Source organism: Atractosteus spatula, unplaced genomic scaffold (assembly GCF_055471065.1).
Source record: "Atractosteus spatula isolate fAtrSpa1 unplaced genomic scaffold, fAtrSpa1.hap1 Scaffold_1, whole genome shotgun sequence".
Lineage (NCBI taxonomy): Eukaryota > Metazoa > Chordata > Actinopteri > Semionotiformes > Lepisosteidae > Atractosteus > Atractosteus spatula.
The window spans coordinates 313479-376174 of record NW_028296652.1 but is presented as its reverse complement, the minus strand read 5'-3'; the positions used below and the strand labels follow the sequence as shown (position 1 = coordinate 376174).

Below are 62696 nucleotides of genomic sequence, written 5' to 3'. Positions count from 1 at the left end.
AGCTGTCTCATCTGGGGCTTCGGCTTACTTACTTTAATCCCACAGCTTTCTCATGCCTTTTTCAATCAGGCTATTTTTGCTCCAGCACTCTTGCTGCAGTTTACAGGCAGCCTTTCTGCCACTGGAGCAATCTTAGTCTCACTATCTGCCTGCACCATCTCACTGCTTTAACACCCTCACAGCCACTCTCTGCCACTCTGGAAAAACCCAAAGCAGCACCCTGATCTGAGATCTGCGCTTGGACCTCAGCCGATCATTACACTGCCACTCTATCTGACAGAAGAAGCAGTGTAACAGTCTACAGCTGAAGAGAGGTCTGTTATATCTAACAATCCCTTTTTTTAAATTCACTAGTTAGGGGGAACCATCCAGTTCTAGACAGTTTTGGGAAAACAATAAAAAGACTGAACTTGTTAATCATGTAATGAAGAAGAATAAATTATAGCATGCTTATGCTTTGCCAAGGAGGAAATAGCCCAGTGTTGCATTAATGGACTATTTCAACCTGCAGTATCTCAGGGTCCGGCTGGTAATAAAACCTGAAAAATTCAAGTAGATTGAATTGTTCAAACAATACAGGCACTTAGGTGGTTAAAATGATATATAGGAACTGCATTTTGTTACATCTAAACATCAGTGTATTTAGAATCACCTACTGTACCACATTTGGAGATAATGGGCTAAAACAGTCCTTTTACAGTAGTGTAAAACATCATGTTTTGCCAATAGCAGGTGTCCATGGGAAAAGTATTATAACACATTTTGAAATGAAAATCACAAGTACTGTAACTTATATGGTTCTTAAAACTGGCTTCACTTTTAATAAAATGATAATAACGATTCCCAAAATAGAGGCATGGTTTTAGCTTGGTGAAGAAAATAGTGGTTGTGGGGCTTACACAAAAGACTGGCAACTTGTCTACTGTTGATGGTGTGTCTAAAATGATATTGAGATAAATAATCACAGAATAAAATGTCTATGGGCTACATACAACATCCTACCTCAGTACTAGAGTTGTAGAAAACATAGCAACTCCATAATCCATAAGTGATCAAAGCCCCTTTGGTGTCCAACACTATGATGTTGAATCCTATACAATGTTTAGCTCCAGCTGTAGTCGATATACAGTATACAGTAATCATTATGCCAGCTGTGAGGACCAGAGATCTCAAAGTTGGTTCCTTGAAGGCCTAGCCTTTTCTGTTCTTTTCTGAGTAATGAATTAAACTGTTAATAGTTTTTTTTACAGTAAGCAGACAAAAGGTAACTGGTTCCTGGTTAGAAATATTCCAATTATGCAGTTCAACTAAATGCCAGCTATGAACAGATGCAGCTGTTCCAAATGTGTGTCAAAACGTATTGCTTCAGCTAGCTATAAGTGCGCTGTACTGCCCAGAGAGTCGATCAAAGGGTCGATCATCTGTTGTGGGTCAAATGTTAGTAAAACAGTAGCTTAATTTAATCTGTTGTGCTACTTCTTTACATTTATTTAATGTGGGATATTAATATAGAATGATATAACTAAGGGAAAGTTTGGGTAGCTAAAAAGAAAAAACTAAATTATGATCAAGATTCTGAACATCATTAATCATAATTTTATTAATATAAATATATTTATATCGTTGTTTGTGGTAGCTTTAAATAAAAAACAATAGTATTCCACCTCCTTCATAAACATTTTCTGCATCAAATTCTTTAATTTGGTCACTTGCTATAGTTATTTAGCAAAATGTTTTGACATGCTGGTTCTAACATGAACACTTGCTGTCATTATGATTCCAAAGGAAAATTAAACACTTGCTGTTTAATTGAAACGATTGTAGAAAATGGAAACAGCAATTGCTTGTAGTTTCCAATTTAGCTCATCCAGGCAAGAGTGATATATTGATGGTAGAATAAATAATATTTACATTATATTGACACGTATTGACACGTATTTTTTTTTTTTACCAAATGTGAATAATGCAATAGTGAGAGTAAAGAAAACCAGTTAATTTGGGGGGGGGGGGTCTAAATATAAAATTAGATAATGATAAGATCATTAAAGTTCAGGGTTTTGTAATAAATACAAAATATTTTTTAATTATTCATGACATACTGTAGTCTTACATATTTAAAGTTACATTGTTAGACTTTATACTAACGTTTATACTATAGTATACTAAATAGACTACTATTATTTTAAAGTCAGAATTAGACCAAAATACTAATTACTAAGTTTTACTAATTAGTAATTAAAAAAAATTAAATTAGGTGAATAGAACGTGGCTGTGACTAATAGATGTTTTAGGCGACCTGACTAAGACTATGACTAAATCTAAAACTGATGACTCAGTTAACACCGGGCACCACTATGCCTGGTCAGAACATGTGAAGGACTTTTTTCTCCCAGATATGACTTTTCTTCTCCTACACTGCACTTCACATACTCCTCTTGTAGACAGCAGGCTTCATCAAATACATATTTGTCCAGTCCTGTAAGCAGCATAAACCCTTGCTGTTTAGAAAGAGGTCACTTTCCAAAACTATTTTGCATACAATTGTTCCTAACAGTTGTAGTTGAGGACATTTTAAATGAAATATGTTATGCACTTAGCTTAGTATAGTGCAACCCACTGCATTTCATCATCTCTAGTTAACTCCAAATGAACAAAAGGTGGTGTATCTCAACAACAGACCATGTGTTCACTGTACAGGATGTTATTGATTGCCCTGCTTTTCAGAAGTTCATTTAAAAGGAACACTTGTGTCGAAGAGCGATATGCCAATTCTTGGCTGGCGGCCAAGTTGCTTTGTCGAATACAGACACTCCCAGCATTCATTTTTTTTGCCTGCAACAGCCCTGGGGTTACAGTTTTATGCTGGTTTCCCTGCTACCCCAAATATAAAATCCTGGCTGTGCCACTGCTGAAAGCTGCTGAAATGGGCAATTAGAATGGCAGGTTTCTGTGTGGATTTACACAATAAAGACACCTTAGCAACATATTGATGGGAGGTAGGGATATGCTAAGATTCACGGTTTTGTAATAAATTGCTTTTTTATATATTCATGGCAAAATATGTCTTACATACTTTTAAGTTACTTTGTTACTTAAGCATTAAAAGAAAACATCAATTATTTAATGCGTATGTAAACCTGAAGAAAACACATCACATTCACAACAGACTGTAAAAAAACAATTTTTATATATCCGGCTGAGGAAACACGCTTTGTGAAAATGCCCCATGGTGTCAGATTTTCTACAGTAACTCTATGCAGGTAATTACTGTTATTTATATTATTATTAATTGCATATTTAATATACTGTGATATATAAAATGAATAAGATGTCAATACAGTATACATATTAATGTATTTTATTATTAAGAAAAGAGTCTTTATTAGCCCTAAGGGGCTATTTGTTAAAAATACATCTTGCACATTGGCTGTGAATCGAACTCAGACCTCCTACATGGCAGGTGAGAATTCCACCACTGAACCCTCAAGGCATCACTCTGTTGGGAGGGGCTAAACTAAAAACCACTACATTTCATTTTCCAAAGAATCCAATGTCCCTGAAATTCCTTGATATGACTGAATGGAAACTTATACAAATTTACTGAGAAACACTGGAGGTTTTCCTTGAAGAAAACCCTTTCATGTTAGTTCAGAGCAGTTTAGTTCAGTTGTATCGGCTCCAGTGCAACTCACAGCACACAAATGCAAGTCATTCTTTGAAAGTCATTCAGGTTCCTTCTAGCCTCTTTTTTATGTGCCTACAGACTAAGTCTGGAGCCGTGGTAGTTCAGACGGCATGGGCGGGTTCAATCCCAGGTAGGGGCAAGCCAGGCGGCTTTAATTCCTTCCAGACGGCTCCCAGGTCCACTCAAATGAGGGGTCCTTCTGGGGGTAATAGGCCAGCCGGAGCGTGCTGACCACATCGCCTCTACCTCCAGTGTCAGATGGTCAAGAAAAATGGTGGCCCTTGCACCCCATTCCCCATGGGCCTTTATGGCCTGAAAAGGGGACCAACCTACCTACGAAAGTAGCCTATCAGTAGGGCTGGTCATAACTCTCTCATCCACTGCAGGTGAAGCCCTGTGAGTGAGATCCAATTCCCTACAGACCAAAGTTCCAGAAATTGGAGACGTCTTTCTGAGGAGAAGAAGAGACTTCTTTCTGTCTGCCAATCAGGTCAGCCATGATTAACAAAAAAATGACAACAACAATTTGGTCATTGTATAATAATGCAAAGGAACAAGTAATAGGTTTATTCCAGGCTGAAAAGAGAAGAGAGAAAACACAACGTTTCGGCTGTGGAGCCTTCTTCAGGTGTATAATTATGTCCATGTTTTCTTTCTACTTTCAGTTCATGCACCTATTGAGCTTGTAAAGATGGGAAATGAACAGGGAACACCCGTATGTGACTGGGATAGTACTCCTGATACCCTGTGGCCCAATTGGATGGCTGACATCTCTGACAGCAAGTCTGTGGCTGAGCTCTCAATTCCTGGGACACATAACACCATGGCTTTCTATGGAGGCGCCTTGGTTGAATGTCAGAGATGGCCTCTCTCTCAGCAATATAAGGCTGGCATACGATTCGTTGACATTCGATGTCGACATATTGAAAACAATCTCACCATCCACCATGATCTAGTTTATCAGCAAGCGGTTCTGGGGGATGTGTTTCGAGACACCATTGCGTTCCTGAAAGAAAACACAGGAGAAGCGATTCTCATGCGCATAAAAGAAGAATACAATGAAACAGGCTGCACTCGCTCTTTTGATGAAACTCTGAAAAACAAAATTGAGGCTTATGGCCAATCACATTTCTGGGTGAAAAACCAAGTCCCAACCCTTGGTGAAGCACGGGGAAAGATAGTTATTATACAAAACTATCACTGTGCTTCTGTTGGCATTAACTATTGGTCATTAGATATTGCAGATGATTACCATGTTCCAACAATTTTTCACACCCCACAGAAGTGGTCAGGAGTGAAGGACCACCTAGAAAAGGCAAGGTATGGCGATCGCTCCCAGATCTTTCTGACCTTTGCTTCAGGGTCGAGTGGTGGGGCATACCCTAACGCAGTTGCTGATAGAGTCAATCCTGAGCTCTACTACTACTTGAATGGATTTGGAGACCAAACAATTCATTGGGGAATCATAGTCATGGACTTCCCAGCTTCAATACTTGTCCACAAGATAATTCAAAGCAATAAATAACTACTGGAACCAAGAAATGCATGATAGAGGGATCACTGCTGTCTGATACCCCTGTTTGGTTTTATACTTTGCTCTAGATTTATAGACAATACAGTTGAAAATGCTGCAATACTGAAGTAAAGGCTTGTAAATCTGAGTTGAACTCTTAACAGCTGTCTGATTTAGTTCTGGCTATGTTAACATAGATAAAGTAAAAACACACCCAATATCTACTTAATAATGGTTCTTAATAAGTGTTCTTAGTGTTGACATTACCTAACAATAGCAAGATTGCATCTGAAGAAAATATATCTTTTATTCTGAAACAGTGGTGTTCATACAAAATTGACCGTTCCTTCTGTATGTACTTTGTGTTTGTTAGAGCCATTTTATAGGTGTTGTTTTTGCAATTAAAGATTAAAGACAGCTGTTGCATTCATCTTTGTCACTTCACTTTATTGTGCGTTCTTGATCGTGATTGTGGTGATCATACTGAAAAAGAAAGCATTAAGCAGGCGTCTTGATTCTTGCATATGCAAGGTGTATAATTACTAAACTAGGTGTTATCATTGTTTGTGACAATGCTGTATGAATGATAATTACATGTATCATAATTACATACTGTACACTGACAATAATTAGCTCCTTGCCGCTGGTCTGTTAAGCGTACATGTATTTATCCAGAAGAAGTGTCAATGTAGTCATGGCCAGATGAGTTAAAATCAGTGCTCTAACCTCTTAGGCTGCATCCTTGGAATTTCAGGAGATGTATCAAGACCCACGATCACCCTTGACATTGGATCTCATCTTCCCTCATCTCTCAGTGATAGACTTATTTCTTTATGGAGCCTCTACATTTATTTACCAATTACATCTTTTCACACCTTTTCCCCAGGACACTCTTTCTCACCTGCTCTGACCACTGTTCTTCCTGTTCTCTCCTGTTGGCCTGTTATTGTCCTCTCTTTCCCACACACCTGAAGAAGGTTTAATTACGTGTTCATCCAAATTGAAAAGTAAACTATAAATTGAATGGCCAGCAGCCATATCACTCTGCAACTCACCCTTGGCAACCCACTGAAGCTAAGTAGGTGTGAGCCTGGTCAGTACCTGGATGGGAGACCTCCTGGGAAAAAGAGAGATTGCTGCTAGAAGAGGTGTTAGTGGGGCCAGCAGGGGGTGCTCACCCTGTGGTCCATGTGGGTCCTAATGCCCCAGTACGGTGACGGGGACGCTATACTGTAAACAGGTGCCGTCCGTTGGATGAGATGTAAAACTGAGGTCCTGACTCTCTGTGGTCATTAAAAATCCCAGGGTGTTTCTCGAAAAGAGTAGGGGTGTAACCCCAGTGTCCTGGCCAAATTGGTCCTTACTAATCATGGCCTCCTAATAATCCCCATCTATGAACTGGCTTCATTACTCTGCTCTCTTCTCCACAGATAGCTGATGTGTGGGGAGTGTTCTGGTGCACTATGGCTGCCATTGCATCATCCAGGTGGGGCTGCACATTGGTGGTGGTGGAGGGGAGTTCCCATTACCTGTAAAGTGGTTTGAGTGGAGTGTCCAGAAAAGTGCTATATAAGTTTAATTATTATTATTAATGGCTCAGGTGTAAACTCCCGAGTTCAGCTAGGAATGCTCAAGAACTTGCAGGTGTGTTAGTGTTAGTGTTATTCCTGATGATTAGCTTTTTAGGTTTCCAACATTCCCTTCATCTTTCTCATCTGCTTCAGTCTCCAGAGGAGCCTGCTGCTTCTGTTCCTGCTGGACAGCGGGTGCCTGCTCTGGGCATATGGAACACGGTAGACACATTTAATATACCTTTACCTAAAATGTGAATCCTATATTGCAAACAAAGCTTTGAAAATAAACTAAAGGACTCCAGCAGGCTCACAGCCAGTTTCCTATTCACCTCATTGAACATGAGCTCAATGTAATCCATGATCTCCCCCTTCCTCAGGCAATTCAACATGTCCTTCCTGGCCTGGCGAGAGGCCATCCTCAGCTCCTCTGGTGTGCCTCGCTTTATTCACACTGGTCAAAAGTCCCCATTGATATGTTGCACACCAGAGGGATCCTTGTAGAATCTCAGTCATGGGGTCCCACTATGGTATTGACAGGAGACACTGGGCACTGATTTGGGCCGAACTGGCCTGTCTCCCGGTAACCCAGCATTACTGCGGAAAACTGGGCCTCCTCTCCAGCAGGATGGATTAGAGATGCCCACAGGGATTTGGGCTTTATTGAAGATACCATTTTTGGATGGAGCCTGGGCCTGGTTGAAAACAAATAACCAGCAACTGGTTTTATTCCCCAGGAAAATAAAATAGACTGAACCTGGCTTTTGTTTTAATATTGTCTCATGGAATTTTATGCAAAGCACTGTGCTGTTGCTTGCTCTACAGTTTTTCAAGTTCAACACTTCTATTACCGTAATACCCATTGGCATCGGGTCTGGTTTGGTCAGCTCATGCAAGCAAAAGACATCAGTACAATATACAAAACAAAACCAATAATAACATCCCCACATCACATAATACCCTAACACACTCCAGTAATGTATGTCCAAAGGGACTACCCGAGGGCAGCAGGAGAGCGGAAAAAACCCATACGCGTAGCGGCGAGACGGGAAAAAGGCCCGGGCTTGTAGTGCAAAGAGTTCAGGAATGCCGTATAGAAACCTATGCCCTCAGGTAGCGGACGTGGGGCAACCTGGTTCTAGGCAGGTCTCAGGACATCCGAACGTCAATGCTGAGCCCGGGCAGAGTGCAAGACCCGGAAATATATAGCCCAAGGGAAAGAGAGAGACCGGAAGGACAGCAGACCAGAAACTAGGGACAGGACAGAGAAGGAGCGCCCTCTGGCTACAGAGGGCGTGACAGTACCCCCCCCTTCATGGGCGGCTCCTGATGCCCATACAAATAAATAAGCTGCACAGCACTGGGGGGAGGAAAAACCTCATTTAACTGCAAGGAAACCTCCGGGAGTCCACGGCTGCAAGCTATCCCCTCCTCCGGGGTATAAACCTTTATTGGGTGGAGGAAGGGGGGGATCAAGTAGGGCTCCAGAGACTAAAAACAAAAAAGTACTCAAACACAAACACAACAGACAAAAACCTGGGAGACTAGGGAGACATACCACAAAGAACAGATAGGAACCAAAAAACAGGTAGGAACCAAAGTTCCAAGACACAGGGAGCAGGGGGGGACCAAATAGGAGGGGAAACCAGGAAGAAAAATCAAAACAAAAGGCAAAAAACAAGATTAAAAAAACAAAAAAACAGTGGGAAAAATACCGCAGACTGGGCAATAGGCACATTCACATTCTAACGCTGATATCGGAATGGACAACCTGAGGAAAGCCAGACCGTAGTCCGCTCACAGACACAGATGCCCGGAGTGATATCCAGCGAAAAGAATGGAGGAACGGCAGAACTCACCAAGCTGACGCTGATATCGGAGTGGACAACCCGAGGAAAGCCAGACCGCAGTCTGCTCACAGACACGGATGCCCGGAGTGATATCCAGCAATCAGAATGGGAGAGCCAGATCAACATTCAATCACTGATATCGGAGTGATCTACCCAAGGAAAGCCAGGTGCAGGACCCGCTTACAGGCACGAAAGATCAGAGTGATATCCAGTGATTAGATTAGAGGAACTGACTAATAATAATAATAATAATAATAATAATAAAAAAGCACAAAGCAAAAGAAAAAAAACTGCGGCAAGACAAAAAGCACTGGTGCCCTGGGTGAGAGGCTGAGAGATGGCATCCTTCAGCTTCACCACTGCTTCCTGTCAGAGAGGAGGTCCAGTAGCCAATAATGCAAATGTACTCATCTCGGCCAGTTTATCAACAAACTTGAGAGGGATGATTGTGCTAAAATCAGAACTTTTAATTCTGTTAAAAGCAGAACAACAAAGTGGAAGCAAAGCAGAACTATAATGAACAAAGAGGATGCAGACATTCGTGGTTGGTGATTCTAGATACTGAAATACATCATGGAGCCCCAGGGAGACTGCATCAGCCACTGACCTGGGTCCAGGCAAACTGACGTGGGTCCTAGTGCTCTTTGCACAGAAAATTGTCTATGATTCGCTCAATTAGCTCCATGATAACAGATGTTAAGGCTACCAGTCTGTAGTCATTGAGGCGGTTCACAATGGATTTCTTAGATTACTAAACTTTGTAAAGCAGTCCTCCACCACAAGTACATTGCGCTTACCCTTAGGTGTCACAGGCGGTTCATCCGCAACAATATTTGGGCACTGGGGATCTCTGTCTCCGACACACACCATTTATGTCCCTATGTGCAACCCTGTTTTAAAGGGAGCCAGGTATAAAAACTGGCTCTGATCATTACCAGACATAGCGCTGGCTTAAGAACTACAACTCCCATAAACACTTGGAGCGACTCCCTGACATTGCAACTGATGGCAGTAATCACAGTGCAGTCAAAATATTCCCAGTCATAGTTCAGGATTTGGATTGTTAGAAAGATGGTGCTCAAACTAAATTAATCAAAGTCAAAAGCACATGCAACAAGACAGCTGAGTCGATTGCTCAATATGTTAAAGAAACATTGGAAAAGAAAGGGCTGTCAAAGAAATGTATTGCATTTACTGGCGACAACTTACAGTGTTGTCTTACACAATACAGTGTTTGGAGGGGTCAGGCGTGATGAAGGAGGAAGCAATGGATTTGCAAATATAAAGAATTTGATTGGTTTGTGTTGCCCAGCACACATCTTGAACAACTGTGTTCATCATGGAGTAGACACACTACACGTCGACATTGAGATCGTCATCTTCAAAATCTACGAATACTTTTATCTACACCTTGCGCACACTGACTTTGTTAATAAAAGTTCACGCAATGAGAATTGCTGTACATGTTTCTACTGACGAGTCTGTGCACTGCTATGCTGTGTTCACAGGAAATTGACTTTTTTGTTCATCGTCGCTTATTGTTTATTTTTGTTTCGTGAAATGAGCACGTTTGTTTGGTAAAGGTACGTATGTAAGACCGTAACTGTAAGGGAAAATGAGCAGGTGCTGTTTCTGTGGTAACTGTAGCCTTATGCTACTATTATGAAAGTGGTTGTGATATTGTAACGCTTACGGCCCTCAGTGGTGTGAAAGAGCCGGCTTACCAGAGCGGTGACGTCACCGCCCTTCCCTGTAATAGCAGGTCTGCAGCCACTGGACTGTAGAGAGATCGCTCTTTAGCTCAACAGGCTTGGTCCCTGTTGACGCGGGAGTTCCGGGTTCGAGCCCCCGACGGTGTGGGGCCGACCTAATGCAGCAAGGGCGGCCACCTGAACCTCGTTGCGTTACATTATGATGGAGTAGCAATAAAAGTTCATGTCTGCCCTCATTGGGTATCATTGCTTCAGGTCGCTCGTACACTGCTTTTTAACATCTCGACGTCCTCTCCTGCTGAATAGTGTGTAAACGTAAACTGTCGTTCGTGCACCTTTATGCTACAAAAATCCACAACTGTCATTTTTTAAGTGCTAGGTCCCGAACAAGCCATTTCATTTAATTTCAGTTCCGAATGATTGAGACTAGCACGGAGGTATCAGTCAATTTACTTACAACGGGACAACTCAGTTAAGGTTAAACTTTAATGCTGAGGCGCTCTCCAGCAGTCTAATTAGTCCCTCCTGTTTACTTTCACACTGCCAGTTCATTCCCGTAGGTCTGCCGTAAATAACCGAAAAATGTAGCAACGGCGAATTAGAAGTAAACTTTCTAAAGCTTTTTTTCGCTTTCATTTTCTAACTTCCTGCTTTTGCTTTAACAGTTATGTGATACGCGACTCTAGTAGCTCTTAAAAAGTTCTCGCTTAGATTCAGAAGGACAAAAGCCACTGATTTGTTACGCCTCTGAAAGAAAAGCGAGTTTTGTACGATCATTTTCCTTGATTCACCTGCCTGTTTGAAATGTTGCTCCTGATCGTGCTCTTTGGCTGGGTTCAAACTGCGACAGGAGGTAGGTCTCACATGACTAATAATAAACCTTTTAAACAAGTGTACGGGGTGTAAACACAGGAGGGAGAAGAGCATATGAAACAATTGTTCAGACATTTGGATCTCCTGTTCCTGTTTTCATGATATTTATTACTCGGTTTTACTTTTGACCGCGTCTTGATTTCTGTTGCGTTTCTGTAAGGCTTGGCCACCAAAGAGTATGTAACCCACGGGCCATGGTCATAGAAAATCTAGAAAAGCCATTTTTAGCATTTAATATATAATCAGTAATAGGTTTAACGACAGCTTTCTTTTCCTAAGTCCATTTCTTTGACTAATATCAAACACGTCTGCGCTAATTGTCAATTACTTTGACAGTACAGTAACTGTACAGTATTTGTTTTGTCTAACATGCGTCATATTTCAGCGCGATTGGCGTCTTGCGATTTGAGCAAGATACCGCGGGATTGTTTTTTTCTATAGCTAAACCACTTGTCACAGTTTCAACATTCCTGTATTTTACTTTCATTTAAGGTGCCCACACAGACGCACAGCTTTTGAGGATTTTTTTTTTAATTGGATTCTTGAGAATTTCTTCTCGTCTTCTCAATTCTTCAGTAAGCTTATTTGATTCCTGTAAACCTTCAGTATTGATTTTCAGATCACCTATTTGTTGGTTTCTTTCTTGACTTGAATAGAAATTAAGGTTCTGTTTACTTGTCCATGTGTACAATACTGTGACCTGTGGTAGTGGCCACTGCTGCTTCTGTTAATGAACCCACATCTCATGGAGCTTTGAGGTTTGTGTCATAATCTTCACGCCTGAGGGGTTATGATGCATTGTAACTTGGACTATTAATCACAGCACCCAGAAAGAAAATATAGAAAATAAATATACAGTGGTGTGAAAAAGTGTTTGCCCCCTTCCTGATTTCTTATTTTTTTGCATGTTTGTCACACTGAAATGTTTCAGATCATCAAACAAATTGAAATATTAGACAAAGATAACACAAGTAAACACAAAATGCAGTTTTTAAATGAAGGTTTTTATTATTAAGGGAAAAAAAATCCAAACCTACATGGCCCTACAACCTACAAGTGATTGCCCCCCCTGTTAAAACATAAATCAACTGTGGTTTATCACATCTTTGGAAAGCTGAGTTCAATTTCTCTAGCCACACCCAGGCCTGATTACTGCCACACCTGTTCTCAATCAAGAAATCACTTAAATAGGACCTGCCTGACAAAGTGAAGTAGACCAAAAGATCCTCAAAAGCTAGACATCATGCTGCGATCCAAACAAATTCAGGAACAAATGAGAAACAGAGTAATTGAGATTTATCAGTCTGGAAAAGGTTATAAAGCCATTTCTAAAGCTTTGGGACTCCAGCGAACCACAGTGAGAGCCATTATCCACAAATGGCGAAAACATGGAACAGTGGTGAACCTTCCCAGGAGTGGCTGGCCGACCAAAATTACCCCAAGAGCGCAGCGACGACTCATCCAAGAGGTCGTGACTCCACCATAAGAAAGAGACTGGGCAAAAATGGCCTGCATGGCAGAGTTCCAAGACAAAAACCACTGCTGGGCAAAAAGAACATAAAGGCTCGTCTCCGTTTTGCCAGAAAACATCTTGATGATCCCCAAGACTTTTGGGAAAATACTCTGTGGACTGATGAGACAAAAGTTGAACTTTTTGGAAGGTGTGTGTCCCATTACATCTGGCGTAAAAGTAACACAGCATTTCAGAAAAGGGACATCATACCAACAGTAAAATTTGGTGGTGGTAGTGTGATGGTCTGGGGCTGTTTTGCTGCTTCAGGACCTGGAAGACTTGCTGTGGTAAATGGAATCATGAATTCTGCTGTCTACCAAAAAATCCTGATGGAGAATGTCCGGCCATCTGTTCGTGACCTCAAGCTGAAGCGCACTTGGGTTCTGCAGCAGGACAATTATCCAAAACACACCAGCAAGTCCACCTCTGAATGGCTTAAGAAAAACAAAATAAAGACTTTGGAGTGGCCTAGTCAATGTCCTGACCTGAATCCGATTGAGATGTTGTGGCATGACCTTAAAAAAGCGGTTAAGGCTTGAAAACCCTCTAATGTGGCTGAATTACAACACTTCTGGAAAGATGAGTGGGCCAAAATTCCTCCACAGTGCTGTAAAAGACTCATTGGCAGTTATCGCAAACGCTTGATTGCAGTTGTTGCTGCTTAGGGTGGCCCAACCAGTTATTAGGTTTAGGGGGCAATCACTTTTTCACACAGGGCCATGTAGGCTTGGATTTTTTTTTCCCCTTAAAATAAAAACCTTCATTTAAAAACTGCATTTTGTGTTAACTTGTGTTATCTTTGTCTAATATATCAATTTGTTTGATGATCTGAAACATTTCAGTGTGACAAACATGCAAAAAAATAAGAAATCAGGAAGGGGGCAAACACTTTTTCACGCCACTCTATAACACCACCTTTTGAAAGTTTAGGATCTTCAGTGCCTACTTGCAGTATGTTGGCCCTGTCCTCACATTCTTGTAAGCATTTCTCTTTCCTCTGTCTTGTTCCTCTTATTCTTGTACTCCTAGCATTTGTGCTGCCAGGGAACCCCCCCGTGCCTGTCTATAATGTAGTAATTAAAATACACGCAGCTTCCTGTGCATAAGTGCTATGCAGGTCCCTTCCTCATCTCTGCTCACAGTGCCATATTACAGCAGGGCACATGACTACAGAAGAACTTTACCTTTATTCGCTCCAGCTGTTATCGAGACATTTTAACTGGCTTTCACCACTCAAGCTTCACCTAGGGTGGTTACCCCTCAGCAAACTGCTTCTGTACCTGAAACTTCTTCAATGTTTTGGCACTACTGTAGCGAAGAAGCTACGGAATACGGATTTTCTTCAGCGCAGGTACATTATTGTTTCACCAACATTTTCATCATTTCATTTTGTAAGGAAGGTAAGGGGATGAGGCCCATGTTTGTTGACCTCACAACTTCTCTGACCTGCTGTGACCAATATTCTGACACCCTCTGAGTACTCCTCCTGTGCCTCTTCATGAGTTTAGGTTTGTGGACACTGACATGTGGGGGACAGCTGCAGGGCTGGGTTTGTTTATTCTGTGTAGAATATTGGTAATGAATCTTCAAAGGCATTGAGAAAGTCAACCCAGCCAGTTTACTTTGAATGAACAGTAAAGCTCGAAACAGAGGGCACAAGCGGAAACTACTGTATATGGAAGTGCAATTTAAATTTGTATTGCCTGTCATCCAAAATATGTACACCGGGCTAATTTTATCAGAAATCTTCAAGTTTAGGTGACCCAAGATCTGAAGTAATCATCTCTTTCCCAGGGTAAAAATGAAGTTTCCATCCGTGATATTCTCATAACTCAATGATTTGGTATATTGCTATAATATCGCTGTTTGTAACTCTGGGCACTTTTAATGTAAGAACATTCAGATATCGGCTTCAACAATGAAACTGGGTAGCTTGTTGCATAATTCACAACTCTTTGAGTACAGAAGCATGAGAGTGGGCTGGACAGGAGTGTGTTAGTTGTGCTTGGAGGAATTAATACCTGACCTAGTGAGGAGTAAAGCAGTGAGTCAGGTGCTCAGATTTCACTAATAGAGATGGCACTAAAGAGAGATCTCAATCTCTCAGGGAATCCCCCTGGCTCTCAGAACACTGCCTGCTGATCACATGGAGCAGTGGCAAGGGATCTGGAACCTGTGGTTAAGGTAACCTGTTAAACACTTGAATCAAAATTCCAGTCAAAAACTAGTTACCTACAGTAGCTGTAGAAATGTAAGGTTCAATAAATTAAAGTGTCAGCTATATAAAGAATAGTAATCCTGAGCACATGTGGAGGGGTGGCTCTGTGGCTAAGGATCTGCACTGGTGGCTGGAAGGTTGCCAGTTCAAATCCCTCAGCCAGCAGAGGAATCCTACTCTGTTGGGCCCCTGAACAAGGCCTTTAACCCCAACTGATCCAGGGGCGCTGTCCAATGGCAGACCCTGCGCTCTGACCCTAGGCTCTCTCCCTGCCTGTGTGTCTCTATGGAGAGCAAGCTGGGGTATGCGAAAAGACAAATTCTTAATGCAAGAAATTGTAAAGGGTTAATAAAGTGATGTTGTTATTATTATTATTATTATTATTATTATTATTATTATTATTATTATTATTGCATTCAAGAAATTAAAGGAAAAAGTAGTCTTGACTAATATACAGTAGATAGTGCTGGTTGAAAGTCAGAAGTGTTTCTGAAGCAAGTACTCTTCCCATGGATTTCCAATAGCAGAAGGTAATCCAGGGCGTCTGTTAATAAACTACAAACAGTTTGGGGAACTGAATGGAACAGGTCCATACTGCCCACCGGATTTTCTGCTTAATAGATACTCATTTGACGGTATAATAATCATTTTGTATATGAAGTGGTTCGTTCTTGACTTTCAAATTTCATCTATCTTGTCTCATTCTCTTGAGTTCTGTATCATTTCGCTATAGTCTACTTTCCTGAAATTGGAATGCTTTTGTGTGGATTCCACCTGGAATTATATTTCAGAGCACGTCATATTATCATTATAGTTCTTCAATTTCTTTGATCCTCTCCTTGCCATGATTTTTTAAAAAGTCTAGACCAAAACAGGCATTTCATGTTGTAGGCTCTGACAAACTCTATGAGAAAGCAATTATTCGCCATGTCTACCATTCGTCTCGTGCTGCTGACTTTCCTCTGGGTTTTTCCCGTCTTAGTGAGGAAAGAACCATTTGTGACTGAATTCCATTAATATCTGTGGAATGCTCATAACCCCATACCTTTCACATTATTTTTATAAATCCTTTAAGCCATATTCCTGTGTCTGAATACTCTTTAATGCCCACTACTGCATGTTCATGTGTTTCATTCCCCTGTCGTTCAATGGTATTGATCACCATCGCTACCTGTCAGCCATGTTTTGGAGTTTCCAGTTATATCATAATCACAAGGTAGCTTTTATTCTGTACAGTTTGTTTCTGATGCTCCTAGTATTCAGGTATGCGGTATGTACTTATTTTCCCAGCCTGTTCTTCTGTTTGTCATTTGGGTTTTCTTGTTTTGTGGGTAATTGTGTATTATCACCCGCATTCCTTTGAGTTCGGATGTAACATATTGCAATGACTTAAAAGCGTGTTCCTATTGATCTTCCAGGGACAAATTCATTACAGTATGGCCTAACAGGGACCATGGACCAAGCAGGCAACTTTGAGTTTGTGACCGTGGGAATGGTAAATGATATAATACTACAGTACTATGACAGCAATCAGAAGAAACTGGTGCCCCGTACGGACTGGATGAAGAATGCAGTGAGCCCGCATTTATGGGAGGGATACACAAGGCGTTTCGTCATGAAACAGGAACAAATTTATACAAATTTGAGAGCAGCCATTCAGAGATTTAATCACACTGAAGGTAAGTTCAAATGAACGTGGTCGGTAAATAAAACCACATTGATAATTATGCATCAAAAATAGTATTAAATGGAATTGCGGTTTATCAGACCACAGTCATTATTTTACATTTTTCACTAAAATATACAGTATCAGTTAATCAAAACTAATCCAACACTTAGAAAACAAAGCAAACTTAGCACTCTGTATGCCAGACTGTTTGTTGCTTAACCATTAGAGTGGTAACACTGTTGCAAGACAGAGCTGAACAGTTAAATCAAAAGGTTTCTCACAAGTGGTAGGGAGAGGAAGCTGATCCCTCTGGCTTATTGTACAATTTTAATATGAAGATAAAATTAGTAACAGTTAATAACTTTATCTTCATATAAGGTAGGAACAATAGTGTTTAATAGAATTTAACAGATTTAATTGCATATTTGTGTGCAACAGAAGATGAACATTTGTGTACAGTACGGGCTCTGCAGAACAGTGCTGCGGTGAGCTGTCAGGTCGAAACTTAGGGGCAGGATGTCAGGAGTCTTGGGGAGTCCTGGAACGTCGATCTAGCAGTGAGACAGAGAAGCCAGACTGGAGAGGTGATTGCAGATGGGCAGGAATATCTGAGGGAACATGAGAGCTATAAGAGGCGCGACACTGAAGAGTAGCAAGAAGGAGGCCGTCTGGAGAAGCAGGCAGCAGGGAGGAAGTGGGGCAGTTGAGTGGGGGCTGTGTGGAGAAGCAGGCAGCAGGGAGGCAGTGGGACAGTTGAGTGGGGACTGTCTGGAGAAGCAGGCAGCAGGGAGGCAGTGGGGCAGTTGAGTGGGGGCTGTGTGGAGAAGCAGGCAGCAGGATGAGCAGGGAGGCAGTGGGGCAGTTGAGTGGGGGCTGTCTGGAGAAGCAGACAGCAGGGAGGCAGTGGGGCAGTTGAGTGGGGGCTGTCTGGAGAAGCAGGCAGCAGGGTGAGCAGGGAGGCAGTGGGGCAGTTGAGTGGGGGCTGTCTGGAGAAGCAGACAGCAGGGAGGCAGTGGGGCAGTTGAGTGGGGGCTGTGTGGAGAAGCAGGCAGCAGGATGAGCAGGGAGGCAGTGGGGCAGTTGAGTGGGGGCTGTCTGGAGAAGCAGACAGCAGGGAGGCAGTGGGGCAGTTGAGTGGGGGCTGTCTGGAGAAGCAGGCAGCAGGGTGAGCAGGGAGGCAGTGGGGCAGGTGAGTGGGGGCTGTCTGGAGAAGCAGGCAGCAGGGAGGCAGTGGGGCAGTTGAGTGGGGGCTGTCTGGAGAAGCAGGCAGCAGGGTGAGCAGGGAGGCAGTGGGGCAGTTGAGTGGGGGCTGTCTGGAGAAGCAGGCAGCAGGGAGGCAGTGGGGCAGTTGAGTGGGGGCTGTCTGGAGTAGCAGGCAGCAGGGTGAGCAGGGAGGCAGTGGGGCAGTTGAGTGGGGGCTGTCTGGAGAAGCAGGCAGCAGGGTGAGCAGGGAGGCAGTGGGGCAGTTGAGTGGGGGCTGTCTGTAGAAGCAGGCAGCAGGGTGAGCAGGGAGGCAGTGGGACAGTTGAGTGGGGGCTGTCTGGAGAAGCAGGCAGCAGGGAGGCAGTGGGGAAGTTGAGTGGGGGCTGTCTGGAGAAGCAGGCAGCAGGGTGAGGAGGGAGGCAGTGGGGCAGTTGAGTGGGGGCTGTCTGGAGAAGCAGGCAGCAGGGTGAGGAGGGAGGCAGTGGGGCAGTTGAGTGGGGGCTGTCTGGAGAAGGAGGCAGCAGGGAGGCAGTGGGGCAGTTGAGTGGGGGCTGTCTGGAGAAGCAGGCAGCAGGGTGAGCAGGGAGGCAGTGGGGCAGTTGAGTGGGGGCTGTCTGGAGAAGCAGGCAGCAGGGAGGCAGTGGGGCAGGTGAGTGGGGGCTGTCTGGAGAAGCAGGCAGCAGGTTGAGCAGGGAGGCAGTGGGGCAGGTGAGTGGGGGCTGTCTGGAGAAGCAGGCAGCAGGGAGGCAGTGGGGCAGTTGAGTGGGGGCTGTCTGGAGAAGCAGGCAGCAGGGTGAGGAGGGAGGCAGTGGGGCAGTTGAGTGGGGGCTGTCTGGAGAAGCAGGCAGCAGGGAGGCAGTGGGGCAGTTGAGTGGAGGGTGCTCAGGATTAAATGGGATATTAAAATGTTACAGTGCCTTGCGAAAGTATTCGGCCCCCTTGAACTTTTCAACCTTTTGCCACATTTCAGGCTTCAAACATAAAGATATAAATTTTTTATTTTATGTGAAGAATCACCAACAAGTGGGACACAATTGTGAAGTGGAACGAAATCTATTGGATTTTTGAAACTTTTTTAACTAATAAAAAAATGAAAAGTGGGGCGTGCAAAATTATTCGGCCCCCTTGCGTTAATACTTTGTAGAGCCACCTTTTGCTGCGATTACAGCTGCAAGTCGCTTGGGGTATGTCTCTATCAGTTTTGCACATCGAGAGACTGAAATTCTTGCCCATTCTTCCTTGCAAAACAGCTCGAGCTCAGTGAGGTTGGATGGAGAGCGTTTGTGAACAGCAGTTTTCAGCTCTTTCCACAGATTCTCGATTGGATTCAGGTCTGGACTTTGACTTGGCCATTCAAACACCTGGATACGTTTATTTGTGAACCATTCCTTTGTAGATTTTGCTGTATGTTTGGGATCATTGTCTTGTTGGAAGATAAATCTCCGTCCCAGTTTCAGGTCTTTTGCAGACTCCAACAGGTTTTCATCCAGAATGGTCCTGTATTTGGCTGCATCCATCTTCCCCTCAATTTTAACCATCTTCCCTGTCCCTGCTGAAGAAAAGCAGGCCCAAACCATGATGCTGCCACCACCATGTTTGACAGTGGGGATGGTGTGTTGAGGGTGATGAGCTGTGTTGCTTTTACGCCAAACATATCGTTTTGCATTGTGGCCAAAAAGTTCGATTTTGGTTTCATCTGACCAGAGCACCTTCTTCCACATGTTTGGGGTGTCTCCCAGGTGGCTTGTGGCAAACTTTAGACGCGACTTTTTATGGATATCTTTGAGAAATGGCTTTCTTCTTGCCACTCTTCCATAAAGGCCAGATTTGTGCAGTGTAAGACTGATTGTTGTCCTATGGACAGACTCTCCCACCTCAGCTGTAGTTCTCTGCAGTTCATCCAGAGTGATCATGGGCCTCTTGGCTGCATCTCTGATCAGTCTTCTCCTTGTCTGAGCTGAAAGTTTAGAGGGACGGCCAGGTCTTGGTAGATTTGCAGTGGTCTGATACTCCTTCCATTTCAAGATGATCGCTTGCACAGTGCTCCTTGGGATGTTTGAAGCTTGGGAAATCTTTTTGTATCCAAATCCGGCTTTAAACTTCTCCACAACAGTATTACGGACCTGCCTGGTGTGTTCCTTGGTCTTCATGATGCTCTCTGCGCTTTCAACAGAACCTTGAGACTATCACAGAGCAGGTGCATTTATACAGAGACTTGATTACACACAGGTGGATTCTATTTATCACCATCAGTCATTTAGGACAACATTGGATCATTCAGAGATCCTCGCTGAACTTCTGGAGTGAGTTTGCTGCACTGAAAGTAAAGGGGCCGAATAATTTTGCACGCCCCACTTTTCATTTTTTTATTAGTTAAAAAAGTTTCAAAAATCCAATAGATTTCGTTCCACTTCACAATTGTGTCCCACTTGTTGGTGATTCTTCACATAAAATAAAAAATTTATATCTTTATGTTTGAAGCCTGAAATGTGGCAAAAGGTTGAAAAGTTCAAGGGGGCCGAATACTTTCGCAAGGCACTGTATATGTAGAGATGAGCTGAGTGAATTTTAGTAATGAAAAGGATCAAGTCAAGGTTTAAACCTGAAGGTGTCTCCATAGCCAAAACGTTGTGTTTCTTTCCTTCTCTTTTCAGGGAATAAACCTTTACCTGTTCCTTTGCAACCTACACATGCTGACGCAGATCCCTACTTGAAGTTTAGTCATTATTGATTTTAACGAATTGATTAATCTTCATTTCATATTTTTCTCATTCAATAATATAAAATAGAAAAGACCATCTCCACATGTCCAAGGACTATTCTGTACCATTACTTTTCCACCACTGTTTTTGTTATTGTTTTAAGTTTACTTTTGAGAGAAATACCGACTCCAGGCAAGCCGATTCAGCCGTGGGACTTTATATATTTCTCACTCCAGTATTATATCAGCATGTATCTGTATTTTTGTCTGTTCAGTACTGAATGGTATTCTTCTCTTTTCAGGAATCCACACTTATCAAAGGATGGCAAGGTGTGAAATGGATGCTGATGGGACCAGAAGGGGCTTTTCTTCTGAGGCGTATGATGGAAATGACTTTATCAGTTTTGATTTGAAGACACAGTCCTGGAACGCTGCAGTGCCTCAGGCAAATATCATTAAGGAGAGGAATGAATTAAACTCGGGCCATAGAGATTACTTAATGAATTATTACCAGTTTGAATGCTTTGATTTGCTGAAGACCTTTTTGAAATATGGAAAGGAGGCCCTGGAGAGGAAAGGTAAGATAATAATATCTCGTGGAAAGGCTACACAAAGAATTAAATGTTATCAATTAATTTCTGGTCATCTTTTTGTTGCCTTGACCAGACAGTAACAGCAGCTTAGGTTTCTGAATAAAGCACTAGGATTGCAACTGAAAGGAGCCTCTCTGATAAACAGCCTGTACCTCCCCAGTGATGAATTGTACAGCGTGGATCACATTACTGTGGTACACATGAAGGTAGAACATCTTGACTAAGATCCTGGATAAGAAGTTGCAGTCTGTCACCCAAAGGATGACCAGCCGTTTAGGAACCTTCAGGGCAGAGAAAGACGCTACACCCAATGTCATCACAACCCATGATTAGCCGTGGGCTCACTTAGTGGGCTCTCCGCAGTCTTTCAAACCTTGGCAGTCTCATAATATCAACCATGTGACTTAAAGTCCTGACTCAGGCAATGGTGATTGAGCTTTAGTTCAACGCGTCAGGCTGATATCTTATTCAAGATCACTTTATTGGCCATATACAGTTTCTGCACAAGGAATTTGTCTTTTTGCATACCCCAGCTTGCTCTCCATGCGACACACAGATGGGGAGAGAAGCTTGGGGTCAGAGCGCAGGGTCAGCCATTTATATGACGCCCCTGGAGCAGTTGGGGTTAAGGGCCTTGCTCAGGGGCCCAATGGAGTAGGATTCCTCTGCCGGCCACAGGATATGAACCGGCAACCTTCCAGCCGCAGGCCCAGATCCTCCCAGTACAGCGGTGGCTCTTCAGTAATAAGAGTTAAATCAGGGAAAAACTGAGTTCACCTCATCTGTCTTATTTGTGGCTGGGTAAAACGATAAAGATATATGGATCCAGAGAGGATTTAGCTTTCTCTAGTGTGTATTGTATTCCTGGGTTAGTTTGAATTTGAATTCTCTGTAGTTCTTATAGTGTAGTAGTTTAGTAGTGTTTATAGTTGGAAACTAACTGGGTGCCATTATGTCTCGGAAGAGACAGGTAACATGTATCTTCCAGTGCAGGGAGGACTCAGCCTGATTCAGTGTGTCAGGGATCCCACAATAGGGATGGGTTTCTTCCCGGGAAAGGGGAGACTGGCCATGGATGGGAGAGCCTGGCTTCCAGGGAATGAACAAGTTATATTTTGCAAGTAAGAGAAAAGGAGAATGAAGAGGGGTTCGTCAGGAATTAATCTTTACCAAGCTTCCTGTTCTCAATTCCCTGTTTAACTGCTCCCTACCTACTCTCTATTCACGCCCTTTAAATGTGGGTGCACAACTAGCACAGCAGTGCCTGGTTATACTATTATTTTGTATAATAGTGACATTATTAATGACACACCTGAAGAAGGCTCCACGGCCAAAACGTATTCTCTTTTGTTCTTTTTTTCAGCATGGAATAAACCTATTACTTGTTCCTATTATTTTGTAGATTTTAAATAGCTCTAAAACAAAGAGCCTTAACAAAACTCTTCCTAACCCTAACTCTTCTTACTGTCTCTCTACAATAGAGGAAAAAGGTTAAAGATGATGACTGTGGTGACCTGTTACCCCAAGATGTTTCAAATATTGAAATTTGACTTGTTAAGTTAGATGAGGGATAAGCTACACTTGTCCTTGATTATCAGTGCAGGTTTTAGAGGCATCTAATGCACATGATTAAGACTTGGAAAACAGTCGATTTGCTTTCTAGTCTGAGATGGAATAAAAATCAGAAACAACTGTATCAACCCATAACTGAATTTGCCAACACTTTCTGTACTGATTTTTTTTTCATCTAAATGATGAGGTTTGCAGTTCACACAATTAAAATTCAATTTGTTAATAATATGCAAGTGTTTAATTTAATTAAATATTTTGATGTAATGATGACTGTAGTTTTACAGATCTTGGAGGTGGTGAATGGCTAGTGTTCGCTTAGTCAAATGGAATTCATTTTAGAAGACCTGAAGAGACTACTTAGGCTAATGATAGACCTTTAAATGAGAAATATACATAAGTATAATATACATATTCAAAATTTGGTAATGCTATCATAAATCACAGTACTGTAAGACTCAGTTGGAAAGGAAATTGTAGTAAAATCTTTTTTCCTGCGGTTTGCCTATACTTTAAAACTGAAACAAGACCTGTCAAGAAAAGTAACTGCCCAATTACAATGTGCAGTTACTGTATATGTTTTCTTTGCAGAAGCTCCACAGGTTAGTCTGCACATGAAGAAGGGTGTAAGTCCTTCAGAAGCAGAGGTCACGTGCATCGTAACAGGGTTCTACCCTCAAGAAATTACAGTGAACTGGGTGAGAGACGGAAACGTTACTGTGGAAGAGAAGTTCCTTGCAGGAGAGGTGCTTCCCAATGGTGATGGAACCTACCAAGTTAGAAGTGTCCTGGCAGTGAACCTTGAAGACCCGGAATCACACACCTACTCCTGCCAGGTCACTCACCTTAGCATGACAGAAACACTGGTTGTCAAGTGGGGTAAGAAATTAATTTCTCGCATCAAAACTAATTAGGGTAGGACCTAATTATTCATTTGAAATGCTGTAAGTGCTCTAACTGTGTGGTTTAGATATTAATTAATCACACTCTGATGGAACAGGCTGTATGTTTTAGAATATACAACTGCATACTTTACTAGTGCAATATTGACAAGTGAAAAGTTATATAGTTAGTAATATACAGTCCATAACATTTCCATCAGCAAACGTTAGGGAGACTAGCAAGCAGAAATAAATGGAAATTACAGATAGATTAAGACAAAATCCTGGATTGGGCTCTCAGCAAATGAAGTTCAACATTGATAACTACAAAGTTGTGGTAGCAGGAGCATACCCCTTTTGTGTAACCATCTCCATGTCAGAAGCACCCATGTGATGTTTGCAGTGTGTTTCTGTGCATTCAGCATTGCTGTATACACAACTAATGGTGTGCCATTGAAACAAATGGAATTTATGCTCAAGCTTTTCATTTTTAGCAACACCTCCTTTAGAATAGTGTATTCAGGTTTGTTTACCATACTACAAACAAGAGTTTCTAGCTGTAGAAACAAAAATACATCCTTACTTCAGGAAATTTATATATTGAAGATGGGCATTCAGTTTTGAATGTTTATCAGACTATAATTTAGAGACGTCATGGTCTTGTGCAGGGAAACAATGGAACTATGAGAAAACCACAGCAAACCTACCAAATTAATTGCATCACTTCATGGGACACATATCCTCTGCATTGTGGGCCTTTAGAATATGGAATGTCTGACTTAAAAACGTGATCTTACCATCTGACGTAATATAAAGAAGTCATATCATATTTGAGAAATGGTTGTGTTTATCAGGACTGATGGATCCAATGATGGTATCTTCCTTTAGGTATCAGGCAGACCCAAGTCAAGCAAAAAATAAAGTCAAAGAGAATAAAAACCTATCATTAGCCAATTCCAAGTTCCAAACTTCTTTTTTTGCTCCCCAATTTGCAGAAGGTTTAATTAGCTTTCTATAACTGAAAGTTTATTTTATTTCTTTTTCTTGTTTTCAGTTCAAGAAGAAGACCAGAATAGGCATTTTCATGTAGTAATCATCATCACTGTTGTCTGCTGTGCCTTCATTTGCCTCGCTCTTCTAATTGTGCATTGCCTAAAAACCTCTGAGTAAGTACAAGTTCTTCATTTATGCAATATCATTGCAAAGAGTGCATTTTACTGCAACAGAGGAAGAGCCCCTTGTTTGTATCCACTCATCAATGCTTGGGCTTGGTTTACACTTATTAACAAGTTGAATATTGTTCTGCTCATTCCAATATGTCAAGAGTTCGAGAAACGTTTGTGCCGCAGTGCAGAAAATGTATGAAAAAAACCCTGTGTCAGCCCAAGATGATTATCGTTCTTGGTAGAATTCTAGCGCCAACTGAAAATGGGGAAATTTGCGCAAAGTAAATCATCATTAAGGTCACCTTTGGGGAAAATAGTTATTCAAGAGTGCTCATAGTTAAAACTTTATAACTGTCACTGGAAATGCACAGCATTGTGCTGTGAACATTCAAGCTGTTTGTGGTGAATACTGTCAGGCATACTGTCTGATGTATTCTTTGCTCAAGTCTTTGCACAATTCTGTAAAGTAAATTGCACTCTGCACATTGCACTTTATGTACCCTGTACCCTGTCAGAAATGTCTATGTCCACATTATCTATAGCATTGTCTTGTCAGTGTCTGTCTGTATTCGCATCGTAGACCTGGAGGCCGATATCTCGCTCCTCTGTATACTTGTATATGGCTGGACTGACAAAAAAGTGAACTTGAACTTAAAAAGAAAATACAGTGCACTCCATAAGTATTGAGAAAGTCAAAATTGCTATTTTTGCTGTTTACTCAAACAATTCAGATTTGAGATGAAAAGTTGAATATGAGGCAACAGCAAAGAATATTACTGATTATTTCTGGATGTTTCTGTGTTTATTTGTTTACTTTTTTAGAATCATAGCAATTTTGTGCTCAGTCCCCCCACTTTAGATGCGAATAAATGTTGGGGCAATTACCTGCTAGGTGTTTCTTATGGGGCAGGAGTTTCGTGTCGGTTGATTGTTCACATAAAGGAGCTGTGAGTGTGCAGTGTTGGAGTGAACCTTTGCTTTTCTCCTTGGTGTCGGTTTTTGGAGTCAGTCGACATGAAGACAAGAGAACTGTCTGTGAAAGAAAAGCAAGTAATTTGGATGAACAGAAGAATTTAATAGCACAGAGACTGAGCAAACTCAACAAGATCTTTAAGAAAAATGTTCTGAAAACAATATCTTGAAAAAAGAAGGAAAGCACTGGTGTACTTAGCAATCTGCAGTGACCTGGTCAACTGAGGAGGACAACTGCAAGTGATGTCAGAAAACTGATCAGAGCTGTGAAGAAAAACTCTAAAACATCTGTCACTTAACTCAGAAACAACCTCCACAGTGCAGGGGTGAAGGAATCACAATCAACCATTCGCAGAAGACGTGGACATCAGAATTATAAAGGCTGCACAGTGTCAAAAATAGAGTGGCCATTTTATAGTTACAAAGATAAACTTACCGAAGATGGGAAGGTGAACATGTGGACAAAGGAATGAACTGCAGACAATCCAAAGCATCACTTCACTTCATCTGTGAAACATGGTGGAAGTAGAGACATGGCTTGGGCACGCATGGCCATCTCTGGAACTGGCTCACTCATCTTTATTAATGATGCAACTAATGATTATAGCAGCAGAGTTACTTCAGAAGTGTACAGGAATATCTTGTCTGCCTGTGTACAAGAAGGTCCCTCCAGACGCATTGTTCAGCACTTTATCATGCAGCAAGACAGTGACAAATAAAACACACTGCCAACAGAACCAATGAGTTTATCAGGGGAAAAAGTGGAAAATCTTAGACTTTTTGAGCCAATCTTCAAACTTAAATCCAATCAAACATTCATTTCACTTGCTGAAGAGGAGACTGAAGTCAGAAATACCCCAGATCAAACAGGGTCTTTAAATGGCTTCAGCAGACGCTTGGCAAAGGATATCAACAGAACAAATCAAGAGTAGTATTATTCTAAGATGTTAAAGCATATACAGTATGTGCAGAGATTCCCAGAAATAAACAGTGGCATTCTGTACTTCTGACTAATATGCATCTTTTAATCTCAAATCTGAATTGCCTGAGTTTTGACTTCACTGTCCCAGTCCCAGGTTAATGTTACACTTGCTGCTAATGAGCTGCATGTCGCTGCCATCTTGATTAAGTGTTGGATTTCCTGACACTGGAGTGTGCTGTTGGTTTACAGAATTGCAGTTTTCTATTTTCCCCAGTTTTAAATTGGCAGTAGTTGATGATTGTGATAGGTGACGATGTGAAGCCCCAGGCAGTCCGTGACAAGGTTCAAATCTGCAATCACAGAGAGTGCTCTGCACCTGTCCCGATAGGCCCTTTGATTTCTGTCACTTCATGTTCATTGTCAGTCTCATTGATAAGGTTAATACTTCATTTTAGTACCAATAAAGAGAATATGCTTGAGGTCCTAAATAAAATATAAAGCACATATGACCACAGGGTACAATTTCCATGTTGAACATATTAGAATTGATAATAGTATTACAAGCTAGGGGGTATCAGAAAATAGACCAAGTTAAAAATAACTAAAATAAATAAACAGAGTAATAGGTCTAATCTGAGGGATGTGATGAGTTCTTTTTGTTGTGGCACAGATCTTTTGAAAGAGCAGTAAAAGGGAAGTTACACATTTCTACTCATCTCCCTATTTCAGTACATTAGGAGAGAATATTTTTTACCTGAGAATTCCGCAGTTAAGGAAATCAGAAGTTCCTTAAAGGACAGAAAGCTCTCTATCGCAAGGTTCAAAATACTGGTCTCCAAGTCTAAACTCGGTCCTGTCGCCTGCAGGAAGAACAGGGTGATGGTGTTTCTTCGTCTCCCTCTCTTTCCTGCTTCTCTATTCCCTGTCTTTTACATGCTGTGATTTTGGACTGACCTCCTAGATCCTCTATTGATTTGTCAGGAAGTTAATTAAGTAGACTAGACCAGAGTCTCCCTTTGTGTTTACCTACAGCTGCAACGGGTTAAACAGGAACTCTTTTAAAAATGTACGACACCCCTCCCCACAAATGTACCAATACAATTGTACCAGTTACCTTTACCAGCTAACTGGTTTTGAGTGGCATGCAATCAAAGCAATTTTGACAAACTTCACAGTTCTCTAAAGTTTGTGGTGGCCAGCCTATACCAAATATTAAATATTACTATTGGTCTTCTCTGTTGTAAATGTTTAAGACATCAATGTCATGACCAGTTGAGGAAAGTTTAATCTGCTTTCAAATTCCAGGATGTTTAGTTTCTGCTTCCATCAGTCATTTGAAAACTCAATAGAAAGTGGGAAGTCAAGTCCTTATTTGGCAGCCGTCTGAAATTCTCGAATCCTTTACCAGTACATTCCTTCTGCTATCAGATACCCACCCTAATGCTGTATGAGAAAGAAACATATCGCTTCTAACAGGCTACACACATTTCTGAGACTGAAGGAGACTTTTCCTATGATGTATATAAAACTTTCTTCCTGGTTACACATACAGGAAATGGAAAGCCTTTCAAATGCATGGTATTTCATATTGGGCTGCAGAATGGGATAATCATTTATCTTTCTCTGACATCTAGCAGAACAGCTAATATTCTTTAAACTGTTCCAGCAGTTCCAGAATAAGACTGGTTCTGATATTCTCGATTACAGACACATTCTGGTTGTATGTAACCCTCTTCTGTCTATGAATGCTTTGTTTGTACTTACCTACATGTTTTGGGAGCATTGTTCACAGAGCACTTCTGGATAGATCTGACTTCTACAGCATGATTGCTTCTGAGACTCTGACACTTGTCCACTGCCAAATTACATCTCTTTCTGGAAGATCTAACTGCAGCTAAAACCAACTGACCCTTGGAGGTTTGGTGTAGTCTGGGTTTATCTTGCACTTGATTGCACTTTAGCTGCTTTCACTCTGACTCGCTTAGTCTTCACAAATCACGCTTCCACACACTTGTGAAGTGAACATCTTGTGACTCTGCAAGCTGACACACTTGTTTTGCATGTTGATATAGAAATATGCTTAAGTAGTTCAGGTGGGTAGCTGCGTCAGCTTGCGTAGGCTGCAAAGGAACAAGTAATAGGTTTATTCCATGCTAATAAGAGAAGAAAGGAAACGCAACGTTTCGGCAGTGGAGCACCAGAATAAGGTGAAGAAGGCTACACAGCAAAAATGTTGTTTTCTTTCTTCTCTTTTCAGCAGGGAATAAACCTATTACTTGTTCCTAGAAATCTGCATAGTTACATTGTGCCAGTGTGAAAACGGTTAAAGCTTGCCCAGCTTAACTTTCATTTATTTTCAAAATATGTTTAATAATCCCCATTTTCCTTCAGTAGTGTGTTAGCTCTCAGTCCTATCTGTATTACTGTTATTGCAAATTAAACAGAAATTGCTACAAAACATTACTCAAGCAAGTGATATGGTAAGGTCCTAAACTTACCTTGTTCCAAATGCGTTTTTACAGGTTATAATCAATTTCTGTCTTGACTTACAGGAACAAAAACAGCCCAGAACATAGTGAAACTGGAAGTGCCACTGAGCCCCTGAACTCGTGAGCGACAGAATGTTTTTCAGACTTGGCTTCTTTCCTGGGGATGTTGTGGAAGTGTCAGAATTATATCAGTTCTGGAGAACTGATATACTTTACTTTAGAAGACCCATTACTCCAACTTTCCTACTTGTGATAGTTACTATATTTAGAGTTTGTCTCTGTGTTTTCAAAGACATTGCTCTCTTTTTTGTGTATATAGCATTGTTTTAAATGTTTGCAAAAGTCCTAGTCATCACTGTAAATTTGCTCTCAAGTGATTTATCAGCTATAAGGTTTTTTAACTTAAACACATTTTCATAATCAAACACTGGCCCTCTAACATGACGGCTTTGTCTGAATTGTTTTAACCTGCTTTATCTAAATGACAGTTTTGCCTAAAATCTTATTTAAAACATAAGCAAAGTTGTTTTTATTACTTCTAATGCAGAAACAAATCCTCACTTTCAGCAGAGAAGAGAGCAAATAGTAGCTTTAAAAGATGGTTTAAAGAAAACTATGCACTTCAAATTGTTGCACTTCACCTGATTTTGGAAATAGTAAAGAATTTTAAGGAAAATGTCTTGTGCTACTTAAAATTAACACACGTCTCTCTTGTTCATTGCACATTTCTACATACCACTCTCCACCCATCTTCACCATTTCTTCAGCTCCCTGGCTTAACTCATTTTCCTGAGATGATGCCTTTAAAGATGCTCTATAAAATAATATTATAAAATGCATTATTATTATTATTAATAATAATAATCATTCCTCCTTTTGACTCATTTTGAAAAGGACTGTGATCTTCTTCTGAAGGAAAGACAAGAGTCACACAAACACCATCATGTTGAAATTCAAGAAACAAGGCAATATCGAAGTGAATGCTCGCAATCATCACTTGCATTGCAATAAGCAATGCTAAAAACATTTTGGATGTAGGGAAGAGCCACCCACACTAAACACATGACTTAGAAGTCTAGGAGTCTTCACAAGGCTTCACAGCACAAAGAAAACATTTATTTATACATAAAGCATTGTGTAGATAAAAGCATTCAAGGTGAATACATGAGAATCTGCCTGGATACATATGACAGCTCATTTCATGAATTATCAAGCTATAGTGAGTATGAAGAAGTGACACATTAAACAAGGATAATTCATTTAGTATAAGATCAATTACACTAGCTTGCTTATCGGTCTCCTTGGCATATTCGCAACCAGGTGCGCAGAAATAACTACTGCTACTTAATTGATATCAACGTGTTAAATAACAAATGCCTTCTCAAGCAGTAATGGTGGATATTAAATGATGCACAGAAGGAGGGGGAACAGCTGACTGGGTTCGTCACAGAGCTGTCCCATACTGCTCTACTGGCTAAGCGCCACTCCAGTCCTGAGGCAGCTTGAAGTATGTCCTGTGACTTTTAGGAAGAAGTGCCTCTGTCCCTCTGACAGACATCCAGGCACGAGCAGTGAACATGCATCTTAAAGGACACTTGAAAATGGATCTGGACTGTCCTGAGAAAGATCCTTATCCAAAAGATAAGCTCATCTCCCACACTTACTCACATGCAAAGACCACTAGGTTATCCTGTGACTGAAACCTCTTTGGCTACATTTGTGTGGCACACAACAGGCTGTTCGGTCCAGACACACAAAGATAGAAATACTTAATACCACCTAATTCTAAGTGATAAGTGATTTGTTGGTAAAACACTGGATGAAGTTCTGCATGTCACTACCTCAGAATCTTAATTTTTCAATCAAATTCAATAGTATTCACTATATTTATTGAAGACAGGACCATGCTATGCTTGTGTGGAATCAGTTGAATGGGGGAAAATGTGAATAGTTTAAAAAAAACTAAACTAAAACCTATTAATTAACAAGTAATAGATTTATTCCATGCTGAAAAAAAAGGAAGAAAGAAACCACAACGTTTTGGCCGTGGAGCCTTCTTCAGGTGTGAGAGAGACAAGACAGTAGGCAAAGGTATTGTAGCGGGAGAACAAAGGCTGGGAGGGAGGAGGAGTGAGAGGCGGAAGCAGGGGACAGAAAGAGAGGCCAATCAAGAGGTGTGAAGTCAGAATAGGTGTAGAAAGGTGTGAAATGAAACTACCAATGAATGGAGAAAATTTAAAATAAGAGTAGTCTGTCGTTAAGAGAAGGGGGAATGTGTGATCCTAGCTGCAGGATAAGTTTGGGACCCAGAATAGAAGAACGCTTCTTCGCTGCCTACACTGGCTATGTCCCTGACCTCTACAAGCGATATATTGATGACTGCGTCGGTGCCGCCACATGCTCCAACGATCAGCTTGAGTGCTTCCTGCACCATTTCACCAACTTCCACCCGTCCCTCAAATATACGGTTAACATATCTTCCACTGCTCTTCCGTTTCTAGACATCAACTTCTCCATCAACTACCCCCGACTGTCCACTTCAGTTTATTACAAACCCACGGATTCACACAGCTACCTCCTGTACAGCTCATTTCACCCCAAACACACTAAAAACTCACAGTTCCTTAGGCTACGATGATTATGTAGCGACAACATTGACTTTGAGAACCAAGCCCTCAAAATGTACTTCTTTTTCATCAACAGAGGATACCCCAGCAGTGTTACTGACAGGGCCCTTGCCCGAGCCAAAAACACCCCTCGGACCATCAACCCAATCAGGAACTTCCACCGTAACAACCGCATTCCTTTGGTGCTTCCCTACCACCCTAAGACACTTCCTATCCCTAGGACTATTAATGACAACTTTTCCATCCTACAGGATGATCCCTCCATTGGGGCCCTCTTTTCTGACTGCCCCATCATCTCATATCGCCGACCACCTAATCTGCGTGACCTCCTTGTTCACAGATCCCTTGACCGCCCTCAACAACCATCCACACCAGGCACTTTCACTTGCAACAGAGCTCGCTGTATCACCTGCAAGTACACATCCAACACCACACTCATTCAAGGCCTCTCAGGACAATTCCGGATCACCCAGATGGCATTTTGTACCTCCAGCAACCTTATTTACTGTATCTCTTGCAGTAAATGCCCAGCCATCTACATTGGGGAAACAGGAAGGAGACTCAGAGACCGCTTCAGAGAACACGTCAGGAACGCTGGGAAGATTAAAGATCTCTCCAAGCCCATTGTTTCTCATTTCTCCTCTGACGGCCAAGATCACTCTAATCTCTCTGTCTGTGTTCTCAAAGATGGTTTTCTGAACACATACATCAGAAAGACTACCGAAACCAAACTTATACTGCAGCTCGGATCACACATTCCCCTTTCTCTTAAAGACAGACTACTCTTCTTTTAAATTTTCTCCATTCATTGGTAGTTTCATTTCACACCTTTCTACACCTATTCTGACTTCACACCTCTTGATTGGCCTCTCTTTCTGTCTCTTGCTTCTGCCTCTCACTCCTCCTCTCTCCCAGCCTTTGTTCTCCCGCTACATTACCTTTGCCTACTGCCTTGTCTCTCTCACACCTGAAGAAGGCTCCAAAGCCGAAACGTTGTGTTTTCTTTCTTCCTTTTTTTTTCAGCATGGAATAAACCTATTATTTGTTCCTTTGCAGCTTACACATGCTGACGCAGCTACCCACCTGAACTACTACAGCCTATTAATTAACTATCTTTAATTATCAATCCTATGAACAGGACATCCGGGTCTGCTGGTTAGATCTTACGCACAGCCTGTACAGAATTTTCCCCATGGCTATGGCCCGGGATCTGTGTTGTAAGATGCGGTGCTCTGCTGAAGATCCTATAGGCCCTGCAGTGAGTGCAGGACAAAACCTGCAGCCCATGGACAATGCTCCCTCACCAGACTCTCGAGAGGCAGTGCAGAGCACTGCTGCAAGTCCCTAGACAGCCTCACCAACTCCACGGGATGGGGGTTCTTTAAGCATCCAGCCCTGAGGGAAACACAACACATCCCTTCACAGGTGGTGAAGCCGGTACAGAAAGTCCCACTTTTGAAATTTGTGGGACCATTTCAATGTCCCAGAAATTGAGGACACTGGTCCAGACGGCCCTTCACTTTCTCCAGGAGCACCTCCCAGTTCTTCCTCTCACTGGCCTCGTCTCCCAGGTGCCCCCTCAGATACTTCCTGCTGAGAAAGCTGAGGCTCTCTAGCAGGGCTATGGAGACCTATGGAGACTTCACTTTCCCAGGAGCAGGGTGCTTCTTTTAGCCCTGCTCTTCTTTTCTCTTTTCTCTTGCTCTTTCTTTTGTGGATGACAACAGTTCAACGTCCTTTAGTTGTTTGTTTGCAGTGCTCCAACATTCTTTTCCTCCCCGACCATGACCATGCCTGAAGCCCTGGTTGGCGAGTTCAGAATGGTCCAGGATGGAGAGGCCCTGGATGAACCACTACAGTAAACACACTAGACGCCAATGGAGAGGGATTAGATCATCACTGAAAGTGCACACCCCTGCCTCTTTCCCTGCCTCTTTCCTCTCTGCACAGGAAAGAGAACACTGGGTTCCCCATTATGTGCCTTAAGCAATGTGCAGCCAGGTGCAGCTGTTTCAACCCTATTAGGACTCATCAGCGTTAGTAGAGGTCTACTTTGACCATGGAAAAAACCATCAAGTGTCACGCTCGTAAACGACTCCTCTTAAGGACGCTCCAGCCCTTCCTTGTTTTGTACTCATCTCCTGCACCTGCCTCCGGTTCCTGTCCCCCGTCCTATAAAAGCCAGACTTTCCTGCCAATCTGGGCTCAGCTTTGGAAGATGGACACTCCAGGAGCGACTCGACAGCACAGGCTTCACAATGGCGTCCTGACCCTATGGGTCCGGGACTGGAGCATCTAGTTCTGTTACCCCGACCCTTTGACGGAACCTGGTCCGGCTTTTAACTTTGTCTTTGTGAGGATGGACCACCTGGTCTTTGACAATTGCTTCTCTCTTGGATTTGCTATGGACTCCCTTGCCTCGGACACGCCCCCTTGAACACCAGCGCACTGTGGACACGCCCACTGTTTTCCTTCCAGCCCCTTTGCATGCTTTTTCCCTATGTTTCCCTCACTCCTCTCCGGATTGTGCTGTCTGCATAGGGTCCTGAAAGAACACTTCCTGACATCAAGTTGGACTGTCACGCCCTCTGCAGCCAGAGGGCGCTCCTTCTCTGTCCTGTCCCTAGTTTCTGGTCTGCTGTCCTTCCTGTCCCTCTCTTTCCCTTGGGCTATATATTTCTGGGTCTTGCACTCTGTCCTCGCTCAGCATTGACGTTCGGATGTCCTGAGACCCGCCTAGCACCAGGGCGCCCCACGTCCGCTCCCTGAGGGCATAGGTTTCTATACGGCATTCCTGAACTCTTTGCACTATGAGCCCGGGCCTTTTTCCCGTCTCGCCGCTACGCATATGGGTCTTTTTCCGCTCTCCTGCTCCCCACGGTTAGTCCCTTTGGACGTCCGTGACAGGACCTTACAAGGAGCATCTAATCAGCCTTAATACTGTAATGCAGTGGTTCTCAAACTGTGGTACGCGTACCGGCAGTGGCATGCGGAGTGCCGTCAGGTGGTACGCCAAATGACCCTGGAACTGTGTCGTGTGCGCTGAAAAATCGGGACGGGTTTTCATATTTTGTATTTTAATACGTGTCGAATACGCAGCCTACGTACTACAATACAGTGCGCGCTAATACTTCAGTGGACACAAGAGATACTCTGTAATTCTATACCACTCTATAGGAATGCGTGCTACGGACGCAAGTGACCAATTGTATTTAAAAAAAGCTACTGTATCTCCAGCAAATAGGGAGGAAGGAGAATGTGCATGATTTTGGAACAATGCCAACGTTGTAAACACAGGAATGCATAGAAATGCGAGCTACGAACGCTGGTGATCTTGTGAGCACAGGAAAGCGTGATAGATAACAGAAAAATATTAAGAACTGTTCTAAGTTAATTTGAGAAAAATACACAGAGCGTCTCTGTGTTTCGCTCCCATGCGACTGAAATAAAAACTCAAACATGGAAAAATGCAAGCTTGTGGATTGCTAATGCAGGTAAGCCACACTATGTTTGAAGAACCTTAGTTACCATTGACAAAAGAGCTGACACGTATTATGTGTGGAGAAAAAGCTGCTAAACAGCTTGACCTGCCCCCCCTCCCCCTCCCGAAAGACACAGTCACTCATAGAATTATTGAAATGAAGGATTGTGTCAAAAGTACACTGATAGAGCGCGTTAAGATGAGCAGATGTTTTTCACTGCAATTAGATGAGTCTGTAGTCGATTTAGCCAATTTGCTCGTTTACGTTAGATACGAGTTCGAGGGCATGTCCCATGAGGACTTTCTGTTCTGTTAACCGCTACCAACAGGAACTACAGGAGAGCACATATTTCAGCCTCTGAATGAATTTATCGAAGAGAATGGCATCGACTGGATAAAATGTGTCGGAGTTTGTACAGACGGTGCTAGAGCGATGACAAGCCGACATAGCGGTGTAGTTGCACGAATTAGAGAGGTTGCTGCAGAAATGAATGGGCGCATTGCAACATCCACCACGAGACCTTTGCCGTCAAGAAAATGCCTGACGATTTAAAATCTGTTAGACTCTGTTGTGAATTGTATCAAGGCTCGAAAAATTAATTCACATCTGCTTTGCGCGACTAAACAGGCTCACCCCTCTCACTGAAATGGTGGTTTTTTATTAGTTGTTGTTACTGTTTTTTTTTCTGTAAAACACTTTGAGAAGCCACCTTTAAAGGCGCTATATCAAATAAAGTTTATTATTATAATATTTATTATATGTGTGTGTGCACGCACGCTCATGTTGGTCATTGAGAATTTCTGGGGTTCCTATGAGATGATGACTTGTAGGTGGTACTTGGATGCTTTGGTTGGATTAGGGGTGGTACTTGGTCCAAAAAGTTTGAGAACCACTGCTGTAATGCATACGGCCACCATTGGTTGTGAGAGCCGGCTTATCAGCGCGGTGACGTCACTGCCCTTCCCTGTGAATAGCAGGGACCGCAGCCGTCGGGCTGATGGAGATTTCCCTTTAGCTCAAGTGGCTGGGTCCCTGTTGAGTGACACCAGAGGCTCGGGTTCGAGTCCCCGACAGTGGGCGGCCGAACTGAGGCGGCAGCGGTGAGGGCGCATACCCACACGAACCCGAGAGCGCTACAATATAGTCAGCAGCTGTCAGGGGTCTGGACTTCATGGCATCACATTGTGAGTAGAACACTGCTATTGCACTCCTGTGTAAAAGACTTCATTCAAAGGGGTCCACTAAATGCCCTTTTCAGAAAACGGTTAATACCTTAGGGTGGCATCTGACATGCCGGTACAAATAATGGCAATAATGATGATAGAAATGATTAATGATCTTCAGATGTTGTTTCAGTCTTTTCTAGTCTTTTTCATTATGTGGTAATAATGCAGCCCAAAATCATATAAACACTTTAGCCCACTGCTCTCACAGAGCATTTAATTGAAGTACCCATCGGTCATGCCAATAAAGCATCTTGAACTGAATTGAATCGAATTGTGATGTCCCGCCTTCCTGAGTGATCTGGTGCCTCTGGGTCCAAATGTCCGCCACCGCGGTCCCCCTCGTTTATAAATACATGTATAAAAGTGCTTAATTGCGTCTTGATTAGGCGATCATGACTGTTGCGGGTGTGAGCATGCTGTATTATACCCCTAAGGGATTGGGGAGTTAGGGCGGCGGGGGGAGTCTGGTGAGGGCTGTGAGTCCAGCCGTGGCCGGGTGTCAGACTGGCTGTCCGGTCAGCGGGTTTATACACCGCACAAGTGGGATTTCAGAGGAACAGGACGCTGCTGCCCGATATGGACTGACAGCGATGTCAATGACGGGTTCTGTTACATCTTAACATGTATAGACATGTTGTCTAAATACGCCTGGGCTGTGCCGCTGAAAACCAAGTCTGGAGGGGCTGTGACCCTGGCGCTTGTCTTGTTCTGATAGCAGGCCTATCAGATGGCCGAGTAACACACACACTGACCGAGTGAAGTGTCCCGGAAGGAACTCGCAGGACAACCAGCATGTGAAATATGAACCACATTATTTCAGCAGCAGCTTTTCAAATACAAAAACACAGAGACAAAAAACATCCCAGTATACACTTTTGAACTTTTTACAGATGTTACAGACTCCTGGTTGCAATCTACAATTAAATGTTGGTGCGGAAAATTAGTTCAGTACCTGCAGCTACTATTCCAACATGGCTCAAAAACTCTGCTGCATCTGAAAAAGCATTATAACACTCTTTCTCTCTCCGCCTCTATAGCTGTGAACACCAACTGTATCTGCGCTACTCTGTCCATCAGGGCAAAGAAATTTGCTTGGGAGATCAGAGGTACAGTGTTACCACATATTCTATGCAAAAACACGTTGTATTTTGGAATAGACTCCGCGGTTAGCACCAGGTTTTAGTTTCCCATCTGAAAACAGCAGATTTGAAGTGATTTCACTCATGTTATTTACATATACCTCAGACTCTTTACAAAGTTGAGGACATTAGCCTTCTGCTCTTTGATTTTCATTTCCAGGTTTGTAGAAAGGTGAATATAAAGCACTCTTTGTAAGAATTCTTGTGTCTACAAGCGATATTCCTCATTCTATTCTCTATTCACAATGGAAATATTTCACACCCCCTGGTTTTACTTAGATCTTTTTTCTTTCTGTAAAAAAGGTAAATCATTTTTCTTTTGCACAGTATCGTCTAGTATTTTATTTCATCTACATTTTCAAGTAAGGAGCTCGTATAGCGGCGTGGTGATCGGTCGTCATTTATATTTTTTAACAACTGCCTTATACCCCGCTCAGTATCCTGCGTAATAGTAAATGTACCCAGGGCTTGTGCGACGTACAGAACAGTTGCTGAAATTCGGGCTAAACTGAGAGACTTATACATTTCTAATGCTGCAATTGACACATCTTCGTACCCGACAGTCAAGCATGAGTGCCCCAGCTGACCTGGATGATTAATCAAACAGGCTTCGCATTCATCAATCAGAACACCCCATAAACAGTGGTTGAAGATGCAACAAACAACCTGGACAACCTGGTCCATAGCAGAAGTCGCATTGGGGTCCTCGTTAGCTAAACTAGGTTGACCAGCGTCTTTATTCACATTATTGCGAACACACATGCACAGACATGAAACATTCAATCTTGATGGTAGTTTGAAGATTGCCGCGTCGACCTCTTCATTATTCTATTAAAGGATAAAATAAAATGAATGCTTAAAAAAAGTAGTCGTTAGTTTGCTTTTTCTTAAAATAAGATATCTACCTCTTGTAGTGACTTTTCATCGTCAGGTGTTGACGTTTCCTCATTACCAGAATCACATTTCAGAATGGATAGGAGGCTATAAAAGTTTGAAAATAATTCTCCACACCCTGAACGTAATGTCTTAAAATATTAAAAATATTAACGCGCAACCCCAGACCCCCGTGATGTGGGTGAAGAACAGAAATTAATTAAACTATGTAAAAGTTATTTTATCTTTTGAGAAGAACATTGTGGGGGTAGATCTTTAAATTTTAATGATAAGTTTTCGACAGTTGGAACTGCTAGGATATTGCTAGGATAGGATGTTTTATTATAATTCTCTATACAGTGTACGCAATTTTTAAATATTAAAATTATGTTTTTAAACCAGAGACCTGTAACAATATAACCATCTTTTAAAAGTTTGAAAATAATTCTCTACACCCTGCACGTAATAAACATCTTTAAACATTAAAAATATTAAACGTAATGTTTTTAAATCAGGTACATGTAACAACATAACCAACTTTGAAAAGTTTGGACCGATTTCCCCACACAGTCACATGCAGCATCCCCCTCTCCCACAAAAATGGCTACAGACAAAAATTAAACCGCCCAGTTCGTTGTCTAACGTTATCTGGGGGTACAGGCTATGGGTCAGGGTTACTGTATGGGTCATATCTCTAAGAAACACATATCGTCTAAGAAACACATTTACGCTCTCAGGCACGGCCAGCGAAGTGACCGAAAACCCTGCACAAGGGCGTGGCTGGCAGTGTCCCCGGCTGGCAGTCTCGGGAGATCTTCGGACTTGAGAGACGTACAACACCGGGACACATGGAGCAGCTACAGACCTCAGGCGACTCACGTTTTGCAAGCCTCACGTGATTTGGTGGACGATGAGGATTTCCAGCATTTCTCGGGTATGTATATTTGGCTTATTGAAAAATGAAATTTCAACGTTGCTAGCAAGAGCGTGTCTCATGTATCCATGTCGTTACCGATAGATACAGCTGATTTACACCTGACGTATGTAGCGTGAAGCTCACTCCCTGTCCATCACTGCATGGTCCCAGTCTGGGAATAGGAGGTGCTCTTTAAACCCCAGCAGTTTTTAAACTGGTTATAATTTAAATAAATGATTGAATTAAAATATAAATTATTTGATTTAATACGGCCAGCAGCCATATCACTCTGCAACTCACAACTGGCAACCCACTAAAGCTAAGCAGGCGTGAGCCTGGTCAGTACCTGGATGTGAGACCTCCTGGGAAAACTAAGGTTGCTGCTGGAAGAGGTGTTAGTGGGGCCAGCAGGGGGCGCTCACCCTGCAGTCCATGTGGGTCCTAATCCCCCAGTATAGTGATGGGGACACTATACTGTAAACAGGCGCCGTCCTTTGGATGAGACGTAAAACCGAGGTCCTGACTCTCTGTGGTCATTAAAAATCCCAGGGCGTTTCTCGATAAGAGTAGGGGTGTAACCCCGGCGTCTATACAAGTGTAAGCAATCATTAATTATTATTATTAATTACAAATATCAGATACAGCTCCTTTCAAAGCTTGCATCTCATGAACACTGCATGTTCATTGAACAAGGAAAAAAATATAGCAATGACTATTTTTACAGGAGTATAAATGGAAGAAAGGTGCTGTAAAAGTAATAAAAACTTTTAATAATCTTAGATCTGTTCAACCTGGGGATTAGTGGAGGCGATTAAAAATTCAAAAAAGTACCCTTTAAAATTTGGCAGAATGTTCGAGGAATTACAGTTCAACACGAAGAAATAACGTCATACGCTACTGTGGCAGCAGAAGGACTTTTATTTTGATTGAAATTCAGCTATTTACATACACTTCCTAATCATTCGCATCAGTTTTTTTTTTATTTGTATTAAATGTCTAAAGAATTTACAAATACAAATACAACTAGTTGAGCAGACACCGGTACAAAAAAAAACACAATCAGAAAAAAAGAACTGCCACAGATAATGAAGTAAATTATATAACCAAATTATTTTTTACATTTGTCAAATGTTATTCTGCTTTGCACTTTTCAATTTTTTTAGAATTAAAATAAGTATTTCAAATCCGTCTTAAAAGTACTAAAAAGGGGAGTATTATTGGACCGTTTTAATTTATAAATATGAAATGTACCCAGAATGACTAATTTACTATAAATGCTTTTTTTTCTCTTAGTACAACAAAATATCAAAATCTTTAAATCTAAAAAACGCCTTTAAATGCCTACAAACAGAACTCTGCAAGTCCGTCCAATAAAACTTCACAGATATACACCTTACAAATAATTGCACTAAAGATTCCCTTTCAGCCCAACAAAAAACACACAGATCATCCTGCTCATGCTTAGATTTAGAAAGTGCGATTTTAACTGGATAAAACTTGTGAACAATTTTAAACGATATCTCTTTAACTTTATTTGTAATACAATATCTATCAGGAGTTGTCCAAACTAACTTCCAAATTATTTTTTCCAAACAATGCTTTCCAAAAAACTAAACAAGGAGAGAAAAAATGGGGTTTACAAAGATTCCTTATATGCGCATTATTTACCTTTCTTATCCTTTTCCACACCATCCAAGAATAAATCAATTATAAAACCAGAGAGGAAATCACCTCCTGTATAAAATAAAAATCAGCACTAATTTTTTACAAAAAAATCACCTTTCTTTTTACAACACTTCGAATACCTCTGGTATTAATAGAAAAAATAAAAAAGCAGATACAAAAGCAGATAACTCTTAGATTATCTAACTGATTGAGCTTTTCAAGAGCAAGGACTACAACATTCCAAACCATCACTAAGTAAACACTAGTATCTGCTGCTATTGTCACGAACAGTTCTTTCCGGGCCCTATGCAGACGACACGATCCGGATTAGTGAGGAAACACTGGGGGAAAAGCCATGCAGGAGAGGGTATGGAGACAGGGGGGCGTGTCCAAGGGGTGCAGGTGTCCAGGGGTAGTGATTCCGGGGCGAACAATCCATGAGAAAATCCAAGGGGGTATCCAAAACAGAAGCGAGAGTCCATAGCCAGGCGATCCATCCAGGGGTTAAAACACGGGAACCGGGTCGGAACCGGCGGGGGGAATCAGGAACGAAGGATTAAAACCATAACGGAGCCAGACTAGGGCTGGGCGATAATTCGATAACGATAATTATTGCGATATAATTGTCCTCGATATAATTTTAACAAAAGTTCGATAAATGTTCGATATATATGTTTATGCTTTGCGCATGATGTGCGTGTGCGTGTTGCAGACCGGGCAGCTAACGTGGTGGTGTTTATCCACACGGTGGTGGCTGACAGGATTGTAGTTAGAGTGAAGAAAAGAGCGACACTGAAGCAAATGTAGTGCTGCCAACGACCAGCTCGAAGGACGATGACATCGTCGACAGAAAAGATCATTCATCTTCGGTAATTTGGAGATATTTTGGCTTTTTATGATCAGACATAAAACAGAGCAGCGTGCACTGCAAACTGTGTCGCAGATCCGTGCCAGCAAAGACAGGCAACACCACGAACCTATTTCACCATTTAAAACAACATCACCCGTTAGAACACGCAGAAAGTAAAATATTACAGTCACAAACTAGTGTTGTTAGTGGAATGGGGCCATCTATAAGCACCAGGCCAGTATTCAGTGTGACTACACAGCAGCAAACCATAGTAGCATCATTTTCGAGCACCGTGTCTTACGACAAAAAAACGAAAAGACAAGAAGACATCACAAATGCAGTTGCATATTGCATTGCAAAAGACATGCTTCCCATTAGCACTGTCGAAAATGAGGGATTCAAGAAGCTTATCAGAGTCCTTGACCCCAGATACGAGCTACCTGGTCGGAAACATTTTGCACTGACTGCACTTCCTCGGATGTATGCAGAGTGTAGGGAGATGGTAGAGCGGCAGCTGCAAACGGTGCCATTCTTCGCCACTACTTCTGACATGATCCTTTAAAGCACTTTAAACTTTGCAGTCTGTCTGAGCCATCTTCTATGTGTGTTTTATCACACTGCAGTATTTAATTTTTCTATTAAGATTTTTATTTTGTAAATTTTACTCATACATATTTTGACATAAAAAAGACTTGAATACTCTCTACCTCAGATTTGTTTAATGTTTCTGCTGTTTGGCAAGTGTTTGTTGTGTTCTTAAAATAAAGAGTTGTTTAATTTACCAATTAACTGTCTGGTTTCTTCAACTTTCACTCAGGAGAAAAAATCTGCCTTTAAACTTGAAAGAAATAATGATTTGACATTTATCGTGATAATTATCGATATCGACTGATATGAAAATTTTTATCGTGATAATGTTTTTGGCCATATCGCCCAGCCCTAAGCCAGACGCAGCAGGACCCGGGCTCTCACGAAATGGGGTTCAATGAGGAGCCTCGAGTGACGTCTGCGTCTGGCTTTTAAGGTGGAACTGAAGAGGGGCTGGAATAAGGAACAGGTGTGGGGATGAGGTAAAACAAGGAAGGGCTGGAGCGCCCTTAAGAGGAGGAGTAGCGACCATGACAGCTATAACAAATATAATCGAACATAATCATTAACTGAGCAGTCACTGGGAGCAAATCTCCTTCCCATCCACAAAAACCCTCGCTCCCCTCTCTTCTGGCAGCTTCAGCCTGGGGCCACAGCTGGCTCCCGGTGCTCCTGTCCGCGGCGGACAGGTCCTCTGCAAATCTCAGTTTATTCGCATTCAAATATTCACGTCGCTTAATGTCGCTAGCTTCACGCTACTCCTGACACAGACATCAAGCTCGACGGGGTTCCTTTAGAAACGTTGGAAGAATTTACAGCTCACATTAGACTACAAGGAAAGGACATTCTGAGTTGTGGATGTTATAACCAATTTGTGAGATCCCTGTTGAAAAATGATAATTTACTTGCGGTTACAATATATTGGAATTCCTCATTTGGAAAACGCATTGATTGGAAAAAAATTCGAATGACGCCCAATAAATATTGTATAACCAATAAGGTTAAGGAGGTTTCATACAAAATAATTAATCGAATTTACCCAGTTAAGACTCCTGTTACCCAGCAATTTAAAATTAATATAGATGACAAATGTGTTTTTTGTGACAATAGCCCTGAAACTATTCAGCATTTGTTTTGGTTATGCCCCAGGGTAAAAAAGTTGCAGACTTATATTAAAAAGAAACCAATGTTGATAATTGTTTTGATGAAAAAGATGTTATGTTAAGTTTCAGCCCCATCGAAAACAATATTAAAATTTTGTTTGTAATAAATTTAATTGTTATACTGGCACGTTATTATATACACAAAATGAAGTGGTCTGGGAAGTACCCTGTGTTTGAGCATTTTAAAATGGATGGAAGGGAGTATTTGCAGACTATTTTAAAGTGCAAAAATATGAAAGCGGTGCGGACATTATTTTTATTTAATTTGTTTAACCTTTTTTCATAACTTGAATTTATGTAGTAATATGTACCCCTGACGATCTTTTTGTCTTTAATTGTTATATGTACTCTTGTCTCTATTGTAATTTCTGTTATTCTGTTAATCATAAATATATATTTTTTAAAACAATCAAGCTCGACGGGGAATAAACTGGTAACATCGTTAGAACTCACTAGCACAAGTGAATCAGAATTACCACACTCTTTTGAATAACGCTTTACGCTCTGAGTGAGTCTGGACGTGCGCTAATGACTGAAGCGAACATAAACGGCGTCGCAAACGCCAGCTGTACAGAACTTAATACCGTTGCTAGTGAGCACATCTACCCCCTCTCTCCCATCAGGTGCTCCGGATGCCCAGCCGCCACAGCCAGCAGGCTCAGCGGGAGTCAAGCGATCGGCTTCATCGGTTCGCTCCAGCGCCGGTGGGTAATGATCACGATGCTGTTTTGAATAACGCTTTACGGTCTGAGCGGGTCTTGAAGTTAGCCCATTGGCTGTAGCTTTCTCCTCACCATCATGTGTTATCTACTCTCAGGCGATGTCAAGGTCCGGGTTGGTACAGGTTTAAAAAACCCCGCTTGGGGTTTTTTCAACACCTCAAAATCGTGTGGAAACTCAGGCCGTTGTCCACAGAAATCCTGAGGAGAAGGGGAGCATTTCCAAATCATCTGTGAGAGAGTGTTGGTATTAGTCAAGAGTTGTCTGCGATGTATTTAAAACATACTTGTATCGATCACGATTACAGGTGAATTTAACGAATTAAAAAAAATTCAGATTTACAACAGTTTTCTATTTTTGGTCATTTGTGGTATTCAGCATTGCGGTCTTTTCGTGATTGCCCTTTTTTTCTCAACCGTACTGACGTCACACCGTCAGAAAATCAAGTAGACGTGCAGACAGAGACTTCAAATACCGTAAACAAAACACAGAACGCAAGACATAGCACAGCCGCGACAAAGGGTTGATATATTTTAAGCGGTGTCAAGATGTAACGTGAACCACTTTATTTCAGCGGTTACAATTAAAAGGTTGTCCAAAAACAAATATGAACTTTGCATCATATCTCTTAAACAGTTACTTTTTTTGGTGGAATGTTAATTCATTAAATGTTCCTAGTTAACACAGTTTTCTGTGTTTGAGATATTCAGTATTGCGGACTAATCCTTAATCCGCCTTTCATTTTTTATTCACACAGACGCGGCATCTTCGTGCGGAGAAGAAAATGTCGAAGAAACAGTGGAGCCGACGGTAGTTCCAGCGGAGAGCATTTCCGCTCTGAAGGTTGCAGTTAAAACGCTGTCCAGATCAACAGGAGCCAAACCTTTGGAAAGAACTAATAATGCGTTTAGAGACTTGTCGAGTGGAACTGTGATAAATTGTGCGAGCAACATAGCTCAGTTAGTAGCTATGGCGAGCACTAATGAAATGGATAAAAAGAGAGATTTAGAACACCTAAAAGCTGTTTTTGCAGATATACAATCTGTTCTACCCAAACCTATCCAGTCTTTTACCACTTTCCTTTTTGGCATAACTTCTACAGAGGATACAGCTCTAAAGTCGGGATTCTGCGACCTGGCAATGCTATTTTATGGTTCAATGGTGCAGACCCCCGGTGTCTCTAAATGACTAAACATGCGGTCTAAGAAGTGGTTAAGAGACTGACCCCTTACTAACATCAAGCGTTTGTATGTTAATAAAAGAAATTAACTTGCAAAGGCATCTTTGTTGAGACACAAAAGATTCGGAGAGAGGCACCAGGATTTCCCAGGGCCAACCGGAGCCACACAATGAGAATGCTGGGGTAGAAACTAATGTAATGCTCAGGGTCAGGGCAGTTGAACCTGAGACCAGTAACTTTGAAAACCGAGAGCCGGTTGTGATGAATGCTGAGAATCAGGTTGGCGGCGGTGGCGATGCGAATAGAGACCCCCTTAGTTTTCCTGGAACGTGTGCGTAGTTGTGATAGACCGTATAATAATTTAAGAGCAACGCTGTGAAGAATTTCGTTTTGTTCATCTTGACAGGATAGACTCGTATGTACAAGCTATAGATGCTGTGCGTGATGCAGTCCAGAGAATATTGGATGAACTTTCGCCAAGCGTAGGGCCGAATTATTTTGTACAGTTGCGTTTGTCTTCCGGCGGGTTGAACAACCTGTTGTTCTCGCTCAGAAGACGCCCCGGAGAATTAAATGCTGCCGATTTTTTAAACCCCATCTCAGACCTCTTACAGAGCCACACAGAAGTTCTCACAGACAGCAGCCTCAGATTAGAAGTTGAATTAGTTTGGAATATGCAGGGGGCTGCCCGCAGAAGATTTAAGTCCGTTCTGTACAGTAGGGTAATGATGAATACTGGTTGTAGCGATAGGGAAATGTTGCTGCGGGCTAAACGATTACACAACGAGTTGGGTTTTTCAGAGAATCGTAAAAATTAGCTTGTCAGATATTGCAGCTTTTGAAAAGCATTTAATGGTGGTCATTAAAATTTTGTACCATGATCAGGGTGAGTGGAAATATTTTACAGTGGGCCCCACGCCACCAGAATCGAAAATACTTTTTGTTCTACTGCATGAAGATCATTTCAACGGGGTTTTAAATATTAAAGCTTTTGTGGGTTCAGCGTATTTTTGCAGTCAGTGCCATGCCGCCTATAGCCACAAAAACGTGCACGCATGCGTTAAATCATGTAAAACATGTTTAGATCCCCAGTGTTGCGAAATTGAGGCAGAAATTCAGAATTGCCCTGTCTGTAAAGTCTTTCACAGACTCAAAGACTCAGGGTTTGACTCATTACTTTCAGAATGCGGCGACAGGTGTCGGTAAGTGTGAGAGCAGGTCCTTCTGTGAGAAATGTAAAGAGAAACTTGGCTCGCTGTGTAACATCATCATCGACACCCCTGACAGGCACTTGTGCTACATGACAGGCACTTGTGCTACAGCCTTTGGACAACCCCAAAATTTCAAACAAGTACATTTTTTTCCGACTTCGAATGCATGCAAGAAACAGGGACACACATTCCAAATGACCTTTATGCCCTTCATATTAACAATAAACGAAGCTGGGAATGTAATGGTGAAACTTGTTTAAAGGATTTTGTGCGTAAATTTATTGATGGTTGTTTAAAAAACTATACTTTCATATCACACAATGGAAAGGGCTATAACAATTGCCTAGTAATCCGACAGCTACTAGATGAAAAGGTGGACATTGAACTAATTAATCAGGGTGGTAAAATAATGTGCATGACCGTAAAAGCTTTGAACATGAGATTTATTGATTCTCTAAACTTTCACCTCATGAAATTAAACAAATTACCTTCAGCCATGGGTTTCCCAGGGGCTAAGGGGCATTTTCCACATTTGATGAACACTTCAAAAAATCAAAAATATGCAGGACCGATGCCACTGCCAGACGTTTATGGTGTAAACTATACGCTGCTGAGGGAGAAATTCGAGTTTTTGGAATGGGTTGAAGAATGTAAGGGGAATGTGTTTAACTTGCAGGCTGAACTGAAGCAGTACTGCCGGCGGGAGGTTGCAGTTCTAAGAGAAGGTTGTGTCAGGTTCAGGGACGAGGTCATGACCAGACAGACGTGTGACCGAGTCGGGCCATGTGTGCGTGGTGTGCATTGACCCCTTCCAGTTTGTGACCATCGCTAGCGTGTGAATGGCCACGTTCAGACTTGTGTTTTTACAGGAAGAGATGATCGCATTACTGCCCCCATATAATTACCACCATCAGCGAAAACGATTTTCTACACCCAGCATTCAGTGGCTTATGTACATCGAACACACAGAGCACATTAAGATTCAACACGCATTAACCACACCTGGCGAGTTTAAGGTCAGCCCGTATTTTCTGGATGGTTATGCTGGAATTCAAGGAGTGTAGACTGCTTTTGAGTTCAAGGGGTGCTTTTTTCACGGGTGTAGTGTTTGTTATGGTGAAAATGATTTTAATCTGGTGAGAAATACTACTTTTGGCTGGTTGTACAGAAAGATGATTTTCTCGAAATGAGAGGTTTTAACATGCGTATTTTGTAGTATCAGAGACATGCTTGTTGAAAATGGAGACTTGTGGAAATTTCTCACAGCTGCTCAGTTACCAGAGCCCCTCCAACCACGCGATTCGCTTTTTGGGGGGAGAACAAACACCATTTGCTTGCATTACACAGCGAAGCCTGGTAAAAAAAATTAATTACTATGATTTCACCAGTCTGTATCCATTTGTGAACAAAACTAAAAAATACCCAGTGAGTCATCCCAAAATAATTTATAACAACTTTGAAGATTTGAAAGGGTATTTCTGTTTAGCAAAGGTGAAAGTTTACCCACCCAGACGGTTGTACTTTCCTGTTCTTCCAACCAAAATGGACAAAAAACTTGTTCACACTGTGTCACACATGTGCCGAAACAAAACAGAGCAACCCCTGTGCGCACTGTGATGAAGACTGCGCGTTGACTGTCGTGTGGTGCACTCCGGAATATACCCCCTATCTGGGGTATAGGGTGGGTGAAATTTACGAGATTTGGCATTTTGACGAGTCCTCACACGATCTTTTTTTCCGACTACATCAAACTGCATCTGAAAGGAAAACCAGAAGCTGCGGGGTTTCCAGTGTTGTGTACTGATGCCGAGACACAGCAAAGGTATAATGAGTATTATGAAAAAGAGGGTGTCCGCTTGGACCCTGACAACATTAAAAAGATCCCGGCCAAAAGACAGCTCTCAAAAATGGCCTTGAACAGCTTATGGGGCAAGTACGGGCAAAGACCCAATTTACCACAGACCACCATTGTGAGAAACCCCGATGAATTGTTCAGGTACTTATTTGCGCCTTATTATGAAGTGCCAACTTCTGAGTTTATCGATGAAAACACAGCCTGTGTCACCTGGAAACACACTAAAGACCGCTATATAAGCCAATCCAACACCAACATTTCCATTGCTAGCTTTACCACTGCCTATGCCTGATTGGAGTTATACACATTGTTAAATGCTTTGGAAGACCGCTGTCTGTACCACGACATGGACTCGGTCATCTTTGTGAGCCGCGAGGGCGAGTGGAATCCAGAACTGGGTGATTATCTGGGGGAATTGACCAATGAAATCAATACTGACAGAATTTGTGTCAACAGGGCCCAAGTCGTATGGGTACAAGCTGTCAGGAGGGAAAGCCTGTTTAAAGGTATTACGCTCAATGTGAGCAATTGCGAAAAAGTTAACTTTGAGAGTCTACGGGGCTTGGTTTTTGACTTTGGCGTTAACCCGTATGATGAGGGCATGGAATTTAAACACATTTCTATTCAGCAGTCGGGGATTGTGTGTGTTAAAAAGGACTGGTGCATCGAGACCCGGACATTTAAGAAAACGGAGAGGTGTACGACAAGTGGGTGCTGCAGGAAAATTTTACATCGCTGCCATATGGATATTAATATGATGGATGTCAGGTTAAAGTACCCTTTTTCATGCATTTTGTCAGGACCTTAGAACTGTGGTAAAAGTTATGTTATAAAACTGCTCTTGGAGAGCGGTGATGCCGTTTTGACGTCGCCTGGTGTTACAGCTGCTGGCGGCCTCTTTACTCGGAGTTGAAATCCACACATTCAATTTATAGAAGGTCTACCGGCGTCGTTTTCGGACGATCAGTTACTGCTGCCTCATAAAGTAAATTTGATTATAGTTGATGATTTGATGGAGTCTGCGTGTGAAAATAACGAGATAGAAGAGGCTTTTAACAAATACGTACACCACAGAAACCTTAACAATTTTGTGTATTGGAACAAGTAATAGGTTTCTTCCATGCTGAAGAAAAGAAGAGAGAAAACACCTGAAGAAGGCTCCATGGCCAAAACATTGTGTTTTCTCTCTTCTTTTTTTCAGCATGGAATAAACCTATGACTTGTTCCTTTGCAGCCTACGCATGCTGACGCAGCTACCCACCTGAACTACTAATTTTGTACATTGTCCAAAATGTGTTTTGTCAGGGCCGGAAAAGCAGAACCATCACATTAAATACAAAGTACATGGTGCTGTTTAAAAACCCTATAGAGATAAACTACAGATTACAATGCTGTCCTGACAGATGTACCCCGGTAAGGCCAAATTTGTTCTGGAAGCGTTCGAGGATGCTTCTAAAAAACCTTTTGGTTACTTGCTGGTGGATTTAAATGCAGACACCCCAGTTGACTACCGATTGAGAACAGGTCTTCTCCCCCCAGATGTACCCATGGCTTATGTATTGAAAAAATCTAAAATATCAATATATCGGAAGGTGTTTTTGTGTGTCAAGTACCTCCACATTTTTGTTGTAATAGTTCTGTTAAACTTCTGTACCACACTAGCCTTCACATCGCTGACTGTAACAAAATGTTCAATATTCTCACGTTTGAGAAAATGTTGGAAGGTCCTGTTAAGAAATTCTTTTTGCTCGTCCTTTTGTAGCTTTTTAGGAGCACAACCCTGTTGGAGTGTATTTTGAAAGCCCCTGTCACAACCCCTCCAGACTTTGTTTTCAGTGGCACAGCCCAAGCATATTTAGACAACGTGTCTATACATGTTAAGATGTAACAGAACCCATCATTGACTTCGCTGTCAGTCCATATTGGGCAGCAGCATCCTGTTCCTCTGAAATCCCACTTGTGCAGTGTATAAGCCCGATGACCGGACAGCCAGACTGACACCCGGCCACGGCTGGACTCACAGCCCTCACCAGACTCCCCCTGCCACCCTAACTCCCCCATCCCTTAGGGCAGTGGTTCTCAAACTGTTTTACGCGTACCGGCAGTGGTACGTGGAGTGCCGCCAAGTGGTACGCCAAATGACCCTGGAACTGTGTCGTGTGCGCTGAAAAATCGGGACGGGTTTTCATATTTTATATTTTAATACGTGTCCAATACGCAGCCTACGTACTACGATACAGTGCGCGCTAATACTTCAGTGGACACAAGAGATACTCTGTAATTCTATACCGCTCTATAGGAATGCGTGCTACGGATGCAAGTGACCAATTGTATTTAAAAAAAGCTACTGTATCTCCAGCAAATAGGGAGAAAGGAGAATGTGCGTGATTTTGGAACAATGCTAACGTTGTAAACACAGGAATGCATAGAAATACGTGCTACGAACGCAGGTAATCTTGTGAGCACACGAAAGAGTGATAACAGAAAAATATTTAAGAACTGCTCTAATTTGAGAAAAATACACAGAGCGTCTCTGTGTTTCGCTCCCATGCGCATGAAATAAAAACTTTAAATAAATACGGAAATAAAAACTGAAACGCGGAAAAATGCAAGCTTGCGGATTGCTAAAGCAGGTAAGCCACACTATTTTTGAAGAACCTTATTTACCGTTGGCAAAAGAGCTGACACGAATTATGTGTACAGAAAAAGCTGCTAAACAGCTCGACCTGCTGCCCCCCTTCCCCTGAAAGACACAGTCATTCATAGAATTATTGATATGAAGGATGATATCAAAAGTACACTGATAGAGCGCGTTAAGATGAGCAGATGTTTTTCACTGCAATTAGATGAGTCTGTAGTCGATTTGGCCAATTTGCTCGTTTACGTTAGATACGAGTTTGAGGGCATGTCCCATGAAGACTTTCTGTTCTGTAAACTGCCACCAACAGGAACTACAGGAGAGCACATATTTCAGCTTCTGAATGAATTTATCGAAGAGAATGGCCTCGACTGGATAAAATGCGTCTGAGTTTGTACAGACGGTGCGAGAGCGATGACAAGCCGACATAACGGTGTAGTTGCACGAATTAGATAGGTTGCTCCAGAAATTAATGTACGCATTACAACATCCACCGCGAGACCTTTGCCGTCAAGAAAATGCCTGACGATTTAATATCTGTTAGACTCTGTTGTGAATTGTATCAAGGCTCGAAAAATTAATTCACATCTGCTTTGCTCAACTAAACAGGCTCACCCCTCTCACTGAAATGGTGCTTTTTTTATTAGTTGTTGTTAATGTTTTTTTTCTGTAAAACACTTTGAGAAGCCACCTTTAAAGGTGCTATATCAAAAACTTTATTATAATATTTATTATATGTATGTGTGAGTGTGTGCATGTGTGTGGTCATTGAGAATTTCTGGGGTTCCTATGAGAAGATGACTTGTAGGTGGTACTTGGATGCTTTGGTTGGATTAGGGGTGGTACTTGGTCCAAAAAGTTTGAGAACCACTGCCTTAGGGGTATAATAGAGCGCTCACACCCGCGGCAGTCACGATCGCCTACCGTAGACGCTAATACGCACTTTTATACTGTAGCGCTTACAGGTTCACATGGGTATGCGCCCTTGCCTCTGCCGCCTCAAGTCGGCCCCCCACCGTCGGGGACTTCGAACCCAGGCCTCCAGCATCACTCAACAGGGACCCAGCCAGTTGAGCTAAAGAGAAATCTCCCGTCAGCCTGACGGCTGTGGTCCCTCTATTCACAGGGAAGGGTGCCGATGTCACCGCGCTGGTAAGCCAGCTCAAACAACCTGCAATGGTGGCTGTATGCGTTACATTACATATATTTATAAAACGAGGGGGACCGCAATGGCGAACATTTGGACCCAGAGGCACCGGACCACTTGGGAAGTGGGACATCACAACTCATAACGACAGACCATTGGCTCAAGACGGGGCGGGACATCCCACACATAACAGTCTCACACTGGTTGAAAAAGGGTAAAAAAGTTTGATGGAAGGTGTCGCTTCTCACTGCTCGCAGGGGCAGCAGGCCATGAGGTGGCCAGTGCGACCGTATGTGAAGAGGCCGTCCTTGGGGCGGTTCTGGCAGATGTCGCAGGGCTCAGGGGCGCTTAGGGGGAGACGCGCGGCCAGGTGGCTCTCAGGAAGCTGCTCCTGACCGAGGGAGAGGGAGGGGAGACCAGGCTTTCCTGGTATTGGGACATGGATGTGTCTTTGCAAGAGTCGTAATCAGGGTGACAGGGGGGCAGTATGGGGGGAGAGCAGGGCTCAGCTCCTCACAGTGAGCGCACTTCCAGCAGCCCTGATCGGCAGAAGGCCTCAGCTCCCTGTGCCCGACCACGGAAAATCAGCAGCTGCTACAGTCCGTGAAGAAAACCTCCATTAAATAAATATCTCACGTTTCTGAATGTTTTGGATCATTTGGTTAGTAAATCTTCAACGTGTTTCACTCATGTTCTTGTAAAGAAACAAACTGCAGTGCATTTTTAATTGAAAGTCAATTTATTTCAATGTTGAGATTGGCCAGCATACTATACACACAGCCCGTCTCCATTTTTATATGGAAATCCGGTCGTTAGTTTCCCATTTCAAGCCCCCATAAATAATGTACATTAGAAAAAGTTTCTATATTCATTATTCCAAAAGCTTAAGACCTCCAAATATGAAAAGATGCACATGAAAAGCACAATGAATAAAAATATACAGGCCGAGCCCTCTATAACTAGCAAACCCAGATTGATTCGCCCACGTGATTTCATTAGGCAACGTACTGCTTCAGGAGTCTCAATGTCCTCATCAAAGGAGCCATCACCCAACTATTTCTAAATGTAAGAATATGGAAGCTGTGCATACCTTATTTACCTCCTTTTTTGTAAGAAACCACACATCACGCTCACCACACATCAGCTATCAGTGGGGAGGAGAGCAGAGTAATATAGCCAATTCATATATATGGGGATTATTAGGTATCACTGTTGCAACAAAAATGTTTAAAAAAGAAGTCAGTCATTCAAAATTACTATATATTCTTTTATTTCTGAAACCCTTTAACAACTGTCTTTGATACATTTAACTGTGAAAAGTCGGCGGCGATTTGGCAATAACAGTCCACAGCGCAGAAGCCCCTTTTCTGTCTCATAGCAACAGTCGCTATGGAAGCGCAGCTTGACCCGGAACTCGTCTTTGTGGGACGAGTGATCAGTTCCTGTTTTCTCGCTGTGTGTGCAAGCAAACTCAGAGTCACGGCCGCAGCAGTTCTCGCCCTCATGGCAAATCGACCCTGTAGAAAAATGGCGAGTTGTGTGTTAATTCTGGAAACCGAACTTCACTCTTTCATGGAGGTTTTACTCAAGTCGATCGTGCATGAAGTGTCAGAGGTTTTCAGAAACAGGATGTCTGACTCCGAGGACGAGTTTCAAGACCAACTCCGCGGCGTCGGCCGGGTTCTGGTGCGACGGGCCGTGCTGAGAATCACGCAGTGTGTGGAGGACAGTGTCGGGGGTGAGATCGCGCAGATGAAGAAGGAAAACGAGAGCCTGAAGTGCAGATTGCAGCTGTGGGAGAAGGAGCCGGGGGCAGGAGGAAATCGGGGACAGACAGATCGTGTTGGGTACACGCTTCCCTGTGAAGTCACTGCAGGAATAAAGGCAGAAATAGACACGGAACCGGAGCTGCCAGGTCAGTTCAATGACGGGTATGAAGTCTATTTCTGTGTGTTTAAAAGGTGTCTTTATCTTCCTCACTGTCGTGAGTGTAGTGGCAAAGATCTGTGTGATGTAGCAGCTGAGTTCTTTTCTGCAAACCGAGCTGTAGTTGTCTGGTTAGGGAACTGAAAACGGTAACAGGGCTGTAAGTTCACACTTACATAGACTCATATCAGGGGTGTCAAACTCTGGTTAATGATGCTCCAGTTTAGACGAGGCTGAAGTTGGCGTCTTATTCGCGTTTTTCGTTCCACCTTCAATGCCGCTGCTGTGGTGTTATGTTGCCTTTCGCTTGTAGATGGCGCTCCTCGGTCAGTACTGATCCGGGTGGAATACTGTAGACGTCCTCGGTGAAAAGGAATATCCAAATAAATAGTGACTGTTCAAATTCTATTTATGTATGGAATATATTTCAGAAACTCGAACACCAATTTAAAAAACTCACAATAACACAAAACTTGCCCTGGGAAAAGGTGATTGCACTTTCTGCTTATTACTACGGGCCCTCCCCCCTGATTATAAAATCATCTCACAATTCTGACACCGAGGTGTGAGAGACAGTGTTACAGATTGTCAAACTCCTGAGGCAGAAGAACATTTGCTGTACCATTTTTAAAATATGACCCTCTGAACATGGCATGAGAGAACGCAATGGGGAAAAAAAGACAGCGATTTCTGCTCTATTGCTATGGCCCATCTGCCCTGTCTTTCTTACACCCAGAGATGGCTCCACAGCTGAAGGGTTGTGTTTACTTTCTTCTCTTTTCAGCATGGAATAAATTTGTTACTTGTTCCTTTGTAGCCTACACGTGCTGACACATGTTTTCTTTCTTCTCTTTTCAGCAGGGAATAAACCTTTACTTATTCCTTTGTAGCCTACACGTGCTGACACAGCTCCCCACCTGATATCTAACATTCCTATAATCTCAACTATGAATGTCCTCTGTGGGCTTTTTTCCCTGATTATTTATTCTGGCATTGAAGCATATTATATGTCATACCAAAGTGTCATAATCACTGAAAAAATACTTTTTTTTTCATTCAGAAAGTAAGACAGTGACAAATCACTATGAATTGTTGTTAGGCTGTCCTGATCTAGATTTTCTATATAGTTTAACATGCCATGTTCAGAATGTCATACCAGTGAAGTGTCGTAATTACAAATGTACACGATGAGTTATTTTGTCTCTCTTACCTTAGCCAGCAGCCATACCACTCTGCAACTTACAGCTGGCAGCCCACTGAAACTCAGCAGGTCTGAGCCTGGTCAGTACCTGGATGGGAGACCTCCTGGGAAAAACTGCTGGAAGAGGTGTTAGTGGGGCCAGCAGGGGGCGCTCACCCTGCGGTCCATGTGGGTCCTGATGCCCCAGTATAGTGACGGGGACACTGTAATGTAAACAGGCGCCGTCCTTCGGATGAGATGTAAAACTGAGGTCCTGACTCTCTGTGGTCATTAAAAATCCCAGGGTGTTTCTCAAAAAGAGTAGGGGTGTAACCCCGGCATCCTGGCCAAATTTCCCCCTGCCTTTACCAATCATGGCCTCCTTATAATCTCCATCTATGAACTGGCTTCATTACTCTGCTTTCCTCCCCACTGAGAGCTGATGTGTGGTGAGCATTCTGGCGCCCTATGGCTGCTGTCACATCATCCAGGTGGGGCTGCACACTGGTGGTGGTGGAGGGAAGTCCCCATTACCTGTAAAGCGCTTTGAGTGGAGTGTCCAGAAAAGCGCTATATAAGTCTAAGCAATTATCATCATTGTTTGTTCGCTACTTCACACTTTTTATAGATGTTCTCTTAACTGCTGTTCCTAGGGGCGTCACGGTGTTGCGGTAATTATTATTGTGCCTCACAGCACTTGGGCCCTGGGTTCGATTTTGAAGCTGTCTGCATGGAGTGATATGACATGTCTGCAATCTGTTTGCACGCTCTCCCTGTATTCCTGTGAGTTTCCTCCCACAGCCAAAAAGACATTCTGATTGGTTAATTGGCTTCTGTGAAAACTGACCCATGTAGGATATGATCACTTTATTGCCCATACATAGGGCTGGGCGATATGGCCAAAATCATTATCATGATAAAAATTTTCATATCAGTCAATATCGATAATTATCACGATAAATGTCAAATCATTATTTCTTTCAAGTTTAAAGGCAGATTTTTTCTCCTGAGTGAAAGTTGAAGAAAGTTGAAGAATCCAATTGGTAAATTAAAACAACTCTTTATTTTAAGAACACAACAAACAGCAGAAACATTAAACAAATCTGAGGTAGAGAGTATTCAAGTCTTTTTTTATGTAAAAATATGCATGAGTAAAATTTACAAAATAAATATCTAAATAGAAAAATTAAATACTGCAGTGTGATAAAACACACATAGAAGATGGCTCAGACAGACTGCAAAGTTTAAAGTGCTCTGTTTTATGTCTGATCATAAAAAGCCAAAATATCTCCAAATTACCGAAGTTGAATGACCTTTTCTGTCGACGATGTCATCGTCCTTCGAGCTGGTCGTTGGCAGCACTACATTTGCTTCAGTGTCGCTCATTTCTCCGCTCTGACTACAATCCTGTCAGCCACCACCGTGTGGGTAAACAACACCACGTTAGCTGCCCAGTCTGCGACACGCACGCGCACTCGCGCAGTATTTTGTGCGTACGCGCATATCATGCGCAAAGCATAAACATATACAGTCTATCGAACATTTATCGAACTTTTGTTAAAATTATATAGAGGAAAATTATATCGCGATAATTATCGTTATCGGATTATCGCCCAGCCCTACCCATACACAATTTCTTGTATCAGGAATTTGTTTTTCGCATACCCCAGCTTGCTCTCCATGAGACACACAGATGGGGAGAGAGAAGCTTGGGGTCAGAGCGCAGGGTCAGCCATTTATACGATGGCCTACAGCCTTAGTGGGACCCAGTTCGGGTTCTGGTAGGTGGTATTGCAGTATCAGAACACTGACCAATAGATTGTTGAAAAAAAGTTTCTTCCCCCAAGCAGTCTGCATCATACACAGTTCAGATTAGCACCTGCACTTTAAGGACTTTAAGGTACTACACTGTTTGCACTATGTCCTGTCTTGGCTGTATTATAACGTCTATTGTGTAAATTTATTGTGCATGTCTGTCATTTATGCCTATTTGTTTTTTCTCTAATGTTACTGCGTACAGCTGGACGAGTAAGCATTCCAATACACATGTTGTTTATGGCAAATAAAGAAATCTTGAATCTTGAAGTGTCTCTCTTACCCAGCCAGCCTGTAATCTACACTCCTACAGCTCCAGTGTCTCTCTTACCCAGCCAGCCTGTAATCTATACTCCTACAGCCCCAGTGTCTCTTTTACATAGCCAGCCTGTAATCTACACTCCTACAGCCCCAGTGTCTCTCTTAACCAGCCAGCCTGTAATCTACACTCCTACAGCCCCCAGTGTCTCTCTTACCCAGCCAGCCTGTAATCTACACTCCTACAGCCCCCAGTGTCTCTCTTACCCAGCCAGCCTGTAATCTACACTCCTACAGCCCCAGTGTCTCTCTTACCCAGCCAGCCTGTATTCTACACTCCTACAGCCCCCAGTGTCTCTCACCTGGCCAGCCTGTATTCAGAGAGAATCTGTGCTATGTTTTTGCATTCCAGGAGAAAACGTATGTTGTGTCTCAAGAGAGATTAGACAGGCTGTACAAACTGGACAGCTCACGACAGTAGCTCGTGAAGACAACCTTTCTTTCAGCAGCTGTTGTCTCCAGTTGAAATCCTACACAATTGTCCAGTTTCATAAGGATCCACTCACTACAGTGTCCTGGTTGTAAAGTCATCAGGTGTCTTCTGCCAACTGATCTGGTGACTAATAAGGTCACTGGAACATTCTCCAAAGCATTACAAGTGCATAAAGTTTCCTTCTTTTTTTTTTAAATCTGAAGTTTTAATTTTGTTGCAGCTGATTTCTCGATTACTGTTAGACCCGCTTTGGTGGTTTCTGTGATTGAGTAGCCGCTGGGACTGAGGCAGGCGCTGGTGGTAAGAGCTTTACAGAGAGAAAACTCTCCTCTCCATGTGTTTACAGTGTGTGAAACTGCACTTACCGTGGTGCTGTGATTGCAGGCTGTCTGCGTCTCAAGTCTAAAACTGGGTGGTGGTTCTCCAGGATGTGTACTTGTTCAGAATTCAGTTTGCCAATTTGATGATGTGTAAACTAGGATTTATGATTTAACCACAGATTTGAAATTTATCAAGTATTGGATTCACTGTTTTTTTTATGTTGCATGGAATTTGAATAATTGGATGCAGTGTTGTAATATTGACTCAACAGTAGAAACATTATTGTGTTTATTCACTATCATTTTACCTTAATCTTGGAATATAACAGAATATATATAAACATACTTATAATATCTGAAGGTAGGCAATTGTTAACATTTGTTCAATGTTATCTGAATTATGTTTGTTTTAATATGCAGGTACTTTATATTTGGTTTTGACCCCGACTCAAAGGTCTCATTCTGTTGTCCTGTGTTTGCAGGGTCAGAGGTCAGTGCTCTCCCTGATGCTGGGGAAAGGGCTTTTCTTGGACAGCAGCCCAGTGAGGAGGAGAGGGGCTCCAGTCTGATGCAGGAGACAGAGCTTACTTCTGCAGAAGGGAAAGAGACACTCAGTGCGCAGCACACAGAGAGTGGACAGAGTGGTGAGGATCTGGACTCTGTGCCCAGGATGAAGACCGAGACTGAGAGTGGGACACCTGGACTCTCAGTATCTGATGACTTTGCCGAGAAATGTTTTAATCTGGACATGAAGAATGTTGCAAAGCAACATTTTAATGAACAGAAGTCTGTGTCTGCACAAGAGCTCAAAGAAGAGGAAATGGATGTTTTAAACCTTGCAGAGCAGGACATGCGTCTCCAATTGACTTATACTAAAGAACAGAGATGTGATGTTGATGGCGAAGAGGACATTACTGAGTTACAGCACGCAGAGAGGGGTCAGTACAGGGGGGACTTGCAAAGAGAGAAACCTCAGACGGTTAGGAAGAGTCAGCCCAGGCCTTCCACAGATGAAATGGAGAAACTATCACCACAGCACAGACAGCAACAGCATTTCTGTCCATTAAACAGTTCAGATAGCCACCAGAGGATCCCTACAGGAGATAAACCATTCAGCTGCAGTCAGTGTGGGAAGAGTTTTCGCCAGTTAGGCAACTTAAAAATCCACCAGCGCATTCACACAGGAGAGAGACCGTTCAGCTGCAGTCAGTGTGGGAAGAGTTGTAGTACATCAGGCAACTTAAAAATCCACCAGCGCACTCACACAGGAGAGAGACCGTTCAGCTGCAGTGAGTGTGGGAAGAGCTTTAGTTCATCATGCACCTTAAAGAAGCACCAGCGCACTCACACAGGGGAAAGGCCGTTCAGCTGCAGTCAGTGTGGGAAGAGCTTTAGTAATTCAAGCCATTTAAAAACTCACCAACGCATTCACACAGGAGACAGACCATTCAGCTGCAGTCAGTGTGAAAAGAGCTTTATTGAGTTAAGAAAATTAAAAAGGCATCAGCTGATTCACAGTGGAGAGAAGCCTTTCATCTGTAGCCAGTGCGGGAAGAGCTTTATTGATTTAACACGATTAAAAAGGCATCAGTTCAGTCACACAGGAGACAGACCATTCAGCTGCAGTGAGTGTGGGAAGAGCTTCATGGATTTAACCCAATTAAAAAGGCATCAGCTCACACACACGGGAGAGAGACCGTTCATCTGCAGTCAGTGTGGAAAAAGTTTTAGTCAGGTAGGCACCTTAAAAAACCACCAGCGCACTCACACGGGAGAGAAACCATTCGGCTGCAGTGAGTGTGGGAGGGGCTTTATTGATTTAACACAATTAAAAAGGCATCAGCTCATCCACACAGGAGAGAGACCGTTCAGCTGCAGTCAGTGTGGCAAGAGTTTTCGACAGTTAGGCAGCTTAAACACTCACCAGCGCACTCACACAGGAGAGAAACCGTTCGGCTGCAATCAGTGCGGCAAGAGTTTTAGTCAATTAAGCAACTTAAAAACCCATCAGCGCACTCACACAGGAGGGGAACGGTTCAGCTGCAGTCAGTGTGGGAAGAGCTTTATTGATTTGACACAATTAAGAGGGCATCAGCTCACTCACACGGGAGACAGACCGTTCAGCTGCAGTCAGTGTGGGAGGAGTTTTAGACAGTTAGGGAGCCTAAAAAGACACCTACATGTCCACGAAGAACAGATGCTGTTCAGCTGCAGTGTGGGAAGAGTGTATCAAGAGGTTTAAAAATCCATCAGTGCATGGATCGCACACAGAAGAGCAGCTTAAAAACCCCAGGGAAACTATTCTTGCAACAGATGGGATGAACAGCTACAGAAAAGGCTCAAGTTGTACATGAATTTATTAATGTATTTTTTTTAAATCATGAAAAACTAAGCCAGCTGTTCTAATCCAATGGACAATTGTAATTTACCCTACAGTAAAGTATTACTGGTCGTCTGTAAAATGGGAAGATTTAAAGCTATGATGCATTTGAGATAAGTTACTTTTCTCAACATCTATTGCAACCTTGTATTCATTGACAGTTTTATGAGCCTTGTTGTAGAAATGTAAAAACTAAACCAAAGGTTTCCTCCTCCTGACTGAGTTCTTTGACCTGTATGTTGAAGACTTCACCCTTTTTATGACAGAATAATTGTAATTTCAATAATTCTACAGCCTTTCTTTGAGATCAACACCATGGGTGTTATTTGAAACAGATTTAGCTATTTCTAGAACAGTAAAAAACAAGTGATTTAATGTGCTTCACATTGTTTGAGCTTCACCACAGGTAGCTTACAGTACATCACATCTCACACTTCAAAGCAAAGCAAATGGTAAATTTCACTGTGTGCCACAACAGATTAAATGTCATAGAAAATAATGATTGATAGTATTAAGATTATAGAAATGGGGGGAGCCAGTTTGGTAGTTAGATTTAGTTTCTTGAGAAGACCAAGAGTATTGGCTTCAGCAACATGTCTGGGCAGCTTGCTCCCCACTCTCACCTCCCTCTGTGTAAAGAAGCGCCTGCTGATATGACTACAGGCTCACCCGCTGTGTCTTGAAAGAAGACAGGTTATCAACTTCAACAGCCAGTGGCTGGCCAGACCAGGGCCATTTCCAAGACACGAGTCAAACCCAAACATACATTCACATGCTTTCACATTTTCACAATTAATGCAACATGGAATATCTAAGTTTATAAAAAAAAAACGTTTTTCCCAGTACTTCGACTCACCACGCATAAGGGGTTGAATACAGTAAATGACACTGTTCTAACATATGGGTAAACAGGTATGCTCTTAACTGTATATTTCAACATTAAAACAGAATGCAGACTCTACAACGTGAAGGTCCTGCTGTCGAGACATTCCTCTGGTCAGCCTACAAGAAGGCCCAGAGTACAGTAGGTGAACTGGCTTTTCAACAAGAAGGAATGAAGTTGTGCAGTGGAAAGCAGTGTGGCCTCTCAGCTCTGAGGCCCTGGGTTCAATTCTTGACCTGGACCTGGGTGGAGGTTGCATGTTCCCATCCTGTTCTCCATGTTTCCTCCCACAGTCCAAAGGCATACTTGTAGGTTAATTGGCTTCTGGGAAAATTGGCCCTAGCAGTGAGTGTGTAGCCACAAGTGTGTATAAAGACCATTTCAACCTCTTTGCTCATTAACTCCATCATTGTGTCCTCTTTTTTCCTCCACTCTGCTCAGGCGCTGTGCTGTTTCCACAGTTTCCAGCATCCTGGTAAGATTACCGGGTGTGATCAGTGTTCTTGTTGCTGTTTGTCCCAGGATGCTGGAGAGGACTTCTGTCTGGCTGGTAACGGGATTCGCCGACATGAAAAATGTATATAATTAAAACCTGCTGTTCTCCTTAGAAAATTCATTATTAATGATGTCTCAATGACAGCATTTGAGCATTTAACAAAAGTCATGTCAGCGATGATGTCAATAACTGTTTATAACACCCAGAAAAAACCCATAACAACAGCAGAACAAAAACCTTCCTAAATTTGTATGGGGCCACTGTGAAACTTTGTGAAAAACAAAAGGTATAAAATACCCCAGAGGACGTGAATATACCCTCAGGTACATGCCTAACGTCTGCCAAATTTGGACATGGAGGCACATCACAATAACCAGGACAATGGAGTAGGGAATAGTAAATACCAAAATGAAACTACTAATTCATCCACCTTCTATCAGGGAGACACTTCTTGCTGTTAATGGCTGCATCAACCTGGAAACCATCTTAACACTGGAAAGTGAACGCTAGTGCTTTACTGGGCATGCAGGAAGTGTTGAAATGCCAATTAAAAAGCTTACACACA

General features: G+C 42.4%; 2 protein-coding genes and 1 pseudogene across 4 annotated transcripts; all 3 read left to right on the top strand.

Moving 5' to 3' along the window:
* Positions 1 to 11085: 11085 nt before the first annotated feature.
* On the top strand, positions 11086 to 29721 carry LOC148810262 (major histocompatibility complex class I-related protein 1-like). The gene is made up of 6 exons (XM_088909119.1): positions 11086 to 11184; positions 16354 to 16614; positions 20811 to 21086; positions 23262 to 23549; positions 24606 to 24717; positions 29164 to 29721. Exons 1-6 carry the CDS (start codon positions 11136 to 11138, stop codon positions 29222 to 29224), a joined length of 1047 nt encoding a protein of 348 aa, XP_088765245.1. The 5' UTR covers positions 11086 to 11135; the 3' UTR covers positions 29225 to 29721.
* A 1651-nt stretch (positions 29722 to 31372) lies between these two features.
* On the top strand, positions 31373 to 32521 carry LOC148810261 (uncharacterized; annotated as a pseudogene).
* Positions 32522 to 53862: 21341 nt separating this feature from the next.
* On the top strand, positions 53863 to 62326 carry LOC148810260 (uncharacterized). Of its 3 annotated transcripts, XM_088909129.1 has the most exons (3): positions 53863 to 54295; positions 58855 to 60107; positions 62077 to 62326. In XM_088909129.1, the coding sequence occupies exons 1-3, from the start codon at positions 53884 to 53886 to the stop codon at positions 62218 to 62220; spliced, it is 1809 nt and encodes a 602-aa protein (XP_088765255.1). In that variant the 5' UTR covers positions 53863 to 53883; the 3' UTR covers positions 62221 to 62326. The 3 variants fall into 3 exon arrangements, with proteins under 3 accessions (XP_088765255.1, XP_088765254.1, XP_088765256.1); XM_088909128.1 differs by lacking the exon at positions 62077 to 62326 and having other exon boundaries at positions 58855 to 60956; XM_088909130.1 differs by lacking the exon at positions 62077 to 62326 and having other exon boundaries at positions 54288 to 54311; positions 58855 to 60956.
* The last annotated feature ends 370 nt before the right edge of the window (positions 62327 to 62696 follow it).

Excerpts from the sequence above, each read along its gene's own strand:
- LOC148810262 (XM_088909119.1), top strand. The coding sequence starts at position 11,136 with ATGTTGCTCCTGATCGTGCTCTTTGGCTGGGTTCAAACTGCGACAGGA. Across the intron at positions 23,550-24,605 it reads AACACTGGTTGTCAAGTGGG|TTCAAGAAGAAGACCAGAAT; the intron begins GTAAGAAATTAA and ends TCTTGTTTTCAG. Across the intron at positions 24,718-29,163 it reads CATTGCCTAAAAACCTCTGA|GAACAAAAACAGCCCAGAAC; the intron begins GTAAGTACAAGT and ends CTTGACTTACAG.
- LOC148810260 (XM_088909128.1), top strand. The coding sequence starts at position 53,884 with ATGGCAAATCGACCCTGTAGAAAAATGGCGAGTTGTGTGTTAATTCTG. Across the intron at positions 54,296-58,854 it reads CACGGAACCGGAGCTGCCAG|GGTCAGAGGTCAGTGCTCTC; the intron begins GTCAGTTCAATG and ends CTGTGTTTGCAG.